Genomic DNA, 72089 nt, shown 5'->3' with positions numbered 1-72089 from the left:
ACTAATGAATTTATTGATGAAACAAAAAATATACAAATGATATTCTGAAATATCATTTTTATATTTGATATTTTAGAATAACGAAAATACAAATGCTTTTAATATGGATTTTCTATCTTTATTTTCTTTTCGGTTAGGTTGATTTTCATTGTTTTTGGGATTCTTGTTGTTTTGGTTTTGTTGATTTTTATATTGTGTGTTTGTTTAATTTTCTTTTTTTTGTTCTGGTAAGATAAATCTATTTTGTGGATAAAAAAAATCAAGTTGGCATTCCAGTACTGTGGACTGGAACCCTTATCAAATTTACATCCCATCCGTTTTTGTCATTGAATAAGAATGAATTGAAAATTGGCCTTTCGGCATTTTAAATCTTTACCAAGCTCAAGTTTAATTAACACAGTTTCAGGTATTGTCATTCGTCCAACTACTTGCAGTATAAAAATAGATAAATCCTGTTTTAATGCAACTTCCTGTTACTTCCTATTACTAAAGCAAATTATAAATTGGTAAACTCAGGGATCCAAATAATGCAGGGAAAACAGACACACATAACAAAGAACATAAGATAACCAAAATAATACATACAAAGTAACGAGAGTCAATTAACAACTCGGACTCCACTAAAATCAGGGAGCATGAACCAGGTGCGCTGTTAGGATTAGCGTCCTTTGCTGTCATACCCCGCCGAAATGTCACGTCAACGGTAGACGAAACAGGAAAGGAAAACTATTACACGTTGAATGAATCAGTTTCATGGTGCCGAGGAATATTCCGTAACGATCCACGAGTTCATGAAGACGACCATAAAACTTCTGAATTGAAATAGAAAACACATATTACAAGAGAAAACAGGTCACCTTTATAATAAACTGTCCTTGTTATTGGGTGTATAAAGTATCCTTTATCTCTAGTTCTTTGGGGTGGATGCGATGTATCAAAACCCCGAAACTAGGATTGTTTAACGATAATACGTCATCTATATAACGTAAACAGAGATTACATGATCTAGCTAAACGATGTTCCTTCTTTTCTCTCAGATTAGCTATAAAGTCAGAAGAGTGAAGGAATAGGTCAGCAAGCAGACGAGCATAATTTGTTCCCATTGGAATGCCGGATGTTTGTTGAAAAACGCGTCCACCACACTGGGCCACACTGGAAAAATATGTTGTCAATAAAAAATTCCAGTATTTTGAAAACATCTTCTTTGGTATACAAAGTTCAATTTAGAGTAATCAAGGGAACCAAGGTTATAGCGGTAATCAAAAGAATGTAATCCTGGGACTAAGACCAGACATGGGGAACAGACATACACAACAAAGAACATAAAGTAACTAAAATCATACATACAAAGTAACAAAAGTAAATGAGCAACTCGGACTCCACTAAAAACTGGGATCATGGACCAGGTGCACCGGTAGGGTAAGCGTCCTCTGCTTTTCTAGAAACACCCGCCGAGTTGCTCATAAAAAGTCAAGTCCGGGGTAGACAAACGAGGAAAGAAAAACTATGACCCGTTGAATAAATCAGTTTTCATGGTGCTGATGAACTTGCGTTTCTTGGCTGCAATTAAGTCTACTATTAAAGTTTTGGAATGTGTCACCAAATAAAGTGACAACAACTGTAGGAGGACATATAAAGCCAATACTTTGTATTGCATTTAACAAATAAATAGTTCTTTGATAAAGCTCCCTACCTTCCGAAGAGGTGATATGCACAGACTGCATAGTGATCTAAAGTTTTTTTTGGCACCATTTCCTCCGATTTAGTTTCTTTGTATTGTATCTAAGTGATTAATGATATTGATGATGTCTCTGGAGCGCAGTTAAGAGACAAAAGCATAGATAAACCTTACCATGTAGTAGACATAATTATACTCTTGATTTCAAGAGAATCACCAATAAGACATTTACGTAGGTGTAAGAATTCCTCATTTATAATGCTTTGTTTCACAGTATGGCCTACAAATTGTATTTTACCAGCCATTACAATTCTAGGGCGGTCACAATATTTATAAAAAAGTAAGTAAAATGTCAATAGTCTTTAGGTTTTGCCTCTTTCAAAGTAATTTTCTTAATATCCATGTATCTATAACTAATGTCAGGTGAAATAATACATAATTTAACCCAATTACAGTTTTGTAGCGTTTTAAGTGCGATCGTTTATTATGATTTTTTTAAAACTCATCTAGTTTGAAAGTACTACCATGGAAGTACAAGAAATATCCAATTTACCGAAAATAGAAATTTATTACCGAAGAATTTTTCACGTTCAATTAGATTAACGCACACGAACACCGCTAAAATAATGATTAGTTACTGATAAGTATTACAAAAACAAGAATTTAGATTGAAAGATTTATGAAAAAACCTCCCAATAGTAAATTTCAACAGTTGCTTTTGTGTTTTCCGCTAAGAGCCTTAAAGATCGCCATTTTCAACACCACAGTGGAGATGACCTAGTTATTATACGCCCGCAAAAAAAAGTGGAGGATGGTTTTCGTGATCAACTTTAGTTGTGGTTGACCAATAGAATTATAATTTGCACTGAAGAAAGTTTTCTGTTTATTAGGGAGTGTGTGGTCCCCACTGTTATAGAATAAGGAACAAAAAGGGTAAAAATAGATGTTAAATTAAAAACCCTTGTTGAATGCTTGTTTTCCTTCCGATTTTGATTTTTTTTATTGAGTACCTTATTTAATTATGTTTCCCAAATGTATCCAGCAGCTTTGATGTTTTTCTTTTTGTTTATTTATTTTATTATTATTATTATTATTATTATTATTATTATTATTTGCTCGTTTTCAATTTTTAAAGGGTGAAAGGGCCACATACCTCAAATTCTTCTTTTTTTATTTTTGGTTCGATTTCACATTTAAATTAAATTTTAATGAAAATTCATTCCTGTATTTTTCAATCAGATTTCAGATATTTCTTGTGGTTTCGAGTAATAGTGGATGAAAGAAACAACACCCGAAAAAAATCGACATTTTCATTTGAACTTCAAATTTTGTGGAATATAGTATCTAAACTAGTTGTTTTGTCCATAATGAAGAGTTATTCCATATGTTCCATTAAAGTGTGTCAAAAACTATTATTGTTTCAACACTTTCCCCAACTGTTTACGGTTCGACCACTGTGGTCGTATCATGCTGTGCTCTGCGAAGCTGTTTGTGTTTTTTGATAAAGGTGTAAATATCTTTCCTCTGATATACTTTTGGAAATTGTATTTTTATCAAAACATAACAAACAATAGAACTTCTTAATGTAATATACAGAAATGTTGTTTCGGCTAAGTAAACAATATTATAGAACTTACGGGCTAAGACAAGTCTTTGTTTATTTATAGCCTAAGATAATGTACAAGGACAGTATGATAGAAATATTCTCCATCAATTAACCTCTTAAACATACGTACTACAGACCAATTATTCCTTCCTAAACAGAAAATTGACTTTACAGACGAAAGTATCTGTATAAGAGACTAGGTCAAATCAATTCACTTCAGTTCTTGCTGAATTATTTACTACATTAAGGTTTGCATGTGATTTTTTACGTCAATTAAACTGATAAAAAAAATAACAACATCGTAGTCAAGTTATGAAGGAAACTAATTTTACTGTTTTTTAATAATTATATTATCAAATCGTTGTTACAATATTTTGGGTTTTAATAAGGATACAGTTTATCTTTTTTCCCAAGTCCTAGTATATAAAATGTGCAAGGGAAAATGAACACGACAATTGTACCATCATACAACCGTTATCCAAAATACTAAATACTTTCAGAGATCACCAAAAGGTCTTCAGTAAATATAAACACACCATTGAATGGACAGAAAATGTGTCGATTAGCCTACGTGCAGGAACTTATGATTGAAATGTTTTTTTGTGATTTATCAGCAGCTCTGAAACAGAATTTTTTTTTTTTTTTTTTTTTTTTTATGGTGAAAAAAAGATGTGAATGTAGCGTAAAGAATTTAAAAAAAAGTAATGTACCGGTCTTTTGAAATTATCAGTGATAGTGCACATACGTGTAACTAGAAACATGTATGAACGGGGCTACTCTCCTTAAGCATTTTATTAGAAATGTCAATTAAAGAATCTATTAGAAAGATTTCCGTGATTTGTCAAAACAAGTGACGCTGTTTGGGAATCTGTTGGGTTGGTCGCACCACAGATTTTACGGATGCACCATAGATTTTACCACGCATCACCTTGAGGTGTCTTTTGCTTCGTCTTCCTATAACATCGAAGTTCCTTCACTTCCCTGGGCACGCATCCCCGTGCGCCAGCTAACTCATTCCTTAACTGTACGGCGATGAGCCCCGACAACAGAAGTAATAAAAGAAACGGTAGAAGAATGATGACGTCACAATACAAATATTTGTTTTATAAATGATATCATATTTGTCCCATATGGTGGTCAATGAAATGTCAAATTCAAATAGCAGAACTTGTTTAAAAGCCAAATACGGCTTGGTGTTTTCATTGTAGTTTCCATTTTGACGATGATGTGTTACATCTAACATAACTAGGGACACAGTAGTCTGATAAGCTTGCCCAAATTTTTAACTTATTCTTAGGCATCGTCAAAAATATTATGAACAAACGCAATGAATATTCACTCCGTATACTCTTTTCATTTTCTTTGTGTCAATTATATTGTCGTCCGTATGGACGTTTTTATACTTTCACTTATACAATATCTAATATTTCCAAAGATATACAGATTTTTGTTCTGCGCTAAATTTACGTTTACCATTATGACCTTATCAATTAATATTGTCCAACATTACAAGAAAAACCGTGTTATCGAATTCATCACAGTATACTTTTCACACCTTTACTCAAAATGATTTGAGTAACTTGAACAACATATGCATTTACCGATGCAACTGGTCCTTGCACCAAAATTCTATGATATAGTCGAAATTGTTCAGTATCTTTTAGTTAGATGTATGTTTTGTCTTCCACTTTGTCTTTCATTTTCATTTTTGAATGCTGGTTTTAAGAATTTCAGCTGAATCAATATTGTTATATAAAACTGTCAGAATAAATAAAGCTTCTGAATGAATCAATATCGATTATTGAACGGTTTTCGACGTGATGTGAAATTGCAGGACAGTTGAATGAATATTTGCTTCATTTTGTAGCTGAAGAAAATAATAATTAGTATTGATAATAGATGTACGTAAGGCATGGGAATGAATCAATATTGGATACTGATGTTGCAGAGTGAATCAATATTGAATTATAAGATTGACGAACAAAAGAATATAAAGTTGTATATGTTGATTATCAATGTCGTCTTGTTCCATAAAATAAATCAATAATTTGGAAAATATTTTTTTTTATAATTTCATATTATTATTCATTATGATTTCATTATATTATATTACAAAGATGTAAGTTTATAGTTTTGAGTAATTAAATACTAAATTTGACAACAACATATTGAAACTGTCGTCAACATCGTGTTCAATATCTGAAATTCGCAAATTTCCAATTCTAGTTTTGTGTAATGGAATAATACATGCTGTATGCACTTATAGGAGTACTGTTTTGTTATTGTAAGTTTACAAAAGTAACGGTCATTAGTTTTTAGAAGACGATGTTACAAATAACAATGATCAATACGATAGGTTGTAGGAAATAGTAATTTCCATTGAATTTGTTGCAGAAAAAAAATTCCTCGAGCAATAATTGAATTTCTAGAAGTCGTCACAGATGATTAAGAGTAATCAAGGAAAGCAAAATTTTATCGGAAATCAAAAGAATGTAATCCAAGGACAAAGACAAGACATGAGAAACAGACAAACACATCAACGAACATAAAATAACCAAGATTATACATACAAAGTAGAAAAAGTAAATGAGCAACTCGGACTCCACTAAAAACTGGGAGCACCGAACAGGCACTGGTAGGGTAAGCGTCCTCTGCTTTTCTAGAAACACCCGCCGAGTTGCTCATAAAAAGTCAAGTCCGAGGTAGACGAAAGAGGACAGGAGAACTAAGACAAGTTGAATAAATCAGTTTCCATGGATCAGATGGATACACCGTATCCGTACACTACGAATTCATGATGACAACAATGAAACTTCAGTAGTAATGACTTCAATCTTGGTGCAACATAGCATGGATCCAGAAGCCTAATTGTAAGAAATCTAGCGCCGTACAAAAGGTCTGCGTAGTTACGACAAGCTCTGACATAACGTATGAGTTGTGATATGAAAACTCCATAAGCTGATGCTTTCTATTTTTTTTTCAACCTGAAATAACAAATACGTAGTTTTACAAACAAAAATAAACACAAATTAAAGTCAATGTAGCCAGTATTATTCATTTGAGTCTATAATTGGGATAGGTGCAATTGTTTCTTTGAAACTAAATTAACAATTTTAGCAGAGTCAGGTACATAGCATATATAGCATCTATCATCATTTTTCTAAACTCAGTTGCATCGGTGTTTTCTCATCATCTTCGAATGACCCAATCTATGGCATTATAGTCTCGATCATTCTTGTATAGCATCATACGAGTCAATTTAAGTATGTCAGTTGCGGAAAAATGATTTCATATAAATCCGTAATACCTGAGTTATGAAACTAGTCCTGTATCTATTTTCCTCATAGAACACTTTAAAATAGACAATAACTCACGAAGTGTCATCTATTATGTCATACAAGTCATATTATTGAGGTACTTCTGTTTTTATTTTGGTTTGGTGAGGAAGTTTCATACAAAGACTGTAACAGCTGTGAAAGTAATAAAATGCATGTCCAACACATCCCAAACTCAGTTCTTCCCAGGGCATTTATTGCAAGATATACATCTACCAAGAACTGCATATTTTTATCTAGGTGCACCGTCTTTTTTGGAGAACATCGATTATACTGTTTTTGGGTCGGGATTCTAAATGAAGATGGGAAGTAAAAGTATAATGAGTTGAAAAATCATAGGTTTTAATGCTATTGTATCCTGATTTTAATCTTGAATTGATGGTTCCAGATATTCTTTCTAATTTGTCAAGATCCACATTGAATTAATACCACTACGGGAGTAACAAATGTTCTGGTAGGATTAGAGACCCTCTTTGACAACTGTTAGTAAAGAAGTTCAAAGTTTTGAAAGAGGTTTGGTGCAACATTTTGCAGATCCAGCTATGTAGCGTTGTTTGTTTGGATTATTGTGGAGTTAAGGAATCCAGTAGATAGACGGTATATCACAATCAACGTGTTTGGTAGAGAGACCAAAAAGAGGATAGCACAGATTTATGGTTAGTGTAGTGGCAGTATAGATTTTATCATTGCTATTATTTTCTACGTCTACCTATGATAGTAAATATTGGATGTAATCCGTTTTGCAGAAAAAAAACACTGTTGTTTTAGGCTTTGCCTGCTGGTTTGTTAACATTTTCTACGTCTACCTCTGATAATAAATATTAGATGTAATACGTTTTGCAGAAAAAAACACTGTTGTTTTAGGCTTTGTTTGCTGGTATGTTAACATATTTGTGATGTATAGGTGACAATTTTTTAGCTACACCGGGGTCTTTGAAAACTGATTCGGCATTGACACTCATTGACCTACTTAAAACTTTCATACGTTTCAAAATTAAAGACCTCACAGCCTTTACCCACTCTGACTGAGAATCAATGTCTGCCTGTTCTCATTTTACCAATTTTCTTGCGTAGTCCTCCACAAGTAATGTTTAAGGAATAATCCGCGGGAGTTTAAAATTAATGAACCGATATCTTTTCACCGGTATACTTCTATTCCCCATACTCAGTTAAAATCCCGACTTAAAAACATTATACATCGTTATTTTTCCAAAGAAGATGGTACACCTAGATACAAATATATAGTTCTTGGTAGAGATTCCTCATACTTACTTTGTAAGAAATAATTCCAAATCATCTTCCAAATATACAGAGGAACATGTTTACAAAATGCTGGAATTTTTAATCGAACATATTTGTCCTGTGTGGTGGACGTGTTTTTCAACAAACGGTCGGCGTTCCAATGGGTACAAATTGTGCTCTTTTACTTGCTGACCTATTCCTTCACTCTTATGAGGCTGACTTTATAGCTGATCTGATCAGAAAGAAAGAATATCGTTTGGCTAGATCCTTCAATCTCAGTTTCCGCTATATAGATGACGTGTTATCTTTAAACATTCCTAATTTCGGGGATTTGATACATCGCATCTACCCAAAAGAACTTGAGATAAACGATACTACAGACACTGTGAAGTCAGCCTCATATCTTGATCTACACTTAGAAATCGATGGTAAAGGAAAACTATTGACCAAACTTTACGACAAACGTGATGACTTTTCATTCAGAATTGTCAACTTTCCTTTCAACTGTGGCAACATACCTTCGGCTCCTGCGTATGGAGTGTTCATATCACAACTCATACGTTATGTCAGAGCTTGCCGAATCTACGCAGACCTTTTGTTTCGCGCTAGAACTTTAACAAATAGGCTTCTGGAACAGAGTTATGTTGCTACAAGATTGAAGTCATGACTACAGAAGTTATATGGTCGTCATCATGAACTCGTGGATCGTTATGGTGTATCCATCAGCACCATGAGAACTGATTTATTCAACGGGTCATAGTTTTCCTTCCCTCGTTTGTCTACCCCGGACTTGATTTTTTATGAGCAACTCGGCGGGTGTTTCTAGAAAAGCAGAGGACGCTTACCCTACCGGTGCACCTGGTCCATGCTCCCAGTTTTTTGTGGAGTCCGAGTTGATCATTTACTTTTGTTACTTTGTATGCATGATTTTAGTTATTTTATGTTCTTTGTTGTGTATGTCGGTTTTCCATGTCTGGTCTTTGTCCCTGGATTACATTCTTTTGACTACCGCTATTACCTTGGTTCCCTTGATTACTCTTTCATGTATTTCATTCAGAAAGTGAAAAAAATAGTATTTCGAAAAAATTTAAAAAAAAAAAACAGTTGAACGTAATTGATATAGCTGGTAATAATTTATTAAAAAGCTAATTTTGTTTCATCAATTTTTGTTGTTGTTTTCATTATAATGATTCCTCTCAAATCTACTTCATACACGAGTTTTAGTTTGTGGATCAAATGTTATACTTATATCAACATATAAAATATCAAATTGTGCAAAATTATATAGGCTTTTACTGAATTCATTCAGGTTGCAACTGTGATTACGGTTTTTATGGTGTGTATACTCTTTTTGTTTTCGTCTTTATCGTTATGGATTTGGCATCCTACTTTGATAGTTTGGGATTTTGAGTATGCAATTAAATTGGGAATAATATCTACCTGGCCTGGTTTGATTCTAATGCTGCTGAAGAGAAGTTACATTTTGAAACACGTTTACAACATTTCGAAATTTGCAAAACATGTTTTAATATTGTTATAATTTGTACTTATCTTTGAGTAAATTATCGGAGTTTCGGTCTTCATGTAGCTATCACTTCAACTATTCAACTGAGCCATGTGGATTGAATAATAAGTATTTCTCCATTGACAATATAGAGAGGGGAATGTATGGCATGCAGTTCCAACATAAATTATTGCATGCCGTACCAGATGCTGCGCCCCAGCTGACTTTAAAGAATTTGGACTGATCTTTTTTTATTTTTCGCAGTTACCAGTATGATACAGAGTACCTATTTTGACAATTAGAAACATCTTATACAGAAATTATGAAACTTAAAAGTGTTCACATTCATACATTTTGTAAGAATATGACATTTTGTAAGAATTTTGACTGAAATATAAATGTATGCATATTTGTCGCAGTCACCCGCATGATGGTTATATTAAAAATATAGCATTTTAATCAATAATTTTAGACCCTCTTGGAAATTAAAAGGAGTGCACTCAAACATTTTGCAGCAATATGTTAGTTTTAAGAATTTTGACTCAAATTAATGTGTCGCAGCCACCCACAAAAAGAAATATTTAGCATTTTAGTTATTAATTTTAAACCTGCATGGACATTAAAAGTGCTCATATATTTAGAAGGCATGTGACATTTTGAAGGAATTTTTACGTGTGCGCATTCATACATTTTGCAGAAATATGACATATGCAAAGAATTTTGATTGAAATATCTGTGTCAAAGCTACCCACATAATAGTTATATGGAAAAATATTATCATTTAAGTAATTAATTTTAGACCCTTTTGGAATTTAAAAGTGCTCGCACTCATACATTTTGCAAAACTATGTCAACTTTAAGAATGTTGATTGAAATATATCTGTCGTAGTTACATGTAAGATACATTTATTGACAATTTTTACATTTTATACAGTAATTATAGACTGTTATGGAATTCAAAAGTGCTCGCACACATAAATTTGCAAGAATATGACATTGTTAAAGAATTTTGACTCAAATCTATATTTAGCAGTCACCCGCATGATAGTTATATGGAACTATTTAGCATTTTATTCATTAGTTTTAGACCATCATATAAATTAAAAGTGCTCGCGCTCATATATTTTGCAGAAGTTATAGAATTTTCACTTAAATACAGATGTCACAGTCACTAATATGATACTAATATTTACAATTTCAACATTTTAACATTGATTTTAAACCATGTAGGTAAATTGGAAGTGCTCACACTCCTATTCTTTGCTAAAATGGCATTTTGAATAATTTTGACCGAAATATATAGATATAAGTCACCCATTGTGATAATTACCAAACATCTGACAGTTATCGGTTACGTTTTTTACACTTTGAACAGAACAAAGACCTTAAATTTTATAATTAAATAATTTAATTTAATTACAGGTCTATGACAGAATGTAAAAGAAATATTCATGTAAATAATGATAATTTTTTAACAATGAGTGACTGGGCCGTGAGCGAAGAAAATTGAAAAATGAACCACGATCGAGTGATTGTGAAATGATGATCGGGACGAGCTGTATTAAATTGGATTTGCTTATTTACATTAATCCCCCACAGTTTCTATAACCTTGGTTTCCTTGATTACTCTTTCATTATTAATCGCGGACTCCATGTTCTAAATTACGGCACACAGAAAAGAAATATTTAGTGTCAGGAATTGTTCAGGGGTATGACAGTTTAGAACTTCTTTTCGTATTTCTTTGTCACGACCTAGGACAATTTCTGTCGGAATCTGTCAGGGAATAGGGCAAAATGTGTCCTGACCCAGCACAGTCTCTGTCAACCCTGTCAGGATATATTAGGATTTCTATTCTATCGACTGTCGTAGAACAGTTTTCCTGACAGATTCTGACAGAATTTAAGAGAGGTTAGAAGTGATCGCAACTGTATTTCGTTATGAAATGTTTTTGAATCAGGAAAATTATCAGTTTTACTAATTCTGAACAGTGATGATAACTTAAAATAGTAAATAAAAGCTGTCCAGTATTTTGTAAGCATAGTCATAGTCTTACTGCATTAAATACAAAAAGTGGAAATTTTTCTATTAATACTCAGTTGAAATAACATTGTATATTCCCCTTTTAATGTCTAGAAATCGTTCTCGGAGCAATAAATACAATTTTATTAGTATGAGCGCCAACATAACGGAAGAAAGGAAAGCATCGTTTTTGAATGAACTACCAGCGATGTACTTTTCAGGTAAAACGTCAAGCAACCAGTACAATGTATTTTTCTTGAGATATTTTTACTATAAACATATCAATAAAACTGACAGTTTGGGTTCAAAAATAGATTTTGATCCTTATAGTGAACATAAATCAAATTTATCTATAGTTTATAGACTACACCACCCCGGCATGATATTTGATGCTGACAGACTGTAATCAAGATAGTTTTGATTTCGCATATTATAGCAAGATTTTCGTGAAAGACTAATGGTTGGGTTTTGAAAACCATGGTTACCCATTTTACATTTCATCTTCTTAATTTTGATATTGGTGGCCATTAATGTGTCTTCTTGTCGTTATTTGACATTTTAGTTTATTTTGAATAAATGTCCCAGTTGTTATATTACATTCTGTTACCGTGGATAACTTTTGTTTTCGGGACCTTTCAGCTTACTTGAAGGTATGTTTTCACTCACCGAAGACTTTTTGGTGATCTCTGTAAGTATTTACTATTTTTTATAATTGTCATACGTCTAAAATATAAACGAAGGAACACTGACTATAAATCTAATGACAAAACAAAGTCAGGAAATCAAAAAGGTAGGAAAACTGCCTGAAAATATGTTCACAAAACAAATGCTGGGACATCAAAAGGGTAGGAATACTGAATGTAAGTCTGTTGCCGATATAAAGGTCAGGTCAGAGGCATACAAAACGCAGGGATTCTTACTGTTAATCTGCGGACAAAATAAAGCAAGGGACATCAAATAGGCAGGAATGCTGTCTGTAAATATGATGTAAAACGTCTTGGGCATCAAAGATGTAGGAATACTGGTTGTAAACTTGATGTCAATGTCAAAAAACCAAGCCAGAGACATCAAAAAGGTAAGAATACCGACTATAAATCTGATGTTAAAAACAAAGCCAGTGACAATAAAAAAAAGTGGGAATAATTACTATAAATCTGTTGATAAAACCAAAGTCTGGGACATCAAAAACTTAGGAATACTGACTATAAATCTGTTGATAAAACAAAGTCTGGGACATCAGAACGGTAACCATAGAGAATAGTCAAATATAGCGCTTATAACAAATAATTTCTTTCTTGGAAACGGGCTTGATTTCAACTGTTGAACCTGTTTCTTGCAAGATATCGAAAAAGTGGCAATTGAAGTTAAAGTCTAGGAAAGAGAAAGAAATGTTATAAAATGTGGAGTTGATTGTTATATTGGAAAGCATAGAAATTACTATGGAAGCAGTGACCATTTAAATTAAATCTGAGAATGAGAAGATACATTATGATGGATGGAAGAAAGGTCACATTGCCGATAAGAAGTCAGAATTAAAAAAAATAAAATGTTCAACAGATTTCATCGTCAGATTAAAGACATAAAATGGTTAGTTCGTCTTTACTAATAGTTAAATTTCCTATGACACGGACACTGAATGGAAACCACGTATATTTTGTATATTAATAAAGCAATTATTCGCAGGTTACAATGACTTTCCAAACAAGAATGTAATTTTGAAAAATATTATTTGTATAAGAATCTGTTGAATACATTTTTGAAGGAGATTCGATTCTACAAAGATAACTCTTCATATCCTTCCACTGAATCAAACTTGAAACATGACAATCATCTGCTCATTCTGTGATCGGTATTTAGATCTAGATTTTTATCAAAAATTTAACGATTCGTGACAGAATCAAATATGTCTTACATAACTTTTGTCTACTCTGATTGAAAATACTTGCATTTCTTTTTGATATGAATGCACTGATTTGTAATATAACTTTAGTTTTTAGTGTGTACGAGAAAACCAGGTAAAATAACATTACCTACCAAAGAAAATGAATATCTTCTTACAAAGTTTGATAAAATAATGAATATAACTCAACAAAGGAAATAAGTACAAACATAATTTGGAATAGGAATCATCTTAGATTAATGACCATTTAAAATTTTTCATTGTGTGTGTCTATCATATTTGTCTGGATAATGTTCGTTTTGGTTTTGATTCGAATCCCTTGATCTCCTTTTACATTATTCAACTTGACAACTTGGTTTTGTGCCAAAATTGCAAACATGTGAATTCAAAAAGAACTATATACTAAACTGATTGTTGATTTTCTCCTTTTCAAATAAGGAGACTCCAACAATGGAAAAATGCTTCTGATCCGTGAATCTTAAAAGAAAACAAGTCTAACTCTTTAAGTAAATCTGTAAGATCAAAGTTTCTTACAAAACCAAGTGAATGCCTTTTCATCATTTTTGTATTCAGTCATCACTTAAATAGTGAAACCAATCCCTGTCACTATTTCCTATGATTTGTTTATTCTATTCCTGCTTTTTGTTAAAAGCTTATGCGTTTGTCATTCAGATATTACTATAAAACAGAAATTGTCTTGGTGCATATCGCATCTAAGAAGATAATCATAACCATCATGAATGTGGCAATAAACATAGATCAATATGGATCAATTGAAGTTAAAAGTGTATAGTCGTATGCCGTATGTCTATAGCAATGCTTTAGTTTCTTAAATTTAAGTTAATATAACAGAACAACTACCTTCGATGTAATACCAAAGTTTCCAAAACATATGTTACCAAGTTGTAAGATTTCCTCACAGTTTTGCTTATCCATAAAAAATGTTCAGAAGAAATCCAATTACCTTATTGGAGAGTTTTTTTTCCCATAGATGTACTCGTTTATCAACGTAATTGAATCAAGCCGTGATAGAGCATGTGCTCCTTGTTTTAAATTTTTTTTTATCAAGTGAAAAACTGCTATGGGGCAGTTAAAATTTGCTTTAACTAACATTTAATCTAGAAGCAATGGTTTTTATTGTACTTAAAATACTCTAGTTACAAATGAGAATAATAGATAAGTGAGCAATTGCCACGTTCCTATTTGCCCTTTACAAACGTGGCTATTGTTCACTTATTCATTATTCTTATCTACGTTTAATTTGAGTCATTTCACAATATATATTATTTTACTTTACAAATGACCTTTAAAAATACAACCTGAATTATAAAAAAAAGAAAATAACTTATTCATTTGCCAAGATATTTGTAGATTAATTTTCCATAAAAGAAGTGCAACCACACATACTGGCTTTTGGTTTAAGCGGTGAAAATCGGAGGCATTACACATTACACATTTAGTTTTGTGTACGTGCGATTTGTTTACTTAGTTAGGTTTTAACTGACTTCAAAACCCAAGACTTCAGAACCACACGCCCTGTGGTTCCGGGTACATTAACTAATTTGTGTGCTTTTTCTGAACAGTTGTGTTTGAGTAAAAGTCCAGTGAAATGAAATTGTACTCATGGGAACCGAAATTCGAGCAAATGTTCAAACAAATATAATCCAGGAATATAAACCAGACAGAGAAAACAGGCGCACTGAACAAAAAACATAAATTAAACAACAAAACAACACGTTAAAAAACAAAAGCAAATAAGCAACCCGGACTCCACCAAACACTTGGAGCATGACCAGGCGCATCGACAAGTAAGCTTCTCTGCTAAGCTGAGAAGCCTAATTGCAGGAAGTAAAGCACGGTACAAATTGCTTGCGTAGTTACGACAAGCTTTATCATAGTGCATGTGTTGTGAAATGAAACTCCATACGCAGGTGTTGAAAGGTCGTTCCCACAGAAAGGGAAGTTAATAATACGGAATGACTAGCCATCGCATAAGTCCCATAGTTTTGTCATGAGTTTTCATTTGCCATCTATGTGTAGGTATAGATATCTGGCTTACTTCACTGTATCTTTAGTGCCCTTTATCTCAAGTTCTTTTGGAGTAGATGCGATGTTTAAAAAATGCGTCCATGACACTAGACAAATAAGTTGTCGATCCAGCATTTTGATAATATCTTCTTCCTTACGTTTTGAAAATGATTTGAAATCGTTGAAGTCGTTGATAAATTTTACCAGTATATTAACTGTACATACATTTATACTACATTTATGCCCTGCTGCTTAAAATAACCCTATGATATTTTATCTCATAAAAGATTTAATAAAATACTAGAACTCTTCTATTATTTTCTGAATATAATATTCTTGATGAGATTGCTGATAACGGAAATAGTTAAATGCATACTGTACCTCAGATAAACTGTTAAAATCTATGAAATATTAACATTAATATTTATATTTGTTACTGTACACTTATTTTTTGGTTCTTCGATTTCAAGTAAGAAAACAAACGCAGGAAGTATTGCAACAAACAACATAAATTTTTGAATATTTAGCGAGATAATTATTACCAGGCGAAACATCAAATGCTATTTTCTCATGTTGAGTTCAAGTAAACAATAAGTTGTGCTTAACAAAAAGGTCATTTTATGCAAGATCCAATTAATCAACGGAAAGGGAAGGTCATCCCAGGGGATTTCGTTTTGTTTGTTCTACTGCAACATTTATTTATTATTCACAGGAATAAGATCACAGAACAAAACTCATTAACTTCTTTCACCAGTAATGTTAAAAGGTGATTGTTATATAATTTTTAGCTCATTAAAGTAAATAGCCTACCACAATTTGCTTGACAAGGTCCATATACATTAATTATAACTCGCATTAAAACATTCAATTGTTCATATATGCATGTTCTCGTCTTTTTTAAACCTCGTCGTTAGTCGTGGTATAGTTTAGTTTTCAACTCTTTAAAGATCCTTCAAAACATAATTTGTTGCATGAATTCAGTAATACTTTAAGATACCTTGATCATATTTTGACCGTAAATAATTTTAACTTCGAAATTTATGTTCCAGATACCTTCACAAAAACCAAAAAATCTAAAGCTGACTTAGTCTAGCAATAATACTACTCGTACATCTTTTCTTGATTTAGAAATTACACTAGAACACGCAAACATTCGAACTAGAATTCATGACAAAAGTTTTACATTTCACAACTGGCCCGTTTTGCCCGTATTTGAAGTAATCTGTCAGATTCTAATGAGCGCAATAATGTTTTTGCAGGAAAGCTTTTCCGCCAGGCATATCGATATCATGAACTTTTAAAAAGTTTTTTAACTGTTTCAAAACTTTGATACAACATTATGAAAGCACTTGCAGATTCTTAATTGAAAATGGTATTGCCCATCTAGTTTTTTTACAGAAATATAATCAATAGATCACATTCTTTCCAACAAAATCCGATGGGTTTATCGGCTGCCTTTAAAGATGTATTGGTAAAGGATACGTTTTTTTGCAAATTATTTGATATTAATTAAATAATGTTTTCATTAATAGGGATTTTCGACCCCTAATTGCATTTCTACGTAAAAATTTAGTCATTCTTTTAGTATTACACTACATCGAATTTTGCCAATTTCGTACTTGATGTTACTAAGCAATTCCAGCCAAATGTAATTGTAGTGACTTGGGATTTCTAATGCTGGGAGCTTTTAAGGAATTGTCGTTTCTTTTATATGTTCTGAGCTACATTCCTGCAACTTCGAGCTTTCTTTAAGTGAATACTTCATTTATCTATATGGTTTCTGTTGAGGTATTCAATGGAGAGAATTTGATGTATTATTGAACGAATTTTATGGTTTGTTATTTCAGTTCATTTTTTAGATTACATTTAAAGGGGTGGTTAAGGCTTTATAAAACTAATTGACCCCAACGCAGATATCATGCGCCTGTCAACAGTCAGAAGATGTTTTTCATTAATGTGTCTTTATGTCGTTATATTACTTTTTATTTTGATCATCGTTCAAAAATGAAATACCTTGTCAAGCTTTTGGGCTTTATTGTAAAAGACCATTTATTCTCGTCGTTTGACAAGATCGGTTATTTCACTGATTTATTGATTTCTACAATTCTTTGCGAGAGTAAATTTCGTTTTTGAGTTTTATGTTTTGATCTGACCGATTTACAAAAGCACAATAATTAGTTTCTAGCCGATTTACGAAAACAAAATAATTAGCTTGTAGCAGAAATTGTTTACTCACCATTGAATATCATATTCTTAATCATAATATGTTTTTTGCAGTTTTAGATTTAGCCTGAATAAGGTGAAAAGCTAATAACAACTTTCTTTCTCTCAATCAACTATTTTATTTTAAAAAAAGTTAGGTGCACTCTTCTGTGTAGTGATCGCATGCAAAACAACATTCCATCACAACTCATTTCTTGAAAGCCGGTCGATCCTTTCTTTATAACGGAGTTTGATATAATTTGTTTGTTTAGCAAAAGTATATGAAAATATAGTTGTCGATTGACAATGCAAACAAAAAAATAATAAGACACAACCATGAATCTTATATTGTTTCAATTACAGTCAATGGTTTAATATACTCATACAGGTATTTCTCTTTAAAACGTTCGTTCCAATGAAATCACGGAATTAATATTAGGTGATGTTCCAACATTTAAACTTTAAACACTCACTCTATTATCTACAAGTAATTCAATTGAAATCATTTTTGTAATTTTTGTTTCGTACTACAATTAGTTAAAAACGATTGATCCAAAAAAAAAATACCTACCTCATTCATTTTTCAGCTTCTTTAGAACCTGCGTATAGAGTTTTCATATCACAACTCATACGTTATGCTAGAGCTTGTCGTAACAACAAAGACTTCTCGTATCGCGCTATACTTCTAAAAATTAGTCGTCTGGAACAGGGTTATGTTGCTGCAAGATTTAAATCATCATTACAGAAGTTTTATGGTCGTCATCATGAACTCATTAATCGTAATGGTGTATCTATCTGCACCATGAAAACTGATTTGCTCGTGTCATAGTGCCCCTTCTCTTTCTTCTACACTGGACTTGACTATGAGCAACTCGGCTGGTGTTTCTTGAAAAAAACAGAAGAAAGCTTACCCTACCGGTGCACATTGCCCATGTTCTCAGTTGTTTATGGAGTCCGGATTGCTAGTTTGCTTTTTTACAGTGTATATATTATTTTTGTTGTTTTATATTCCTTGTGTTTTCCACGTGTGATCTTTGTCCTTGGATTACATTCATTTGATTTCCGCAAGAATCTTGGTTCCCTTGATTACTCTCTAGTTATTAAGATGTATTTTAGACATTTTTTTAAGATTGTTTAGCACTTGAAATGCAACACTACTTTCACTTTTAAAAAATGAATAAGTAATAATGTTTTATCTAGGCAATACCAACATTGTAAACCTATTTTAATTGACTTAATAACAAGGCCACACTATTCCAGAACAAATCAATGCTACATTTCTATTGTTGTTTGTATTAATTATTGTATACATAATAAATGCATTTTCACTGATGACTTCCTGTGGTTAGTGTTTGCACAAACTGGTAAAGATGAAATGTAAACACAGCAGATTGTAAAGTATGGTTGGTAAATCATCTACTTCACTTATTGATACTGGAGTGGTAAAATATTAAATCATGGTCGATTTCATTTAATTTAATTGCTGTATGTGCCTAAAAATAGAGATCTCAGATTGTGGATTGTAAACAATTTTTTACGTCTGACTTCTTTATAGTGTCAATTCATTTCGATTTTAACTTACAAAATTGTATTTTAGTTTAGGAAATATACTTTTCTTGTATTAGTTTTAAAATAATCATTTCAGCCATTGTACAGATTTGATGTGTTTTATAGTCTATGTCTTTTAATAACATTTGTATAATATTGTAAACGACAATGTAGGACAACATATTTTACAATCCTAGTCAAAAGCTCTGTTTTGGTCAATAAATTACTGGAATTACATCATATCATCTGACAAGAAGAAATGCTTCCTAGGTTACTTGTTTATAATCTGAAATAACTAACCTATTGGGAGCCTATTTGAGTGTATTTGCTCCAATCAATTTAACACAAGTAAGAACTGTAACCACAAAAGAATGCTTTATTTCATTTAATTTTCTACACAAATTAAATACATATCATAGTCAGATAAATTCCATATTTGTGACCATTAAAGTAATACGTGTCTTATAGAAAAGCATAGAACGCTTTCCCTATCGGTGCACCTGTTCCGTGCTACCACTTTTTAATTGAATCTGAGTCGCTCATTTACTTTTGTTACTTTGTATGTTTTATTTTGGTTATTTTATGATATCGGTTTGTGTTTTTGTTTTCATTGTCTGGTCTTTGTCCCTGGATAACATTCTTTTGATTTCCACTAGAATCTTGGTTCCATTGATTGCTCTTTCAGGGACAGAATATGCCAGGTATAATCCTGCAATTTTATTTTTGATTTGTCAGCTTGACAGGGGATAAATCATAATGTTCGTGAAATTTCAGATGCTGATTTTGTCAAATCAATGAAAAAAAATAATTTAAGTTATCTTATCAAATTAAGGACGGTACAATTTGTTTTCTCAAATATAGGGTCAGTATTTAAGTGAAGATTATTCTGAGCTAGCTGTCTATTACCTTAATGTATAATCAAAAGTTGATACGAACATTTTTATGCACTCACGGAAAAGACATATTCTAAACAGTTGAGAGATGTCATAGATTTCAATCAATATACCGGTTTTAATTAAACTTAGTAGAACCACCAGGTTTAGCGCTATAAAACTTGGTTTAGGTAACAGACCACCAATTCAACCAATGAGCATTTGGAACGTACGCAAAAATAGTCCTACGCAGAAATTACCCCTGTTCCTCATAGTGCTGTGAAAAAAGTTCTCATCTTATTTAAAAAATTTAAACAGTTTCTGAAAGGAAAAACATTTCTGTACATTTTATAGGTGCATTTTGCTTCTTGTGATGTGAAGCCTAATCTCCATAATGATTTTTAAATATACCCCTATCTTGTGAAAACACTGGGATTTCCCATGCTATTTATAGACCCTTCACTTCCGGTGACCAGTACTGCACTGCAAGTCTGCTAACCCCACATGCCATTCTGAGGATTGTGAGCTGACATATGTAGAATCATGCTGATATATAGTCCTCTGCAGGTTAAAGTTAAGGTAAAGTCCAGAGAAGCCATTGAATATTGTGAAATTAGCATAGAAGCCTATGGAAAGTGGAATTAGTGGTTTTTAGCCTTTAAACCAACAATTCAACCGGAAATGCATGTACTAAATCAGAACCGTTGCGGCTGTGTGCAACTTTGCGTTTTTATTTTGACATTCTAGTGACAATTGTCTAGATCTATGAGTTGAGTAATATAATGATTACACTACATTGGTAATTTTCTTCTTTTACAAAATAATGAGGAGATAGAAAACGGCAATTATTACGTATAGATTCAGGAATAATATTTGATCATATATATCTTTGTGTTCTACAAATTTTATCCATTAAACTTTGATTGCAATTGAAAGTAAAGACATCATTTACACCATCCAATGTTTCTTGATTTTCTCAACAAGTTTGTAATAGGGAATTCATTTAAAGATTTTACGATAAAAGTAGAAGATATTGTAACTAAGGCTGACTAATGTCTCTGTTTAAGATAGCAGACCATTACATCTATTGGCTGGTATAAACGTCCAATTAACACCATGAACTTTTTCCCCTTTTCTTTTCCCGGGTCCTTATACACCACTCCTCACAGACCAATATTCTATAGGAAATATCTTTATTCCTTATTAAATCATCATCGCACATCGCAATTTTGTTTTATTATTGAAATAGTTTCTACTGAAATGTAGTTGCACGTTCCTAACGATTTCTGGTGTTTTATTCGATAGAATATCAATTTGAATAAAAAGACAATTTTTTGTCTACATTCTCATTCATCTATTTCGAAATCCCCAACCCTAATTCGAAAATTTGTTACACATTCTACATCAATTTCCCTTTACAAAACACATACCTCCCTTTATCTATATATTGTAGATTAAAATTCCTATTCATTGATGGTCTTGAACACTATCCTCTATTCCTTGTTTTTAAATTGATTCATATTTTTTTGGGGAATTGTTCTTTTTGATATTCGACATTTTTAAAAAGCATCTTATCAACAAGGTTTCTGATCAAACCATCTACATAAACTTCATTTATTTTAAACTCAGGGTTAATTCGACTAGAATTGAAATTTCTGAACCTCATCTACCTTTAGTTCCTTTATACAACATAGCGTAATTGCAGTACATTGTATGTACATTTTGTCTGCAACATAGATACAAATAATAAATACGCCTACATAAGTGACAATATATTATTCCATTGGATCAAAGGTGATATTTTGTAGACTACATGATTATTTTCACTACAAATACTACTTTAGACATGTGCACCAGAGACTGAAAAGTCATATAAATCTCATACAAACCTAACAGGAACATACAATTGCGAGAAATGGAGTTATTTGACATCAACTCGTTAGTTCTATATCCAAATAAATGGTTTGCTGATAAATGAAAACTGTTCATATCCAACCTATCTACTTTTTTTCTTGTGTTTATATATATAACAAGTATGAGTTTATTCGCTATTTAAAGATAGTATATGTACCGTCGTTTTTGTGTTAATATGACTAAATCATTCAGGAGGCATATACTTTAAAACATTCTTCTTTTTTTTTAGCTTGCTTTGTTCTGTCTTTTTTTTGGGGGGGCAGTTTTGTTTGTTTTCGTTTAAATTGTATTTATCTGTAGTGTGTGTGTGTGTGTGTGTGTGACAGAAAGAGAGAAATTATAAAAAGTAACATATTATTATTGATTATTAGAAACTAGAAACTCCATTTTATGTGCATCATATCTATATGTATGTCAAAATAGTTATTGGCTGATTTTTTTTTAAACGCAACGATTGCCTGCTTAAGAACATTACTCGTTAAATTAAAGATAAATCAAACGTTATAGTCAACTTTGTTATTTTACTAATACTATTCAAATGATTTTACACATTGTCAAACTGTTAGTACATGAACACTGTAGAGTGTAATTGGAATTGACAGAATAAAAGAGAACAAAGTAAAGCACTTTCTATATCTGATGCCAAGATAAAAGAATCAGATTGGTAGTGTTAATTTCTTCTCTTTTACATCTTTGTTTAATTTGGAAATAACTTGTCCCATGACACCCTAGTCTTTGATCATTTATTTTGTTGCTTTTCCTTGCCTTTGACGACTTCTAAAACTATTTTTGATGCAGTGGAGACTTTTGTCGATATTTAATACATGACCTAATTGTTTCATTGCATGTTTCAATGTGGTGCAGCTTTAAGTACTAGAACAACACGATTTAATTACCCTTTGAAGAAAAGAATATACCATTTCCACATAATTAACTGAAAAAGCAAAATCGTATTATAAAACTGAAAAACGAAGTCATTTGTCAAATTGTTGTTTCATTCAGATTGAATTGACATTTAAATATATGGTGTATTCATTTAGTCTTATTTATACACAATATGGCAATAGATCTGACCGTGTTGTCCATATTCTTTGAATTTCTTTTCGTATATGAAAATCGTTATAAATCCTACTTAATATCTAATTGTTTTCCTTTAATCATTCTTGTAGTCCTTTCCGCACGGACGATTTAGCGGGTGGTATTTAAACAAAATTGGTTCAATTTTTCGTCAATGCGACGTTCGTTACAACATTTCAAGTTGTTAGGTGTATACATATGCTATGTCTGATGCAGAAAATTCCCGACACCAAACTGACCAAGCAAGGAGACGCTCCATAAGTTCTCCTAGGGATTGTAGCAGCAGAGATTTCAACGCTGTAGACGCAGTTACTTTGGTCAACAAGATTGACTTTGCTCTGAAGACCCGAGAGTCGTAATCGTGATAGAACTGCAAAATAAGTTTAAAACTAGCTCGGACTTCAAAGGCGAAGATAATAAAATTCAATTCGCTTTTAATGAAGAGAGACTGCACTATTTATAAACCATTACAAACAAACTCAGTGTTGGTGATTTGCAAGACGTGCGATCCATCATTGATTCTGAAAAGAAATCCATCAAATTCAGAAATAAACTTTTGAAACTAGCCGATAAACATGGCTGGAATGCAGTTGAAGAATATACTGATTCTGACATTGCTGATAATGCCGAAGATGCAGCAAAAATCCGTGCAGCAGTTTCACGTGCAGCTGCCAAAAAGCGACCAACACAGAGCTATACTCCTTATCCTAATGTCGAACAGGCAGCTTTTTCTTGGCGCTCAATCAGGAGGCTTCTACCCTCGTCAACCAGCCGGTCCCGCCAAAGAACGATCTACAACAATGTTAACAGTTACAGGCCAGCCTTCGGTTCTACATTCAACAGATTGTGTCATTCGTGTGGATTCCCGGAATTCACTGAAAAGGCTATTTTTAGAACTATTAGAGAAAAACCTTGTTCATGAAACTTCACTTCCTCCTTATTGTGTTAACCCTTTATCTGTTTCTATGCCATACGGTAGAAAACCCAGATTAATCTTGGAATTGCGTCCATATTAACGCTTGTTTAGAAAAGAGAAAAGTACAATTTGAAGGTACAGTAGAAGGTTTATCATTTGCAAAGAAAGGCAATTACGTGATTAAATTCGATCTGACTGGTGGATATCACCATATAAATATACACCCAGAATTTTATACTTATTTGGGTTTCTCATGGAATTTTGGTTCAAAGGCCAGATATTTTGTCTTTAGCGTCCTACCTTTTGGCCTTTATAGTTCTGAGTTTGGTTTTACTAAGGTGTTAAATATTGGCGATCTAACGGGATAAAGGTTATTGTTCACCTTGACGATGGGTTGACTTGTGACAGTTTTGGTAACTGTCAAAAAATAGATAAGGCAATGCAAAAAATCTTTTTCAAGCAGGTTTTCTGGTTAATCAAGAGAAAGGTCATTGGGAGCCTTCCCAAATTATTGATTGGCTAGATTTTAGGTACTATAGATATTCCAAAACAAAAGTAAACTTGCGTGAAAAGGTTCTCTGCTTTCGTTCTAGGCAGGTAGTTACAGCTAGAGAGCTTGCATTCGTTGTAGGGTCTATTATTTCTTTACGATTCGCGTCCGGTCCCGTTTGTCAGTTCTTTACCAGACAAATGTCTATGTTAATTACTCAGAAACTTTTCTAGGATCAGCCGGTTTGCCTTAACGCTCAGAGTTAGAATTTTGGTTTCGTAGCGTGTTTTCCCTTCCACGCGTGTAATTTTGACCTTCGTGAACCGGAACGTATTATTTATACGGCGATCACGCTGGTGCAGGAGTGATGCTAGATTCTGTGAATCAGACTTTCCACTGTATGTCGAACGATTTTACAAAACTCCAGAGTCCTACTTATACAGATTAAAAGCTGTAGATTTAGTTTTGCTTACTTTCGGAGAACAGCTCCGTAATAAATTCGTAAAATTATATTCGGACAATCAGAACGTTGTCAGAATAAATAATATTGGTAGTATGGAACCCGATCTACAACATTTAGCTGTTTCTATTTATAAGACATGTTTGCTCTTTAATATAGACTTATCCTTAGCTTGGATACTACGTGAACTTAACGAAGCAGAGTTTTACAGTACACTGTTTGATTTTGATGACAGGGGTGTAAATTATTATATCTTCGCTTATTTCGCCAAAATTAGGGGTCCTTTTACTTGTAATGTTTTTGCAGACTGTTCAAACTTTAAAGTAAAAATAATTACTCAGCTGTTTGAATACCCGGAACATCAGGTGTAGATGCTTTCGTTTTTTACTGATTTATTTGCGGCTGTACCCCCAGTTCATCTGATCAACAGGACTGTCAGTCATTTTTTACAATGTAGAGCAAAAGGGACACTTGTAGTTCCAAAGTGGAAATCTGCAGTATTTTGGCCATCCTTGGTGGATTAAGAAGGAATATCTTTACCTTTTTTAAGAACTTAATTGAGTATGTGGCGGATAGCGTCTTTAATGTGCATTCATTTTTAATAAATAACTTCAACAGAGGTTTCCAAGATCATTATACCTTATATTTGAGTGATATTTGGGTTTAATTTGGTCTTTTGTCTCTTTTACTTCGCTAGGTCCATTATGGTGGTCCGCGAACTAATTGAGTTCCGAATGTAGATTTACTCTCGGGTTTTTAGTATTGGGTGCGTTCAAGATTAATGCATGAGTACTATTCTCATTTTAGGGTAGAGCAATTTTATTTGAATACTTTTCATAGATGTATTAAACAAGTTATTTGGAGATTCCTTTTATGGAAGTGAACTTTGTTTAACATTTTTTCCAGTAGTATATAAGCTCGTGAGATTCTCACTTTAGCGTTTTTTCCTCCCAAGAGCCAATAGTGTCTGTAGAAGACTAAGGTAGGTTCCTTTAGCAGGACGTTGTGCTACCTTGCAGTTGTAGCCAGTACCAATCATCGATTGTGTAATTTTGGCTCTTGTGTACCTTTTCAATATTTGGCATTTTTCTTCATTAGTAGAATCTTTCACGTCTGGACTTGTTTCGGTAGTTTGACTTAACTTTAATTAGGAATGTAGGTTTTTTTTAAATGTAGGTTTCATGAGCAGGGTTTTATTAGTGAGTTATTCGCATATGTTGATCCATTAAACTATGTTAAACTTTGTAACTTATTAAATAATTGTTACTTAATATATAACAAATACACTGTTGTTAATATATAGGCATTTTTACCTATTAAATATGTAAAACTTAGTTGCCTTTTACTTCGTAAAGCCAGGAAGAGACAGAAACTCGGATCCCTGTGTTCGAACCAGAATAAAAATGCTATTGGTTGAAAATAAGACTGAACAACTACAATATAACATCTAAAATTCACTAGTTCCTAAGAATTTTTCTCAGTTGGTTCGGATAAGAATAGCGTGTTTGCTTCATACACGTTTCAAAGTAATGTCTTAGTGTTGAATACTGATGCAAGTGCATAAAAAAGTAAATAAATAGATAAATAATGAAAATAACAACAAAAGAGGACTGTACTATGGATGTGCTACTTATAGATTGATGGATTTTATTAGGAGAACTGTACTCCTACAGAGGACTGCTCTCTAGTGATTTGAATGGCTTGTTCATACATATTAATTAAGGTTTGGGTTTGATTTTGTTTAATGTTGCGTTTGTTCTTTCTATTGAATGGTATCATTTATTATTCTGATATTTATTACAGGTACTACCATTCGGAGCCACTTGGGATGAGTTTCAAGCCTTTTGGAACCACAGAGAATATTCGGACATTGTGAAACGTTTGCAGATTCAACAAACAAAAAATATTACTTTTATTTTCCTAATTTAAACAATGGTGTATTGCTCATAGTTTTTCGTATTTACCAGCTTCGGTATCCGCTGTTGCTCTTTTCCTAGGCGGTCTTGTTCAGCAAAAAGTTTCTCGTCAGTTTTAGAGGCTTATAGTATAGGTTGGTACCACTCGTTCGCACAGGTTCACAACCCTTGTTTTAATGAATTTATTAATCTCATTCCTGAGGAAGGTAAACGTATTCTTTCAAAACCATTGAATAAAAAAGAACCCATCACTACCGAGATGTTGTCTAAATCGGTACAATTTTATCTTTGGATGAAAACAATCTTTTAAGATTACGTACTTGCGTTTTGTGTCTTTTAGGCTTCTCTGGTTTCTTAAGGTTCAGTGAATTGTCAGGTATCCGTTTGTCACATATTTCTTGGCATAGTTCACACATTCAAATCAAAATTCCCAATAGTAAGACTGATATCTATTGACGAAGCAATTCCGTTATCATAGCTAAAACTGGCAACGCTTTATGTCCTGTATACTGGTTGAGAAAATATATTTTACTTGCAAGAGTAGATCTCCATTCAGATAATTTTCTTTTTACTGCTGTAAATTTCTTTAAAAGTGAACAGAAATACTTAGCTAACAATAAAGATAAACCCCTTTCTAATACTAGAGCGAGAAAAGTTCTTTTGAATGCCCCTCAAGAAATAGGCTTAGATAATTCTAAGTATGCTTTACATAGTCTTAGAAGTGGGGGCGTATCTGCATCAGCCAATAACAAAGTTCCAGATAGACTATTAAAAGTTTACGGTAGATGGGCTTCCGATAAGACCAAAGACGGATATGTCAAAGACAGTCTTCAACAACAGATTTTAGTTTCCATGAACCTCGATGTTGTAACGAACGCATAACCCTATTTCGTCTTTGCCTTTTTACTTTCAAATTAGCAAAGAAAAAAATTATTTTTGGACGAGTGTAGCGAGGGAGAAAATAATTGAATTTCTTTTCGTATATGAAAATCGTTATAAATCCTACTTAATATGCTAATTGTTTTTCTTTAATCATTCTTGTAGTCCTTTCCGCACGGACGATTTAGCGGGCGGTATTTAAACAAAATTGGTTCAATTTTTCGTCAATGCGACGTTCGTTACAAGATATCAAGTTGTTAGGTGCATAACCCACCCTCCCCACCCTCGTTCCCTTATGTTGTTGTACACTCGATGGCGCAGTTAACTAGAGTTCAGCCCAGTCCGAACTACTTAGGCCCATTAATCGCAATGAACAATTGTTGTCTGGGCTATCCTGTGTGCAATAGTATAAGAATAGTTAGTATCACTATGTTTGTGTTGGTAGTTCTTGTATTCCAATTTTTACTAATGTACGAAATATATCAGTCTTTACTATACATGATTGTAAATCTTTGAATAAAAGGCGATCGATCTTGTAACGAACGCACAATCCTATTTCGTCTTTGTTTTTTACTTTCTTATTAGCAAGAAAATATTTATTTTCGGACGAGTGCAACGCAGGAGCAAATAAAGGTTAATAAACTGCATAGTTGTGCATAGGAACTTTAATTTAGATTAATCGTTTCCTTTTAAATAATTCTATGAGATTAGACTAAAATTGACACTAAATGAAATTATCTGTTTCATTTTTCAGGCAATATTTAATAAATACTAAAGTCTCATAACTTTATTCAATTAACAAAATTGAATTTTACGATATCATATAAGATGACAAGTTGTCAAAGTGTGATATCAAATATTGATAGAAAGAGTAATTCAAGACTGACGAAGATACCAACAACATAGAATACTGAAAATTCATTGTGTCCTTATCTTTACTCGCGGCACTCCAATTATTATATAACAAAACAATGTAAACTTTAGAAGTCTGAGAAGAGAAGATGACAATATGTCTTTGCTGAATACATCTGTTGAAAAAAAATATATTAAACTGTGGAAAAAAACGTCAAAAAAGATCCATCGAATTCTCCAAAATAATGGAAGTATAAATAAAACATGATTGTTGAAATCGGTATGTATAGGTTGTAATCGTTAGTAAGTGATATCTGTAAAGAAACATCAACTGTTAGTGATCTCTGTGTAAGTACTTACTGTTAGTTTTTGATCTCTGTCTGTATAGATGTTAGTAATCTCTGTCTGTATAGTTATATCAACTGTTAGTTAGTGATCAATATCTTAATAGTTACACCAACGTTAGTTAGTGATCTCTGTTTGTATAGGTACACCAACGGTTGTTAGTTATCTCTGTCTGTATAGTTATATCAACCGTTGGTTGGTTATCTCTGTCTGTATAGTTACATCAACCGTTAGTTAATTAGTTATCCCTGTCTGTATATATGGTAACCGTTAATAAGTCATCTCTGTCGGTATAGTTACATCAACCATTAATTGGTTATCTATGTCTGTATAATTACACCAACCGTTAGTTAGTGATCTCTCTCGTTATACACACAAGTTGGCCTTTATATTCGTACCTCGCTAATGCTCGGTCTAAAGAACGAAAAAAAATACCAAGCCTGTAAGAAAATTAGTACAGCAACATTGCCAACTTAAAAGAATTGGTCCTGCCAAAAAGCGTCGATTATAACAATGCATACTAGTTTCTTAATCTAAACTACTATTGCATTGAAAAGAACTCAACAGTTTTTAGTATCGTACAACACATTGGATATTGAATCCTCGAAAAGTTTAATTAAAGAAGTTTTTGTCCAAGGTAATATTGGTTTGGCACATATATATAACTGTGTTTTATTGAATTATCGAAATTCGAATTTTAGATATCTGCTGCACTTAAACAATTTACATTTGAAAATTACATTTAAAATGTTTAGGGTTATTAAAATTTATACGGTTTAATTCAATATTGGCAGGTTTCATAAGTCAATGTAACAAATTAATGTTTGAGTACTTTAATTGCAGTAGAAATATCTTTTTTCTGATTTATTTAAAAGTTGCAGTATATTTTGAGTTATAAATTTATTATAATTGAGGGTTTCTAATGAAATTAAAGTGAATCTATTTTATTGTTTCCTGCAACGTATGAAAAGGTTTGTGTATATAAATAAACATATATTACAATATTTTAAATTCCCTTTCATCGTGATTGCATTTTATGCATTGATGAATATGTTATTGAACATTACAGTTTATACATCGAAATACACATCTTCAACATGTACTACACATCATCATGTTTAAAGACCTTACTTGGATCAAAGCTATCTTCTATTAAGTAACTTGAAAACTGATTTATTCAACGGGTCATAGTTTTTCTTTCCTCGTTTGTCTACCCCGGACTTGACTTTTAATGAGCAACTCGGCGGGTGTTTCTAGAAAAGCAGAGGACGCTTACCCTACCGGTGCACCTGGTCAATGCTCCCAGTTTTTAGTGGAGTCCGAGTTGCCCATTTACTTTTGTTACTTTGTATGTATGATTTTAGTTACTTTATGTTCTTTGTTGTGTATGTCTGTTTTCCATGTTTGGTCTTTGTCCCTGGATTACATTCTTTTGATTACCGCTATAACCTTGGTTCCCTTAATTACTCTTTAATCAAATGCAAGAAAAATGACGCTCTGTTTGGACTTATAACGAATCATTCGTTGTTGTGGTTAACCGGTCAAATGTTAGAGTTGTACATTAATCTATACAACTGACTGTACATGTTCTACTTTAACGCCAGGGTGAAATACATTTGGAGGTAATTTTATTTTATAACAAATAAAACTACTAAATCTCCAAGTAAAACTAACAATCCATTGCCACATTTGTAATGTAGCAATAAATACTCAGAATTAATGATGATCATCGATTTAGTTTTATTTCCATTCTATGTATCAATAATATACAGACCAAGTTAACTATTCGATTTTCAATAAACAAAACACAAAAGCGTATACCGAAGATACATATTGCATAAAAGTTAAAAATCACACTTGTTTCTCATGACATAAAGATATTTTAATTTTTCGACAATGCAATATCTCTAACATGCTTCATTTGCTACATGAAAATCAAAATACATGCAGATTTGAAGAAAAAAACTTTGAAATCTACGTTCGTAGGTAAAATGTCCTTAAATTTTTTGTTGGAATATTGGACTTTCCTAATTTTAATTGCTTTATAAGCGAAACCCCTACGTCATTTACGGTCAGCGGTATACACCATAGGTTCATTACACTTAAAAATCATCATTTAGCTTAATACAAACTTAAAGTAATACGTTATCACCGGAAATATGGAGTCAATTTTTTTTTTATTATTATTATTACCGATGTTTTCCAGGTTCAGGTCAGGCTTTCTGTAATAGAGAATCTGTACTTCAAATGTTCATTTATGGTAATGATTCCCATGTCAGAAGAAGAATTAACTATGCAGTCTGAACTTGTCAATTAAATTAAGGCATTTTAACAAATTCAAATTAACTCGGATATTATTGCTTCGTTTCCTTTATGCGTCTCGTCTATCGACTTTTACAAATGTGATACATTGTTTAACTGTAATGATAGTATCCATTAAATGTAGCTTAGCATGCATATAAAGAGTTATTCTGCTTTTAAAGAAGATAGCTGTAAATAGTAAGATGAACGTTCATGTTTCTTTGCAATTGGGAATAAGGTTAAAAAAACACTTGTCTACGCTCAGCTAACGAATCAAAATTACATTTTCAGGTTAAACAAGCATTCTGAGAACATTGCAAGACAATACAAAGTCCCCTACCGAAAAAATATTTCTGTTGAAGAGAACAGAATTCGAATTTCATGCAAACTTTATAAGCTAAAATGTGTGGAGTACTTCAAGTCTGCATTATTTTTCTAAGTCCAACGGCCATATATCCATCTAAAATTCTATGGACCAGAACAGAATTCGAACTTGATCTGTAACCATGTATAAGTGATGTACCATATATCAAATGAATATTTACAAGCATGACGGCTTCTCTGTAAAATGCGAATTGTTCAAATCCGATGAGATTTTAAATCCAGATCACAATGTTTTCATTGTCAAATGGGCTATGATTTTGTTACCAAAACGATTTTCAGTTGTTGTTAGTTTGACGGAAGATTTTCCGCCTTATTGTGGGTAAAAAATTCTTCTGAAGCTTATACTTCCTACTAAATAATTGTTAATTGTAAAATTCATGAGACGTTACATCTTTGTCTCGTAAGGAATTGTACATGTAATATTCTTATTGATTGTACATATCAATCGTAAAAACTGATGTTTGGTTTTTATAAACTGAGAAACGCATAACAAGCCAAAAGAAAGACAACTCTGCCTCGATAAAAGAACGACTGAGGCAAATTATGATTAAATCGAAAATTGGCTTGAGCTGACGTAAAGTATAGACAAGTAAAGAAATGGAAACGAATTGTTTTTATCTTATAGATAACACACTTTTTCGAATTATCAACATGATAGTAATAATGACTGATTGTAAAACCTTAAAGGTACAGTCAGTTGTTTGTGTACAAGCCTCGTGGTGTTTTTTGAATGTCACTTCGACCGAGAATCTTTACGCCAGCAGCAGAAATTGAAATACAAAGCAATGATTTTATTAAAAGATTTATTGACGGAAGCACAAATTATATCTAATTCAGATCTTTTAAATAATCAGTAAAAGTCATGCAAAGCTCAGCGAATATATACATATGTAGTTAATGCTACATATTATAATGTTATGACAAGTATTATACAGAAGATACATAATCTAGGAACACGTATATGTACATCGAAATAACAGTTAATACAGTGATAAAATAAATATACTTAAATTGTATTGATTGAATACATCTTATTTTTTTTCTTCTCAGAGGCCTACCAAAATAAACCGTCTTTTAAAACGACATTGTCTTTTTTATCATGGACATTTTTAAAATGTTCACTGAGCAGTCAAGAGTTAACTATCATGTAACAAAATGCAGGAATAGTTCGTAAATAAAAAAAATAAGAGAACTCTGTTATATATTTCAACGATGACAATGTATATTCAATAATATTTAAAATTGCACAATTAGTTTTGCAACAAAATTGAAGACATTGTACAAGTATAAAATAAAGATACAATGCAATTAATTAATAAATTTCCCAATAATTAATACTTAATTACAGAATGTTTTGCATAACGAAAGAAAACACCGTTAAGAGTGATTGATTAATGCAAATAGACAAACTACAGACTTACATAAAAACAAAAGTATCACGTATAATTTCAATATCATTTGTTCTCATGTTTGTTACAGCTGTTGCTCAGTATTTAAAAATTTTCAAAATGGTGCGAGTAGGTAGGGAAACCCTCAAGTTTGTTGACATCTGTTTTCGCTTTCTCGACTTGTAATGTCATAGGAGGAGGTCCACAACTGAAAACACCTATCTGTTTTACCTGTTTTACAAACAAAATGTAAAGTTCATATAATTGACGACAAATATATGTTTTGTAGTTTCTGCAGCTTATATCAAATTAAAAGATTACGAAGTTTATAGTTTCACTACTATTATATTATTACTCCAGTACTTTTATTTATTGCTTTAAATTTGACAAAAGCATTTCGATAAAGGTTATTATTAAAACCAATTTCATTTTTTGTCTGGTTTAGACGTTGATATGTGTTACTGGTTGCTCTGTTGCTTGAAGGAAAACATGTTCAGTAATTCAAATACAAATTCAACCATCAAAGTATCAAGAATAATAACAAGTATTTATTTGCAACATTCAACCTTTCTAGTAACGAAGAAATGTTACTTACACTGGGATGCTCATATTTAAGAGACTTTAAGAAATCTAAGAAATTTGGACGCCCAAAATGTGTTTTAGCTTCCAGACCGGTGAACAAACTTTTACCAGCTATCTTTTGGAAATGTCTTTCACAAATGTACTATAATAAAGGAAACAAAATTAAGTAAGTTTGTAAGTATTTACTGTGTTACATTAAAATATCATTTTCGTCTAAAAATCGATAAGACATAAAAATAATTTTCTATAATTATTCTGATATTCGAATAACCAGTTTTATCTAAGTAAAATATTCCACACAATAAAAATCCTGTCATCAATTATATAAGACAGATTTTTTACAACCTTCAAGTTATCTTTAACAAATGTCTAGCAATCTTTTAACGCATATTTTTCGGAGCCCATAATACGCTCCGTGTTTTTTTCACTCAATATTGCAATATAACGAGAATAGGTACGGTGAATATGTCAAAGAGACAACACCACCAGAATGAAAATATCAGCCGAAGGCCATCCATTGGTCTTCAATGAACGACGATGAAATCATCATACCACGGAGCAGGCTGCAGCGGACCCAAAACATTATTATACACAGGTACAGCAAAAGAGTTGACCTTATATATTCCAGTAACATAAAAATAAACTAAAGGTGAAAACGAAATAAGACATATAGAGGCCAGACATTCCTAACTAGAGACAGGCTAAAACAATGCGGCGGGATTAAAGTACTTTGGCCTGATCACAAGCCTCCCCCTTTAAAATCTGGTCACTGTGGAAAATATTACACACTTAAACATGTTAAACACGCATAAAAATAAACCAGTTCAAAAAGTTCTTAGTCCATTTGAGAGTGCTGTGTTTTTTGTTGTTTTTATGTTGTTTTTTTTTGGGGGGTTTTTTTGGGGTTTTTTTTTTCATCTGTTCAGTTTTATATATGTAAACAAGCTACATAGTATTTGTTGATCGATACCCGTTTTCACGGTTTGGCGAGGTATTTGGATTTTGATATTGCTGAATTATACTTCTACTTTGATGCTTCGGTATTTTTTTGCCGATATACAATATGGTTTTTTTTGTTTTTGTTTTTGTTTTTTGTTTTTTGTTTTTGTTTTTTGTTTTTTGTTTTTTTTGTTTTTGTTTTTTTTATCAAAATGAACCTCTACTTACATTCTTACAGGACTTGTTTCAAACTTTATTAAACACACCACGATAACTTTGTAAAACTGAGCATGCTTGGGGGAGTACTTTGGTAATAAATGATAAATTGAGAATCACTTACCAGCATAGTAGTTCGCAAGTCAAATTTCTGCTGGAATTGTGTAATGAATATATGAACTGTAACTAAATTAGTTTGGTCATTGTTTTCAACCTCTCGGATTATGTCTGTTAGCCACTCAAACTGTTTCTGTGTTCGAGTCACCCAAAGAAAATATACCTACAGACAAAGGATAAATTAAATAACATTGTACATATTGTGACTAGATTTCATCAAAAATATTTGTGTAGTCTGTGCACATGTGATGAAAGCATTCTTTCATACTATAACCGAATACCAAAACAGGATGATTAAGTCCATTGAGAAATCGAAAGTTCATTTACATAGGAATAGTATTGCTTGAGTTCTCGTAATACAGAAAAAAGTGTTATTTATTGGCTAATGTATCTCAAATTGTCTTCATTTCGTATACTTCATAAACATAACATTTCATGTCTTCTTATATTGTATTACAAAAACAAAGTGAGTACGAGACTACATATTCATAAAAAATATGTTAAAACATTCTGGCCGTTTAGGTATTTACCTTTTGACATGGAAACTTGACAGGTGATCTAGATTTATACACAATATCTTTTAGAATGGACGCGAATGGTGTTACACCTATACCACCGCCGACAAGGACAGCAACAGGATATTTATACCAGTCTTGGTGTCCTTCACCAAATGGACCGTCTACATATAACTGAAGCATAACAAAATATAACTTTTTTCTGCAATCTTAATACCGTATTTTGATGACATAAAAATAGTCAGAATCATATATTACGAGCCACAGTAATTAAGAATAAGTTCTTACAGAGAGTACAACACTTAATGAGTTCGTTACTAATGGCCATAGGTATTTGGCTATTTAATGTTATCGGTTCTGCACCCTGTGCTGTATATATTTCAGTAAAAGATAGATAACTATAATTCAGATTTATTATTTAAAGTTCAGTGTTATTATTTTCAATGTTGTCTATGGCGATACAGTGTGACCGTTTCTGATAACCAACACATACACCAAGAGGTCAAAGACATGCCACATAAAACAAATGCTGAAAACTGCTTGAAAATGATAATAATGAACTCACAGGTGGGTACTTTTCACCCTCGGGTATATTATTAGCATCATAGACACGTCTTAAATTAGTAGTCCAAGGCCCAACAGCTCTGATATGGAGACTAAGAAAGTCCTCATGTGGTGCAGATGTAAGAGTAAACGGGTGATATTCGGAGTCCCCAAGTGCAAGAGACGCTATTCTGACCCATTGTCCTGATTTATATTCAAAACTCAATGGCCTTCTAAATTTCAATGCTGTCACATCTAAAACAATTGTGTTTGGTCATGTTGAATATCCAATATTCTATATTAGTATCACCATTCATCATTTCATCATTTATCATTTTCATGTCTGATATAGATATTATTTCAACATCTATGGGTTTTTTTTTCATTTGCTTTTCATTTTTTTCATTACATGTATTTAAAAATATCTTTCTTTTTTGACTGATAATTAAATAATAATTAAAATAATACGACATACTGAGTGCAAACGTGTTATGCAGCAAATTCAGATATCATTAAGGACGAAAAAACTTACCTGAAGGCAAAAGTTCAGCTTGTTTGACTTCGATCAAAATCTGATTACGACTTAAACTTATAAACTTGTCTAAGACATACAGTACTAGGGGTCCTAACAAATAATAGTGTGTCAGTGGATTCTGTACTAGTCGTCCAAGTCCATGCATAATTAGGAAGATGTAGAGAAGAATGTAGAAGCTGTGGGTGATCCAGAAGGCTCTGAATAGGTTACGTCTAGCAAACGGAATGGCAAATACATACATGATGATAACAATGATAGTCAAAATAATACCAGTCAGCCCTGAAAAACAATGATAGTCGAATTGATACAAATACTGTGAATGAGCTTCCTAAGTTTGTTCTTGATGTTGGACGTGCAAATTATTCATCATCTAATTCAATCTGTATATATATATTTGAACAGTAAGAAAACAAATTGATTATACATATGCAGTTGAATCTTTTTGTTAATTCTTTAAGTTGTGTTGAGTTTTCATACACTAATTTCACAGCATATAACAGTGGGAAATTAGAGCCCTCTTAAAAATTTTTTAAAAGACAACTATTCGTGTCGATGTAAGGTTTATTCAAAGTCACTGAATAACTATTAATTATTTTAATCAATGACTTACTAGTTGATGCCCGGGGCGGAAACTCTGATAATTGAAATATTGTTTATAACTAAGATTTGTATTATAAGATATATATTCAACTTTGAAGATCTAAAATGAAAAAAAGGGTTTGTAGTATTATACAATGTCGTTGAGTTTTTTTTTTTGTTTTGTTTTTTTTTTTTTTTTTGTTTTTTGTTTTTTTGTTTTTTTGGTTTTTTTTTGTATTTTTTTTTGTCATAAATGAAAATAAATCGCGTCTGTTTCATTTTTCTCACCTGTAATTGTATCAAAGGCCCAGTAGTGGAATGTGGCTAATACATCCGTCCTGAAAATCAAAAGTTTATAAGTTTTATCACTTTCAATATTCCAGATCAGTTTTTAACTTCTTCCAAAAGAACAATAACTGCCACATCATATACAATTTCATCTTGTGACTAATCATAAAAACTCCTCTCTGGGAAATTATACGTTTCCATATCATCGCGGGTCATAAGTGCAATTAAACATGGTTAATCCTTCATTTAACGATGCCGTTTTTAACCTTAATTTTGTAAAACAACTATCGAATATCATATCCCTGTTTATCGTAGAGTTAATCTTTCAGTTAAATAGGGGATTTGGTCGATTTCTCGGGGTATTTTTAGAAATTTAAATTGCCAAAAATGAACATCTTTAACAGCACTGACCTTTTAATACTGTAATATGCACTTACGCTCTGAAATACTCTCTGAAGTAACAATTAGCATCAGAAGACGGTTGAGTACTAATGTGATACAAATTAATGCCATGACCTACACAATGAACAACTGAAAAGGAAGTTATATTAGATAAGAATTAAGTCAAATGCTACATTTAACATTGGATAAGCTAGAAAATATTATTTTTGCAACAACAAATTCAAAATCAAAACAGAAATTCTTACTGAAACAGTTTGCTAATAACTGCTGAACAAGAGAGTATAAGATAAGTTTTTATAATAATAAACGATGGCGAATTCTGTTGACAATAGTACACCAATAAACGAAGATTAATTTTGTTGACAGTAGTACATCAATTTCTTATAATAATAAACAATGGTGAATCCTGTTGACAGTAGTACATCAATGTCTTATAATAATAAACAATGGTGAATCCTGTTGACAGTAGGACACCAATTTGTATGAAGAAAACATATATTTTACCTGTAAAAACCAAAGCAATAACGGCAATAAACTTATGAAGAGCATGCGTTGAATCGAATGGAATGAAACGATGGAGGAATGTCTCTCTCAAAAATGTGATTGTATTTCTACTCATTGTCACGAGTAAGCACGAGTAGGCCCACATCATTACGCTGGCAGCGCCTCGGGTAATAGTGACACCATAACCTGCAATTCTTCTTAAACCACCATGTTCTCTTTCCACAGAGTAATCTAGAATTATATATAATCGGCTGATATTAAAAAAAAACAATAATATTTACTGATCGATTGTAGATCGCAAAAAGTAAACAGCTATTTTACATTAAGGCCTTGGTTATTTTATTTGTAGTTTTACGAGTCCACTGACCGTAACTTTTGCCAAACTGGAAAAGAAATAAAATTGGAAATAAACCACTTTTTGCGCCCGCCGCGTTGCTTGTTGATAAAAAAAATTGGTTTCTTGTTGTATTTTTCTATCCAACTCTGCACAGCGCTTGGAAGAATACAAATTTACGCTTTGCGATTGACGTTAAAAATGACTTAAATTTTGTTTTTGCCGCCATGGCGCGGTGGTTTGTATCGTTGTGTTTGACGATTATGATGAAAGTTGTAGTGGACACAACTGACAGGTTCAATATGGGCCAGTGGTGTATTTTTTCTTGATAATTACAAGTGTCCGTAAAACAAAATTAAAAAAAAACGAAAATCTTGATTTTTTTCCCGTCGTCTTTTCCATTGGTCTTGAAAGTAAATTTTGTAAAACAAAACAAAATATAATTGGCCTTAGAATAGTTTAAATCTTTTTAGGGAAACTTAAACCTGTGCAACTACAGATGTTTGATTGTCATGCAGATTTACCCTATTTGATATTCTTTATACTTACAGTAAGCTCTCTCGACAAAGATTCCCACAGTTACTAGGACATACAAAGTCATCCAGAATATCTGTAGTCGGTAATTCTCCATATAACTGAGAAACTCATACCATTTCTGTTTAAGTTTGGTTTGTGGATATTCCTTCTGCTTTGTTGTGACCTTTACCCTTGTCTTTCTATTGTCTCCGTGTCGCTGTACTGTTCTATAACAAAGAAAATCCGAAAAGTGTTAAATGAATTATTCCATCTTTTATAAAGAGGGGTATATTTACATTTCATAACTTACACGGTTTAATTATGCTTTAATTCGTTTTCACAAGTAAATGCACAGTAGTTTTAGCTGATATATTTTAAGTACAAAAATGACAAAAAATGATCATTCGAATTAAATGACAGGCGAAACAATTAAAATTATGTGGCTGATGACAGTGTTACTCATTTGTGAGTTAATCCACATTATATTTTTTATTTTATATTGAACAAAAAAATCACATTTATAACATTAACATTACAAACAATCGAGATACTATCAATGAAATAGATCAATGCAGAAACGGTTTAGCAGTCCGAAAAGATGCATGCAACGAAGAGGCTGAGGTAACTGAGAATAACCTAAAGATTCTGCCATCCTTACCAAAAATATGGCTCTCTAACATATATTTGTTGCAAACATACGGCAACTTTATCGCAAACTTGTTGCAAATAGTCGCCGTAAATTTGCAGCAAACAATTTACCATGCAATATAAACATAAAAAGCTGCAATGTATCGGAGATCATCACTACAAAATGTATTGTTATACAAATGACGTATGCGACACGATAAACACAAATAGCCTTTTATGGGTCGCTGCGATGTTAAGGCAAACATAACTATGCTATAAAGGTATAAGTATGTACATGTACTAGCTAGAGTTCCAATCAATACCCAATACAATTTTAAATGTCATTGCATTTGTGCCAAATTTTGGTTTGCATTGATCTAAGAATTATTTACCCAAATATCAAGACACATAGTCATGTATATATAACTCTAGACAATACTCAGTTCCTTTATGAATCTAGCCTTAATATATTTTTGTACGAATATTTTGCTGAAACATTTTTCAAATTTGAAAATTTCATGCTAACAACAAATAAAAATAGTAACTTCTGGCAATAACAAATTTAAATTTTATCACTGCTTCTTCTATAGCAATGTAACAGCTGTTTGATTGCATATTGCATTCAAATTAAGGAAATACACCGAATGATATAAACTGTAATGCTTACTCCCTCCATCATTCCAATTTATAATAGCACTGAGCATATTCAAAAGAATTTGACAATTCTGGCGATCTTTAAACTTATTATCACCAAGAAGTTTAAACAGTTTGGCTTAGAGAACATCAACAAAGTTTCCGGCGAAGGTACGGCAAACATGAATAATGAATATGAGTTATGGTGAACGCAAACCGCGAAAGCTGTGATGTATACAGAATATTTGAAGTAAACTGCAAACAAACAGCAAACATTACGGCAAACAAAATTATATGCCGAATATTTGCGACGTATTTACCGCGAACTTACAGCGAACATTTCAATGGAGATTAACCTCTTCAAATGGAATAATGTTTAACCTAATGCAATTCTTCTTTGTCTATTGGAATCAGAAGACACTTATTATGCCCAAGTCAAACATGTAAATGTAAATAATACATGTAATTGAATCATGATACTTCTTCATCGTTCAAACTATTGTTTAATGAAATTTAAAAACATTATCAGTGTATTTCTTTGATACTACAGAGGCTTTTAATATAGTTACAGTACAAATACAACATCTATACCCCACAATTCTTTAACTTTCAGATGCGTAATGTTATCATTAAATGAATGAAGATTTAACCTCAAATATAACAAATTATTTTAAAGAAAACAAGATAAGATTTCAACGTGACGATTGCTGTATCATGCAAATGTCAGTAAATCACCGTTAGATGTAGCCTTTTTACAAGCGCAAGGAAAATGGAAAGGAAGTTTTTTTCCTGATGAAGTCCTATAAGAATCATGCAAAAAACTCAAAAACAAAACTCATTCATGTCTTAAAAGTTTCAGATCAATCTTGAATATCGCAAATTATCCTGAATAAACATTTCATTTAAAAACGAGAAAATATATTTATGTTTTACCAACTTCACATCAATATTACGTAGAAAGCTACTAACAATTTTCATTGCAAAAATTCAAAAATTGAAATATTAGAGAAGATAAACAAATTCAATTATAGTTAGATTTTTTTATAATAACAAATCGCAATTAGTGTTTAAAGAAACAATGTCTTGAGCCCCAACCAACAATGATTTCATATACCTTCCTGTCGATGGCGTATTCCTAATATAAAAATGATACATAAAAAAAGTTTAACATTTGGGATCTTTTTATGTGTTTTGTGCACATAGGAACTTCTTGCAATAACAAATTTAAATTTTACCACAACTTCTTCTATAGCAATGTAACAGCTGTTTGATTGCATATTGCATTCAAATTAAGGAAATACACCGAATGATATAAACTGTAATGCTTACTTCCCTCCATCATTCCAATTTATAATAGCACTGAGCATATTCAAAAGAATTTGACAATTCTGGCGATCTTCATTGTTTAATGAAATTTAAAAACATTATCAGTGTATTTCTTTGATACTACAGAGGCTTTTAATATAGTTACAATTTTCATTGCAAAAATTCAAAAATTGAAATATTGGAGAAGATAAACAAATTCAATTATAGTTAGATTTTTTTATAATAACAAATCGCAATTAGTGTTTAAAGAAACAATGTCTTGAGCCTCACCTATTCCTAATATAAAAATGATACATAAAACAAGTTTAACATTTGAAATCTTTTTGTGTTTTGTGCACAAATACATTATTTTACCGATATATAACATTGATGGGAAGACATTGTAAAGGTTGTGGGTGAAAAGGTGTGTTTTAAAATGTATATGATATACTTACTCACTAAATCCATTTGTTTAAATGAAATTAAATTTATATATTAGAGATATCCTGTAAGTATTACTGTGTACCTGTATAATTCCATATTTCATATTATCTGCCTTGCTATATTTTGACCCCTGTCAAAAAGGTATAACCTACTGTAATACCACCAATGACCACTAGTAAGACACAATATATTCAGATAAAATAATGTTTGTAGTATATTTTTTTAACCTTTCAATTTGGTCAATTTTCTGTTACCATTATATGCGTTAAATTCATTATTTAAAACATAACATACTTGTAACTTTTTATGAAAGTCTTTCTCCTCTGGTCAAATCCGGCAGATCTTGACTTCATGGGCCCTACAGCTTCAGCTGTTATTTAGAAAAAAAAAGAATGTAAAAGAGATTAATAAACTAATAGATACTACAGGAGAAGAGTTGAAATGACAAAGATGATTTGATGCCAATAAAAGACAGTTTCAAGCGGTCCTACTACAATGTAACTGATATGTTCTACTTCTAGATGCGAATAATTAAGATATTCTATGCATAATTACATGTTATATTAAGTGTTGCATTCTGTAGTGTGCTTTCATATTCTTCAGAGGCAAATATTTTCTTGAAGCTTTCAAAACCAACTTTCTCTGCCGGGGTGAGACCAGCTGATTCATACATCGTATCAATTAGTTTATCTAAGTCTTTCTGTTCAATGGAGGTATCAGATAAATCGAGCAAAGATCTGGAAAAAAGTCATATGACTTATACTTCTACAATGAGTATTCAAGCCGCGATAACTCTTATTAAAATAATTCCTGATCAATAGTCATTAGACTAAAATAATAATAGTATAAATTCCGGTTTTCTTTCGGGTACCGGAAATTTATTCACTCCAGACATTATATTATGTTAAAAAAATTTGACTTTTCTCAAGTTGTTAAAATACAAATGGTAAAAGTAAAAAAATACACCCCAAAATGAAGTACGTATACAACTAAAAAAAGCATAAGACAACTAAACTCACTTCAACATCTTAGAAAAGTCAGCCCGAGTAAGATAACCCTGTTTCTTAACATCGTACATATTAAATATCATCTGAGCCTTTTCTTCAGCATCTCCTACAATAGGTAATTGAATATGGTTATAAAAGTAATTATAAATTTTGATAAATTATGGTTTTCAAATGAATGTAGAATAATGGCAACTAACAAGCTCAATGTGTATTTATCTGATTGAAATAAATATGATTTTTTTTAAAGTGAGCAATGTAGAAATATGTTTTGAAAATCTGCGAAACAATAACAAAATAAAAGAAACAGAATAATATAGTGATGTTGGTTTTCAGCATAAAATACATCAATTCATTTCTTGTAATGACTACAATGCATTTTTATGATTGAAGAAGGGATAAACAAACATAAAAAAAAGTAATTGTATGATCAATGTTTTGAATTTTTTAATTGGCGGTATTTCCATTTGATTTGGTTATACACAATGATAACCAGGTTTTTGATATTACAATAGGTACTCATCGTGCTCCTCGCAAGGCAGATTTGTTGTTTCCCTATTGTAATGAATCGCAGACTCTTTAAAGATCCTTTACAACATGATCAGTTCCATTAAATTGAAAATACTTTCAGATGTCTTGATGAATATTTTTTTTGTTTTGTTTTGTTTTCATAATTTTTTTTGTTTCTTTTTGTTTTGTTTTTGTTTTGTTTGTTTTTTTGCTTTTGTTTTTGTTTTTGTTTTATTTGTTTTTGCGTGTTTTGTTTTGTTTTTTTGTTTTTTTTGTTTTTTGTTTTTTTGTTTGTTTGGTTTTTTTTTTTTTATTAAATTGTGGCCGTAAATAATCCTTCGAAATCTATGTTCAGATATCTACCCAAAAGAACTTAAGTTGACTAAATTTGTCTCATTGAAGACCTTGTGTTGACCAATAGTAGTTAGTTTAATTATTCGTTGCTTGGCATTTGGCGGATGTTAAACATCATCTCATTGGCAATCATATTTTCTATTTTTATAAGTCTATCAATAATAGTACTAATACACCTCTTCTTGACTAAGATATTTTTAATTATTAAGATAATTTCCAATTCCAATGGTGATATTCGTATTTAAGTTTATCGTATTTACATTTCACAACTTGTCAATATTTCTCGTATTTGTCATAAGGTGTCTGATTTCAATGAACGCAATTAATTCCTCACAGTAAAGTTTTTGCATCAAGAGTAACGATATGACTTACTTCTAAAAACATTTTCTATGTTTTTTCACCGCTGCAAAACTTTGATAAATATATATATAATAGTACTTGTAGGTTCCTCATCAAAAATGGTGTTGCTCATACAGTTTTTGCACGGAAATATAATCTATAAATAACATACTTTCAAACAAAATCCGATGAGTTTGTCGACTGCCCTTAATAGATATATTGGTAAAAAATATGATTTCAAGTTATTGTCCATTCTTTGAACAATGTTTTCACAAAAAGAGATATCCAATCCCTCACTGCATTCCTACGTAAAAACTTTTTTTTAGTATTGCTTTACATCAAATCTTATCTATTAAGTACTTGACGTTACTACTCCAAATGCAGTCCACTGAAATTATAGTAGTGACCGATTATTTCTGTTGGTAATAGTTTTAAAGGTATTGCCATTCTTTAATATACTCTGAGCTAGCTTTCAGTAACTGCGAGCCTTCTTTAAGTGGATATCTCATGTTATCTACATGGTGTATGTTGAAGTATTCCAAGTAAAGAATTGGATGTATTATTGAGTGAATTTTATGGTGTGTTAGTTGTTTCAGTTCAGTTTTGGCCTTACATTTAAAGGGGGTGGTTTAGGCCTTTTTAAACTTGTTTAAAACACTTAGGTTATATGCTGGTACATTATATTTATGCTTTTTGCATCTTATTCAAACTATGCTATCTTAACTCGGGTTAAGCGAAAAAATAGTATTAGTATGTACAACAATATTTAAGATACGGAATGATATATGTATATTAAATACCTGCTGCCAATATTTGGAACAAATCAAGAAATTCTTCAAAACCAACGAATCCATTTTTATCTTTATCCACCATTAAGAACATGTTTCTAACAAAAACTGAGGTTGGTTTCAGCCCTAAAGCTTCGGAAAACTCTGTTCTTGTGAGTTGTATTTTTCTAATCTTATTTAACTCGTCTAGTTGCAGTTCATGGTCCATATTTACTTTCATTTTTGAGTCTTTGAATGCCTGCCATAAAACAGCAAACAAAACTAAGATAACCGGTTAATCGTAGATTTTGTCATTGCTAACGAGGTTTCAGAATGTCTTCATTAAATAACGAGGTAAGGTAATACAGATGGGTAAATACAAAAAATACAAAAAAAGATTTCCACATAATTAGCCGCATTATTACATCTTCTAAGATGTGATGGTACAATTAAAACACTTTTATAAGCTTTACTGCCAAGCGATGAAAGAACTAAAGGACCAAATACACTGCAAGGAACACTATATGGAAATCGTCGACCTTACTTAAGCATTCAAATTAGAAGGCAGATTCTACGGCAGAGGTTTTGATCATGCGCATAGTCAACATAATAAATTATTGACAGAAATACCTGCAGACAAACAACACGGAAAAAAGAATCAAGCAGCACTTGTCGCTTTTCTTTTGTGTTAGCATCATCCATTATTACTTTTACAGTAAATTGTGTGTGTTTCTCTCTATTAATGGCAAGATCTCGAAGAAAACCTTCCAGTGCCATAATAAAGCCGTTTCTTTCTTCGGTATCGATGAATTTCAGCACCTACATGTTAAATATTTAAATATTTCTACAGTTTACAGTTACAGTTAATATATTTAAAAAAAAATACACGTCGGTTGGTAAATGAAAACCTGATATGATCAATAAATGAAGTATTTTTTATAATACAAAAAATATGATTTACCATTTGGGTATGGTTTGAGCAAAGTTAATTGGTTATATTTTAATCCGAAAATTACTAGTTCTTACTACAAAATTACTGTTTCTAAATCATTGTGTGTCACAGTAACACAATATGAACGTGTGACCTGTCTTTAAATATATTTTAGTTATAGTTACCAAATCAATTTCCCCGGTAAGTCTAATAGACACTATATTTTCCCCGCCGTCGCAGGCTAAACGAAAATGCACTTTATAAGAAGTGCCTTCAATTCTGCGCAGGTCAAGTAACCTTAGTGGCTTTCGTCGTAAATCGGTCACGTGGATCTTTTTCCTCTCTTTGTCAAATTTGATCTTGACTGTCCTTTCTCCAAGTTTCGGACCAACCCATTCAACGGCTAGAAAGAATGTAATATTGTCAAATCCTCAACGTCCAATTTTTACATATTTTTCTTTCAGTTCAATCAAATGTAGTATCATATCTAGTACTCGGAAGTAATTTTAATTTGGATTCAGATATTGTAGTGACTATTAAGTTTTTTTCTACATTTGTTGGGTAAAGCTTTCAATTTATTTGTTAAAAACTGAACAAGTTGCCATTCTTTGGTATTTTTGTGATTTAAACCAGTATGAAGATATTTATTTAAAATTTATAGAAAACCTAAAATATTTATGTGCGTAAGGACTAAATACTTTTAACTTTTTACCGTTGAAGGTGTTAGGGTCAGCAGTCTTTACACGTTTTGGTGACAACCGCTTCTTTGCCTCCTGCATCTCTTTCTGTTTTCTTTTATTTAGTAAAAGCATAACACCAATTGTTGCTAGATAGAATAAAGATTATTTTGTTGAAGGTTTGCCCATGATCTAGTAAATGATTCAATTAAAGTCTCTAAATACTTCATTAAAAAATCAGAGGACCCATTAATTTGGTAACAACATATAAAGGTATAACTCTAAGATTATGTTAGATGATGTTTATCCCACAAAAATACTTCACTCCCTTATCAAATAAAGACAGCATAATAAAGAAACGACTATTTTTTTCCAAAATAGAAAATATTCTCAAATTGTCCTACCTGGTACACAAAGTCCTAAACAAACAAATGTCAAAGGAAAGGAAATTTCACTACCAGAAAAGTAGTCATAGTGCTCCAATTTCGTACAATTTTCAAGCATTGGAATATTCTGCTTGTCACATGAAGCGCATGCTTTGTTTGAATCCGCTACCAACTGTTCCGGTTGAAGACATCGAGTATCTGCAGAAAATTCAGCCTTGTTAAAAATAAACTTTAAGATTAAATGAATCAGTATTATTAGTTTTTTTTTATTATTTATTTTTATTATTTTTTGGTTTTTTTTGTTTTTTTTTGGTTTTTTGGGGTTTTTTTGTTGTTTTTTTTTTTGTTGTTTTGTTTTGTTTTCCTTATACGTAAAGTCGAAGCCCATATAAAAATAGTACTTCCTTCACTTGGTTTATGGTATACAATAAATGAACTTCACTTGCCTTTATCAACAATGAACACGTCGACTTGGATTTCGTCTTCTGTTACATCAGTAACTTTCAGGATAATGTCGTTTAGTGTTATGTTCTTTACTTCATTTATCATCTGTTCACGTTCTATTTCGTTCATTTCATTAAATAATCCTTGTCTGTAATAATAATAATAATAATAATAATAATAATAGAAGATGATTATGATTATAATAATAAATAATAATAAATATTTAACCTATTCGATATTTAATTTCTTTGAAAATGTATAAAATGAATACATTTACAAGTAAAATTGTTTGTGACAAACAAAAACAAAAAATATAAGGAATGAATTGCATGGTATCAAATAAGAAGAGACTGTATTTCTGAACCCGACTGCTTGAATTGGCAGGTAAAACAAAGTGTTAAAAGTGTTTAATTTGCAATTTAATTAATTATCTGTTTGATCTCCATCTGTAAAGTATATTATTCTTACTGTTGTGTCTCAGAATGTTAATCTTAATGAATTGATTTGGACAGTTAAGTTTATGTATTACCGCTCTTGTTTTCATAATCTCCTGGCTCTAGACAAGTACCGACATTAAATGTCTTTGTTTGTTGTTATAATGTTAGAGTGAAATTGAGATGTATGGGAATGCACTGGCCAGTGTGTGATATTGAGATGTATGGGAATGTGCTGGCCAGTGTGTGATATTGAGATGTATGGGAATGTACTGGCCAGTGTGTGATATTGAGATGTATGGGAATATGCTGGCAAGTGTGTGATATTGAGATGTATGGGAATATGCTGGCAAGTGTGTGATATTGAGATGTATGGGAATGTGCTGGCCAGTGTTTGAAAGTATTAGTTCATGAAAGTTAGTTAGGAATGAGTTGTTACAGTGAATGGATGTACATTATGTAACAACTTTATTTTTGCAGTTTTAGTGTACAATTTTCAGTAATCATTGTATATATATAACGATCTGTATATAATAGATATAATGAATATGACTTGACTTAAAACCAGTGCCTAGAAACAACTCGGTCACAAAAATCATCACAAATAAATTTGACAAATGGGATTTAAATATGTATATAAAATTGTACAATCACAGTGGACATCACATCAAACATTTTCTTACATTGAAACAAAAACCTAGAATACTACCTGTCGACAAATTTGTTACAAGGTCTATAACGATTCCTCAGGAATCTTGTCTGAACGTTTTATAATAACTCAAGGGGAGAGCGATTTGTTACAATAAGAAAACAATTATACACATAACTCGAAACCATTTCCACCGCTCGACACTTTCCGAATTTCACAATTTTTTGTCGTTAATAATATAAATTTTGTTAGCTTTAATTAGAGTTTTCACTTTCTTCACTATTCTTTGCTACTTTTGAATATTGTAGCCACAAGTTTACCTGATAAAATTTAACCCGCAAAACACCTCTAATACTTTGTTATTGGGTGTTAAAATACAAAATATAATGTACATTGTCATTGAATAAATCGATACCTACAAAGATTTGTTTCTTTTGTTGGTATTGTGTGTGTTTATTTGTTGTTGCTGTTATTTTTCTTATGTGATTTGATATGCCGTATGATGCAAGGAATTTATAAGGACTGTGTGTCACAATATTGGATCAGATATTCAAAATTACAAAAAAAAAAATATATAAAAAAACATTTTAAATTTTAAAAACGTGAAAACAATTTGGGGAAGTGCTTGTATCATGTATTTATTGCATACATAGTTTCTATATACATGTACATAAAATTTTAAAAAACCGAAATCTAAAATGTTTATTTCCTTACCCTTCCTCTTTATTCTCATACCAGAAACGATCAGAATGGCGGATGCGGAGAAATTGATCAAGTAGAATTCTCTGAAACAGAGGACCTGGTCCGTCGAATGTGGTTTCTAACATACCTCCTGTGAACAGGTCAAGATCATCTGGATGTGTCGTATTTCCAAACAAGGCTTTGACTCTATGAATGGCCTGAAAATATCATAATAACCTTAAAATAGACCCAAAGTTAAGTTTAACGAAAATAGACCCAAAGTTAAGTTTAACGAAAATCCTTCATTTAACGTCCATCAGGTAAATAGACAAATGCACATAGGGGTTCAAATATATACACATATATATGTTTTGACAATACTTCATGCTCATGCATGTGCTCAAAACTAATCCAATTGTCATTTACAATGACACTAAATAATGGTCAAAAGAAATACCGTGCTTACTTATAGGCAATGCCTACAACATATTAGATACACAATCACACACCACCAATCGCACTGTCGCATCGTCCGTGCTGTGATATCGTAAATATCTAACCGTCCAAGAAAACGATAAAACGACCAAGTCATTGAGAAATTCATGAAATAAATGCCCATACAAAAAGTAGGTACAGTTTCGAAGCTAGGCAGTGCAGCAGTATGTAGCCGTTTCCACTAAAATACAGCTCAATACTCGCACACTTGGAAAAGGGGAGGGTATTTGGGGTTTCATCCCCCCTTGTTGAAATATTTGTTGATTTTGCGCGCAATTAGGGTCAAAATAAGCAGCATAATATTGTCGTAACCCCTTTTTACGCCCGCTTTAAAAACAAGTTTGTGAATTGCCCCAGAAAAAAATATCAACTGGGTTGATATTCGTCGTGTTTATTCCATTAAGGTTAGGTGTATATGCACTTAGTTTTTCAAACATTGATAATTATTCCGTGCCAATCAGGTCATATCGAAGACGGTTAATGTTTGTGCTACACAATGCCTAATATTGATTTATGCACATTGATAGCGGCAAATAATGATTACTTACTGACGAGTGAATTCGCGATTTTTATTCATGACCAAATTCAGTGACTTGCTTCTGACTTCAAGCGTCCTATGAAATCAATCTAAACAAATTAACCCCAGCCTTCGTTTGGGAGTATAACATTTCGTGTTGCATTTTCGTAGCTTCTAAGAAATCCATTCAGTTTTACTCAATTCGATAGAACTGACAACTAAGTAATTCGCCATTTTGACAAGGTATGGATTTTTGCTATATCGGTAAGAATTTGGATAATTTTGATGTAAAAAACGATTTATTTTCCCCAAAATAAAAGTTTCTTACAGTACAAATGATAAAATCGAAACAATCGATTGTCTCTTGTTTGGTTGTTGTTGTTGTTGTTGTTTTGTTTTGTTTGTTTTGTTTTGCTTTGTTTTGTTGTTTTTGTTTTGTTTTGTTTTGTTTTGTTTGTTTTGTTTTGTTTTGTTTGTTATATTTTATTTATTTTTTTTTATGTTTTGGTTTATTTTTAGTATAATTACAGCGATATATTGAGTAAAGAGAAAAAAACATCGATTCAGAATGACCTACATCCTGTAATGAGCTTTTGGTCTTTTCAGTGTTGTTGTTTATTTCATCCCAATTGACACGTTGTAATCCATACGCCTGCCTGATGTCATTGTACCCTGCAAGACCGTGATCTCTTCCCCTCTGAATATTAAGAGCAGCAAGGTCACGACGGGAAAAATCTAATGTCCCAAACACGTGATCTGTTTAAAACAAAAACAGTGTGCATTTGAATGATGATTTAATACGAGTCGGGTGCCAAGTCGAAGAGCAAGTAACAACAAAACCAGGCTCGAGCTAGCGAACACTATGCATAGTCAAGCTAGCCAACACTATGTATGGTCAAGTTAGCCAACACAATGCATGGTCAAGCTAGCCAACAATAGCACAGCGAGCAATAAGAAAACACGGGAAAACTCCTAAACCTTAAATACCGTAAATTTTAAACTTAAGTAGTTCTTCCTCACAACGGACGCACTAAAAACCATCGCTGCAATACTGTCAGTTAAGTTCAACAAACAAGAGCCATCAATTACAAAAAAGCGGTACTCGTCCATACAGTTTTCCAACTAAATTGCAGCTCATATAAATGCTTCGAGATTTCATAAAAAAAACTTCCGGTTTCATAGTAATCTTAGATAATTATTATTATCGTGGCCATTACAGTTTAAAATGTGCATGTTGTATACAAATACAGCACAGCTATATTCGCCACCTTGAATTTCTACGTTCAGGCGATGAGGTCTATTCGTTCTAAATATGAGTAAAGCCACGGTCTTTATTGGAAACGAGAAACACCTTGAGAATGTCAATGATAAAAAATTAATAAATTAAATATCAAAACCGTTGAATCAATGTGTTAAATATTCCGTATATCATTATGTTATTTAGTGGCATTTTATAAACTGTCTGATACATGAAATGCTTTTTTAAATAATGCTAGTAACATATCTATACACATGCATCGACATGTATATACAATAATAGTAGTTTAATTTACCTCTAAGATCAGGAACTAAAATATGATCCTCTTGCTCTGCCAAGGTGGATGCCATACCACGTAGTATACTTCCAAGGTCATTATCGATAGTTTCCTATTTAACGTATATAAAAAGTGAATATTGTCTTTCACATGATTAGTTTACAAGAAAAGATATGAATAGAAACAATATTCGAGTTAATTTGTTAACACACATGTAAACAATGGTCCCATTTGCAAAGATGAAATGGATAAGATATTAACTAGAGCTAAATGTGTAAGCCAAACAGGGCAGTAGCGGATCCAGAAAGAAAATTGGGGTGGTTCCAAGTAAAGTTTAACATTAACGTCAATTTGCCTGATTTGTTTCACCACCGATTCCATACAAAATCGAGTTCCAACTAACGATGTGTTTAGTGTCAACATCCTCAATTAGAGTTATCGAGCTCTATGACCATCTACTGGTGCACGTTTTAAATACTAAACTTCCCATTTAACAAATGAAGACATGATTTAAGGAGGTTAATATTTCAGTCAAGCATCTCTTTCTCACCAATTGCAAGAACACTGAGATGTTGTCTTGGGCCCATACCTAGGAACATCAAAATATTTTTTTATGGGACGGATCAATGAAATTATTTATTAGAGTGATGCCTGAACAGAAGAGCATTTCGGTTGTCACGAACTTCTACTAAGTTCGAAAATTTTGACATTTTATTGTGACAATTATTACAATAAAAGATTAATTTTGTTTGTTAAATCGTTCATTGAGAACGGTCAGCTTTGAATAATTTTAATAAAATAAATTAGGTTCGGTGAGAGGGAGGTCCGGTGCACCGTTGGACAACACCCTGGATCCGCCACTGAAGATCACACTTTGGAATTATCTTCTCTGTTCATGTAAGGTAAGCATAATGTTTTGACTGGATGTACGTACCGTCGAATTCCTCGACTGGGAGTCAGTGAAGTAATAATCACAATACCGGGCTAGGCAAATACATGGTGTATGTAAATACCGTATTGAAAGATTTCTAAAAACAATAAGATTTCGAATGCAAATCAGGAATCTTTAGTTCTACGCTGGCATATTTCTGTGTTATAATGAATGATTGTTACATGTAACGTGTATTTAATTTACCTGTCCGAGCCAATATGCATTACATAATCTGATTGCATGAACCTCTCCTTTCGTAGGAGCTATAGTCATGCGTGTCTTGTACGGACAGTGTGTGCCGGATCCTCTTAAATGATACAGAAATAAACAATTTTTGAGAATATTTCATTTTAATGGAATAACAGTACAGTTATTCAAAATATTTACTTTCCAATACGTAATAGAGATACAATGAAATGCCTTTGATTCGTAAAAACGAAACTACTAGCCCAAAGGGCGAATGATTTCTTTTTACGAATCAACAGCATTTCATTGTTTCTGTTACTTAAACTATTATTTTGACGTCTCCGAATTAATCTATTTTGACTTCGAATTAGGTCTTTTGTGTAACTCAAGTGAGCAAAATTCGCTTTGGGTATATATTCGCCTCATGTATATATATTGAATATTTTCAACATTACTGCATTCATTCATTTAAAGACTTTTCGAGTGGAACCATGACCTGCAGCAGCTTTGATCCATAGCAAGAGGTCGATATGTGAACAGTTGGTGGTATCTAGTTCATATGACATGGCCTGAACCAAAAGCCAGATCGTCAATTCGACTTTTTTACGAGTTTCCGATCGGCATTTTTATCATATTTTTTTTCCAATGAAAAGGCTCAAAAATTTTTCTCCATTTCTTTCTTATTTTGGAAAAAAATTCATTTATACATATGTGATCCTTAAAAATAGCTATCAAATTATACAAAATTAAGTGCAAGTACTCTTGTGCATGAAATTGCAAGTCATCACTACGAAGCAAGCGAAGTGTACAGTTAAACGCAAGGTGGTGATAAACAAACTGGCGAAAGGACTAGCGGAAACCCAACTTAGATTCTCGAATATACATTCAGAAGTCAACGGTAATAAAATGACTGAACTTTTTCGTTAGTTCTTTTTTGACAAATGGCAATTAGTGGCGTACTGATAAATCGAGCAACGAATGATTCGAAAAAGAAAAGAGTCCACTGTTAAAACAATAGGTTGACGTCGCAACAATAGTTTAAATAAAAACTGACACTTTACCCATTAAAATAGTTGACATGCCATATTGTCAAGTACCGTGTTTACTTCCTTGTTTAATACACCCCCTTCACATACACGAATCTTTCTAAGACTTACGAATCATTGCGGATTTTCAAAATTTACAAGGTTCGGAAAAACCAACACGAGTCCTTGCAAATGAAGCTACTTTTACGAGTGATTTGCGAGTGCTTTGCAATTGGTAACAAGTATTAACGATCACTTTACTAAGAATCATTGTGATGCATTTAAGATAACAGTTCACGTTTCATTTCCATTAAATACGATTAATTGACGTAAGCATAAGTTAAGATTGATTTTGAGTGCAACGCGAATTCTTACGATTACGGTTAATTAAGTTGCGGTTTAGTTACGACTGTTTTACAAGCGGTAATGATTTTTCAATGGGATTGCATTATAATGTCATATAAATTCAAGCCACACAGCCTCATGCATTCTTTTACTGAACATATGACATGTTTTACAAGAGAAATAAGTCAATATTAAACAAACAATACTTCCGACTTCTCTGCCCACTCGCATGACAAGCTAATCCTTTTTTGTCCTGGGCAATTCAGTCGTATACGTCATAAGTGTTTGCTTGAATTCTTGTTTATCCGTAAACCCGTCGAAAAACTATCGTATACTACATGTAATCGCAATAACTCGTAAATGTAAAATAATCGTATTTAATAGCAATGCAAGCAGTTCTTGCGAATGCTTAACGAGTTCTTACGATCGGTTGACGATGCCTTAAGAATGGTGAAGAGAAGTTTGTGAGCTCTGTACGAAAACAATTTTCAAAGAAATCCATGGACATTCGAGTAAAAAATTCTGACATACCAAAAACATGTCCTCTTCTTTAACGAATCGATACTAATGCCTGCGAATGCCGACGAATTAAATACGATTGCTTGCGTATGCCTAAGAATTGGTGATTCATAAGAAAGATTTGTGTATGTAAAGGGAGTACACACACTGAAATATCATACCATTAGATTATTTACATGATTTCAATAGTTAACAGACTAAGTTAACGCATTGTATGCGTATTTTATGTACCTATGCCAAATGCCAGGTGTTACGACGGTATGACCCCATCTCATGGCAGCGGTCTGGAATTCCTGTGTAATACCAGGATGGATATCTGAGCTGTATCCGTTATAGCAAGTAACAGTATTGCACGCTGAAAGAAAAAATAAGTTGAGTATTTAATTTATATACTGTACATGTGTACATGTTTTGAATTCTTGTGTCGTTTTTGAGGCGCCATCCACGGATTATTTTATACTTATAGCTCAGTTAGTGATAATTTTAAAATGTCGTTACAATTTCTAGTTTTTAAAGATTTACTTATATACGGAGAAAAAAATGTCAGAAAATATCAGATTACAGGGCATTCAATTGACACCAATACATGAAGATTTCATCATCAGGTTCCGTAACCGATGACCAACGTGTCCAAGTTGGTCCTTTGGTAAATGCGTCAAATATTAACCAAGAGTCCATATTCCAATAGGGCTTTAATGACCTAATTTTTGTCTCCTCCATCACAACAAAAATGAAATATTTCAGAAATAGTCTATATACGTTAGGGAGGAGACATTGAAGTGATCTCCCTTCTAAACAGGTTGCTTTTTGTTCAATCCACTCAAAAAAATGCAAATAAATGCAAGAACATTTTGACATTTTATGACTACGATATGTACATGACGACTTGTAATATTCATTTGATAATGTTACTGGTTAGTTATAACATGCAAAAGGACATTTCAACTTTACCTCTGTTTCCTTATCAAATCTTACTTGGTGATGAATCGTTCCTGTAATACGGTGGTACGTCGAAAGTGCTCGAATCACTACCTATTTTCAACCATTTTGGTAGCCAATCTTCCATTACAATTTTCTATAGGAAAAGAAAAGTGATATATGAACATCTTTTTTTTAAATGCGCAATGCCAATATCATTCAAGCAGCTTAGATAAATTTATATTGATGGCAATTCTTTTCTGTCCGACGCTAAAATGTGCTTGGTTGACAGTATGTTTTTATTACACCACTTAATATTGCGGGAGGTGGTATTGTACGTGCTTGAAAAATGCTTACAATGTAAAATTAAAAAAAAAATAGCAAAACTGGAAGTAAGGCTTACAAGATGATACGCCCCGTTCTCCTGCCAGAAATCATATTGAAAACATAAATAAAGTCAAAAAGGAACTTTGATGTTACTCAAGTCTAAATCAAATCTCACGGTATGATGTGCTTATATAAACTAAGTTTCTAGTCAGTCAGATTGTAAAACAAACAAGAAGAGCACAGCTGTATAATGTGATACGGAATTTGTGAATAGAAATCGGTTACGCGATGTCAGCGGAGTTGCGGATGAAAAGGTGACCCCACTTCCTTTTTTGTCGACGAATGTCAGAGTTATTTTTGCATCATGAAACCCAAATGTCATTCAGATTGAAAAACAAAATGGGCGATGAAAAATGGCGCCATGTGCTAAAAAGGTATGAAAATTTCATCCAATTCAATTCAGAGATTTCATACGAGCTGTAAATAGATTGTGGACCATATGAGCGGGCATCTGTACACATTCCCTTTACCAAAGCTTTAGTATAATAAACATATTGAATTCTGGTACATTGTATACATTGAATTATATAATAGATAGTACATGGATACAACGTACTTAGTTCGGGTTATCGTACTAATAGATTTGGCTTGGTAAGTAAACTCCAATACTGATTTATTTAGGAATTATTTCAATGTGCGATTTCTTCCACAATTTGGATTGCCCGTGTACTTAAATCACTGGAAATGTCTAAAGTTTGTGATGTGTATTTTACCTGGTAGTGGGCGATCACTCTTCTTCTAGCCTCGTTGAAAATTTCTTCGTCAGTCAACATTATGTTTTTCTTTCTGTACATCTTGTCTATGTCTTCAGCGACGTAGTTGTGCCAACGAAAGAAAAGCACCCCAAATGCGAGTAAAAATGGGTTCTCAAAGCCTCTGGGATTTCCTATTCCTAAGTATGGTATGAATTAATACGATGTGACTAGGAATATATATATTGTAATTGACAATTTTGTAAACATTTATTTGTCAAAAAATTATATCTTTATGGTTATTTTGACAGCAAGTAATTTGTTTTAGTTATTCCGGTTCAGCATAGTAGAATTTCAGCATTTATAGTCAATGAGAGTCATGTTTAACATAATATTCAGATACATGGTACATTTGTAAGACATAAAAAAAGTATTGCTACTGAAAGTCGTTCTATTACTAACAACCCTAGTTCGTCAACATAAGAACTAAGTCTTTTTATGGTCATTAGTATATATTGGGATGATCTAAAACCGGTAATAGAGGGTAACCAAGGGTAACAAGGCCCTGTCGATATTATTGAATATTTACCGATGTTTGTTTGTTGGGGTTTAACATCCGAGCAGCAATATTTCAGCTATATTCAGACAATGAACATGAAATGGATGATAAAATGAACATGAAATGAAAAAAAAGAAAGGATGGGTCACAAGGATAATGGGGTCGACAAATTTTGAAAAAGGGGGATGGGTAAGGTCGGGCAATTTAGCCTCCTGTGGCGGAGCGCAAAGGTTCCTACTCCTATCGAATACCACAGCAGGGTTCTTTAACGTGCGAGGAACGTGGCATCTTTCCCAACACGGTGCACCACTATGGTTTGCGGTCAGGTTTTACGTATTATAGCCTGACAACCTCAGCATGTAACACGCCAGGGGTACCCCATTCCACCACCTGGGGCACACATCCCAGTTGCTCTGTGGGCAGAGCGCCTAGCCCCCGGCTAGGTTTCTGAGCACTATTTAGGCGCCTTTTAAGACAAGCTTAGCGCTGCTGCAGGCCTATTCTTTTAACACCCGGACCTGCACGGGGCGAATACTTACCGAAGAAGATCTGAGATTTCATAGTGTTGCATTTTATGCCAGTGTCTGATTCCAGATTTTAAAATTGATTTTGTGATAAGTTGTCCAATTCTTAAAAATTATTTAACTAGACATCATAAAACTTTATATTTTGATAAACGTTGCATGTTGTATAATGATATCCATTGTGGATAAAATATCTCCAGAATGAAAATTTGAACGTTTGTATGTTATATGGTGTTGTTACAGCGTTTTGAACGTTTGTATGTTACATGGTGTTGTTACAGCGTTTTGAACGTTTGTATGTTATATGGTGTTGTTACAGCGTTTTGAACGTTTGTATGTTACATGGTGTTGTTACAGCGTTTTGAACGTTTGTATGTTATATGGTGTTATTTAATTGTATAAGGAAACATGCAAATAATACTAGTACTAGATAAATATTTTTTTAAACATTTATGTTTCCTTAAAAAAATTCTACAATTGATATAAAGTTGGGTAAAGCTTACTCCAAAAGCGTTTTACTGGTCTGAGGAAGTGGTCTCTTGGTGCAGGGGGATTCGCAAATGGAAGACGGATATCGTTGTCTACGGGAAAACTGTCTTTTATCGCCTTATTTGGATCTTTAGCTTTTAGTTTTCCACCTTCAAAAGACCTGATTGCATCAGTCCAGGCTTTACCGGGACCGTATATCAAAGTTCCATCCAGATATGGGGTTATCTCGTTCAACTAAACCATAAATCAAATGCGTGCATAAAATCTTGGTTAATACAATAATATAGTGAATGATGAGTTGTTTTATTATATCATTTGTCAGTTTTACGAATTCCATATTAATTCGGCATGTGACCAGAATAAGGATGCCAACGAAGTTAAGTTTTCTCGAAGCTGTTAACTTTACATATGACGAATTGTGAAGACCTTAAACAATTTAAACCATCGAAAACTTCTACTACTAAGTTTAAGATTGTACGGTTGTGTTGTATCAATGTTAATGTGTCCTTTCTAAATTACAAATTGTTTTCCTAGGGACAAAGTAAATAGTCTTTTAAGTAACTTGAACAGATTTTAATATATTATATTACTTGTTGTCTGGGATTGTTTGGTGTATACCCCGTCCTTGAGTCATATCTGGTTCTTTGGAACGGCATTTCTAGATCTTCTTTACCTTCGCTAAATTGATGGTCTTTTGGAACTGGAATATTGAAGTATTCGATTGGACAACCTGGTCTCTGAGCATCAAGAATCTCCTCTACTATTTGTTGACCTACAAACATACATGAATGAAATGTATAATTGCTTGTGCAATTTCTTCTTACATCATTATTCCATTGCATTATTGACTAAATAAAACAATATCTAGGTCTGATTTAAATAGATTTTTCTACGACGTATTATTTGAGATTTTCCTCAAATTTCGATCAGCTTCCTTGAAATTTTCAATTTGAGAAATATCTCAAGGATTTTAGGACATTTCAATTTGAGAATATTTTTTATGAAACTTGGCCTGTAACCATCTAATAGTTTTATTTGGGGGGTCATTGTTGTTTGTTTGATCTTTTTAAACACATGCTTAAAACAAACTTACTTCACTTTATCTGTTTCTGATTTAGTCAAATAATGATAAAAAATATTCCAAGAAAAACTGTTTAATACAGTCTAGAGTAAATTAATAGCATGTGATTATATGCCTACCGAAGAATACCATCATTGCTGTTCTATTCCTCATGGATCCGAGTCCCGGATCGCCGTGATGAGCCGCTTTGCTTATATCAAATGGGTTTGGTCTGTTTTTGCCTGATGGGTGGTATACTCCATCAGCATACTTGGGAACAGATTTCCGAATAAGTTGACCATCTAAATTGGAAAACAAAGTGTATAAAACAAGATAGAAACATTTAAGGATTTTATTTTGATTTTAAAGCTACTTTATTTGATTGCTTTGTCATGATTGTTTGTAATTTTATCACGTAGAAAATGGATCTAACTCCTTTCCATACATGTTAATTAAAAACAAAAATTCTGACAAGTTACATGTATTTCAATGGAATATTTTGTCTATTCTCCTGTACCAATATTGATCTGGATTTGCACAGAAAATTGTGGTATTTTCTTCGATGCATTCATAAGTAACTTCTACAAAAAATTCATGGAGTTGAATGTTAAGGTGTTGTACTGAGTAATCGGGTCAAGTGTCACTTCAACACAGTGTTGGTGCCATGGTTATTACCTTTGAAATAACGTTTGGACTAAGACACAAGAGTTATGACAACCCATGAGGAAGAATGTATTTATCTTTTTATATATCTAATAATGAAATTCATAATCTCATAGATCCTTTTAAAAAAATTCCCGAGTAGATAATTTTCCTTACAGCACTTTTATTAACGTGCTTCGAAAACCTAAAGAGAGATTGTGATTCAGCAGTAGTTCAGTAAAAAAAGATTTGGTGCACTTTATATATGTATATTTGTATTTAGTATAGAAAACGTATTGTTCATTTGGTTTATTCCATTCTAAAAGTATAATAACTTCTTTGTTCAGCAATTCAATATGAATATTAGATGGTTTATTTTGATTTAAAACACTTACACACAGAATGTACGTGAGTTGCATTTGTCGTGATTAATAAGTTAGACAAAAAGTGGTTTTGCTATTAATTTTATATTATAATTAGAACAAGTGAGTGGCCAATGTGTATTCATTTTCTATGGATCTGGTCTTAATTGGTAATAAAATGAAAAACACGATTAAAACAGATTAAAGATATATTTAAAAATCTAGTCAAAAGGAGAACAACAGTAAAAATTTAAAACTCATTTTACGACCTACCAAAAAAGTGAATGGACACTCCGGACTTAATAAGAGTCAATTTGATTGTGTGACCCAGATACATGTACAACTTACTGTCGCGCCCCTTGTCTATTCGGTCTACAGGAGCATGTGTTAATTTGTGAATAATAGAGCTTTTATGGGGTGTCAAATGCGTTGACCGAAAACGATAGTCGTGAACATTAAATCGGATGACAGAAGAATAAAAGTTACAGATAATATTGGAACTTAAATTTACATACAAAGACGAATATCACTATACAAACCCCTTGAAAAGGGAAGTTTTAGTTATTTTAGTCCTTTCTACTATTTTTGAGACATCCGCCATTATAGTAGTGAAAGGTTGGTAATCTGATAAGAAAATGTTGATTTCTGTCATTCCCTGCAACTTTACAGTATCAAATATTTTTTGATGCAGTCGGTATAATTTTGCTTTTTACCCTTTGACATTAGACGCGTTCGATAAAACTGTATCGATAATAGAAATTGCGTGCCATGAGTTATTTCCTTAAATGAAATGTAGAAAATTTTAAATAAAACTAAACCATTGTTGTGACGTCAACCTATTGTTTTAACAGTTGATTCTTTTTTTTCCGAAATCAACATTGGACAAACAACTCAGTGAGTAGTTTTTAGAAAGTGTAAGCCGTTGCTCGATTTATCAGTACGCTATTAATTATCATTTGTCCACAAAAGAACTAAAGAAAAGGTCCAGTCATATTATTGACGTTGACTTCTGAGTGTATATCCGCGAATCTAAGTTGGGTTTCGCTAGTCCTTTCGCCAGTTTGTTTATCACCACCTAGCGTTTAACTGTACACTTCGCTTGCTTCGTAGTGACGACTTGCAATTTCATGCATAAGAGTACATGCACTTAATTTTGTATAATATGATAGCTACTTTTAAGGACCACATATGTATAAATATTTTTTTTTCAAAATAAGAGAGAAATGGAGACAAACCTTTGAGCTTTTTCATTGGAAAACAATATTATGATAAATATGCCTATCGGAAACTCGAAAAAAAAGTCGAATTGACGATCTGGCTCATGGGTCAGGCCATATCATCAATTGTTCACATATCGACCTCTTGCTATGGATCAAATTAAACTGCTGTAGGTCATGGTTCACTCGAAACATCTTTAAACGAAGAAGTACAATAATGTTTAAAATATCCAATATATACCCAATATATACCCAAATATATACCCAATATATACCCAATATATACCCAAAGCCAATTTAACTCACTTCAGTTCCACAAAAGACCTAATTAGAAGTCAAAACAGATTAATTCGGAGACGTCAAAACAATTTTTTAAGTAACAGAAAAAATAAAATGTTGTGATTCGTAAAAAGAAATCACTCGCCCTTCGGGCTCGTGGTTTCTTTTGTACGATCAACGTCATTTCATTGTATCTCTATTACTGAACAAAAGTTTACTGCGTCGGCTATCATTCTTTTTAAAGGTAGTACTTGTTTTTCATTTTATACACTTCTCGCTTTTTTGGGTGAATTTAGTTACATTCCTGGATATTAATGTACCCGTGTATTTCCAGAAGGGGCTCGCTTATATTCTTATCTTGTTTACTTGTAAACAACCCTTAGTATATATTTACGGGTAGTGAAGGTAATTTATCTCTTAAGAATTCGTACACAATGTATACAAGAGTATTTTAAAATTACACCATAAGTTTTCTAAACAAATAGTGTTGAAGTTTTGTTGAATTTTGGGGGGTTTTATGTCTACCAAGTTAAATGTGTTTTACCTATGAGCTTTAAAGTTTACAATATATTTTCTAAAGCATGAAAGCGCTTGATAAGATAGACAAACAAGGAAGTTTGACTGAAATAGAAACACGAAACATGCAGGTACTATATATTATTTGTGTAAACAATATAAACATGTTTTAATGTACTTCACTGGGACTTCAACTGCACAATCTGTTTGCAAAGATTTGACTTTAAGTCAATCGGAAAGAAAGTCCAGAGCTTTTCATCATTAAGTGCATTTTCTCATGAAAAGGGTCAGCAATCCTTTCTGTAGTAAATTAAAAATTAATGGAGACATTGTCAATTTGTTCATGTTATATCTATGAAAGAATAATATTATTTATTGATCATATCTGAAATTTTTCACTTTTTTAGGGAAATTTCGTATAATTTTTATACAATTTGTGCCGATTTGTTTTTTAAACCCTGCTCCATGTATATATATATACAGAGGATTATGTCATGATTACATTACAAGTTTATGATAAAAGGTGGATATCTTATTATCCTTATTTTCTAGCATGGTATACACTCATTTACAGCGAAATAAGATTGGCTGGTTCATTACCAAACATGACCATCTACCAAATTGGATTTTGTATAAAGCACAAATCATTTGATTGTCTAAGTGTGGGAGTGTATTGCTTAAAAATTCCCGACGCTGAGTTTTGTAAAAATAGATTTTTTTGCCAGCATCTCCAGTATAAAAAATTCGAATCCACAATTTACCCATGAGAGACATCTAATTTTCAAAAGAAGTCCTCTCTTATTCATAAGAGGAAAAATCAGGTCTGCAGAGCTAGAAAAAAATGTGACCCAGTTTCCCCACCCAAATAAAAAAAATACCTATGGCACCCCAATCAGGGTGAACAAGGTTGTTGTACCATCCATCATACGGTGGTAATTCATGGTAAGGCACATGGGTCTCTTGTCCATCTGAAATTAAGGATAATAAAATTAACAAAGTGACAAAATCAAGACTGTTGTCAAAAGGAAAATACATTGATAGTCAGTCACACGTGCAAAAGTCAGGTGTTATGAGTATGTTATAGTTTGAAGAGAAGGACATCGACTTTCCTGTGCAAAGTATCAAGTCTATATACCTACCTAAGGTGTATAAATCATTATTTCAGTTCGCAGAAATAATGCTTGGATTCACACTGCTTCGTTTAATTTACCTTCAACTATGACTCTACATTCTGAATGTTCCCCTCAGTCTTGAACAGGAAGTTTCGATTTGAAATAGGGACTTAGATACATTTAAGCACAATTCACTTTAGGAATCAGGCCAGTGGTGATAACTACAATAAAAGAAATTGTTCTATTGTTGAAATGCGAGTATATATCATTTCAGTAGTATATTGTCACCATAGGATCCTTCTATTTCTTTTACAGATCAGTATCTGAATAATCTTTGATGTTATTTAATGTATGTCAATAACAATTATATTTTTCAGTTATAAATCTAGAAAAAGTTGATCGCCTTAAAATTTTCCATATCTTTAGTTTTCTTTTTTATTTTCACTTTTAACGGATGGAATTCAGGAGAAGGTGTCATGACAGAAAATTCCAATTCAGAGAGACAATATCATTGAACATTATCTTCATTACAAGCATTTAAGATCAAAGTTAAGGAATCTGAAGTGTAGTTCGTACGAAAAAAATAATGAATGACCGATATTTATTTGCCGTGATAAAACCAGATTTATAAACATCCCTAACGTAGAAAACAAACTTGCTTCCGTATGACTGTCATATAAACGAAGACTTAGTAGCAACATCCTCTTTAATCACATTGACCCGTGCAGGTTCGGGTGTCAAAAGAATAGGTCTGCAGCGGCACTAAGCTTGTCGTAAAAGGCGACTAAATAGTGCTCAGAACACTAGCCGGGGGCTAGGCGCTCTGCCAACAGAGCAACTGGGTTGTGTCCCCCGTGTGGTGGAATGAGGTACCCCTGGCGTGTTACATGCTGGGGTTGTCAGGCTATAATACGGAAAACCTGATCGCAAACCATAGTAGTGCACCGTGTTGGGAAAGATGCCACGTTCCTTGCACGTTAAAGAACCCTACTGTGGTATTTTCCCGGAGTAGGAACCATAGGGCTCCGCCACAGGAGGCTAAATTGCCCGACCCTACCCATCTCCCTATTTCCAGTGGCAATCAAAATTTGTCGACCCCATTATCCTTGTGTCCCATCCCTTTTTCATTTCATCATCATTTCATGTTCATTTTATCATCCACTTCATGTTCATCGTCTGAATATAGCTGAAATATTGCTGCTTGGACGTTAAACCCCAACAATCAATCAATCAATCAATCAATCACATTATATATAAGGTACGCATAATATAAATACTTGTGCCATTTTTCGTATTCGGCATCAAATATCAAATGTTATTCTGTTTGACTGGTATAATACAGCATCAAAATAAATACCATATAATAACTTCCGTCCATGAAAGCTTTTCTTCATTTGTAATCACGTAAAATCATTTACAGATTATATGTCAATTGCTTGAAGATACATACACTCCTTGACACGTTTAGGTTTCCCGCACGCACGATACCCAAACGCACGCTAAACGCTCACCAAACGCACGATAGATGAACGCTCCCCAACATATCTTTTTCGAAACAGCAAAAGATTTATATGTACGAATAAGTCCTTTAAACGAAATTTCAATTTATCATGTGGTAATGTAGTGTTAAGAGTTGAAAAGTCAATAGTTTGGAGAGAAATAGTTTTCGAAAAGCTGCGGATTTTAGATTTTGAAGTAAAGTAGTGAAGGTTAAGAATCCTCGTTTATATTTTGTTTAGCCTTGATACAGTAGAGCATATAAACGAGAGCTCATCAAAAGTTATTTAAATCATCAATTCATCCCTGAAAAAGACAAACCTCTAAATCAAATTCAAAGTAATTTTGGAACATTTGAAATAAAATACGTGGGTAAAGGAAGGATGACATTCCAATGGATTTAAATTCACTTTACGAACATTTTAAAGAACTGAATTAAATCGATGACATAGATAACTTTAAAATGCCAGTTTTAAAAGAAATCGAATTTTTAACTATTTTAAACATAGATGGTTGTAATATAAGAGCTTTGAAGAATAATAAAGCTGCATGTTGTGATAAAATGAGAGCATGTATGTTAAACTGTATATTTAAGTAGCACTCCAGCTAAGAATCGTGAAAAATGTGATTCATGGTTGGAAAGCCTACATATTTTTTTTATTTTTGATATTTTGTTTAAATTGACATTGTAAACAGAAATTAACATTTGGTTTTTCATATAACCTATGCTCTTAGAAGATAGAAATTAAATAGAATGCACTGTAGATTTCAAAATTAAGGGGATAACTCTGTAAATAACACTTAAATACAATAAAATCTATTGAATTTTCAATGTTGGTTATCTCCTAAGAGCAGACAAATTGGAATGAATAATTACATATTTCATAATATAGATCCATAAAATAACTTAATATCAATAATAAAAATATGTAGCCTTTTTTGGGGTGTATCATTTTTCAGATTTTGCATTATTCTTACAAAGACACTTCTTAAAGCTGTTTATTTTTATCTTAGACAAGGGAGTAATCCCAGATAATTGGTGTTAGAGAACAGTTCACCAAATATATAAGAATAAAGGTGACCCAAAAGATCCAGATTCGTACAGAAGAATTACATTAATATCATGTCTGAATAAAGCCTGCAATACTAAATAGCAGACTCACACTTTTCGCAGATTCACTAGAACGTACAACGAGATCTGGGTTCTATAAAAATGCTTTTCCACATTAGATAATATTTTTTTCTCTCTATTGGTTGATTCAAATTTATATTTCTTCCGAAAAAAAACTTTATTGTGCATTAGATACCATTTGGAGAATACTTATTGCAAAAACTGATTAATGTAATTTTACTAGGATTTTTTTTCGTCAATTTATAACATGTATTCAAAAGCTTAATTAATTGTTAACAAAAGTAAATGCACAATGCTCAGAATTATCTAATTTTAAAATGGGTGTAATCTTATTTGCTGTTTTTATAAATGATTCGGAAGAATTTTTCTTACAACATGATATTTAAGGCCTAGAGAGGCTTAAAGGGTATTTCCTTGAAATATTGGACTATACTTTTACTATTGTATGCGGATGATACTAGTATGCTTATAACAGAAAATGCAGTAGAAATGCAGAAAGTGTTTTGTGTCACAAAAATCAGTTTTGTGAGACAAAATTCAATTTTGTGAGACAATTATCAATTTTGTGTCACAAAAGTCAATTTTGTATGAAAATTAGTTTACAGAATCCTTTGGATATGCAAGTGAATTCTCTCATCACGCTTTTGTAAGAAGATTTCTCGTTGGATAAAGTAACCGCGGGTCTCGCAGACGCAGGTTTCCGATTACTTCGAAAAACGCAGGACTATTAAGGCCATTTTAAGTGAAATTAAAAAAAGTCTTTTAAGTTGCTTTCTACAGTAAAACTGTTTTGAAATGACTAAAATTGCTATTATACGTTTTCTATGAGGTTTGCTTGTTAAAACAGGTTTTGAAATACGCGATTTTTCTACTCTCGATTTATTAGGATTTTCCCTGGTGAATCACGTGATCATTTTCTGACATCTTTCAACTCAACTATAAAATGCCTTTGCCCGACCTATATTAATCGCAACCAAATTTGTTAAAATTTGACAAGATAATTTGTATTAATGTATTTGTCCCAAATTTTGTTGGCTAAAAGAATCGTCAGATTAGCCAAGAAATATGTTGTGCCGTGAAATTTGTTAATCTGTCAAAAGTCGGCGAATGATTATTCTGTTCCACTATCCCTCACGATTTTTTGCCAGATACAGATAGATTCCTTTTTTCATTCCGATTCTATTGATGCATGACACAAGAAATTCGGTTGAGTGGGACAGGTCGGGCGAGATGAAAAACTGACATAGTATGTGTCTAATTTTCGTTTCCCGTTTGTGTACATACGCTCAAATGATCAATCTTTAGATTCAAGATTAAGTGACACTGTGGGTTATACGATTACGATATCCGATATTTCTTCCACTTATGTGCTTTATCATAACTGGGCAAATTCTTACCTTGTCCTCTGTATTGCAGTGAATGCTTTAAGTTTGTAATAGACGTGCACATGATGCTGCACATTTTGAATTCATTTGCGTATTCAAAGGATTCTATAAACTTAATTTGCATACAAAATTGACTTTTGTGACACAAGATTGAATATAATCTCACAGAATTGACTATAATCTCACAGAATTGACTATAATCTCACAGAATTGAATTTTGTGACACAGAATTGAATTTAATCTCACAGAATTGAATTTTGTGAAACAGAATTGAATTTTGTCTCAAAAAAATGAATTGAATTTCGTCTTTAAAAAATGAACTGATCATAAAACAAGTTTGTGTAACATTGTTTTGTACGACAAAAATGATTTTGTTGTGACGGAATTTAATTTTGTGTACACAAAATTGATTTTGATTACAAAAAGATCAAGTCCCATTCGGCACCCCATAATACGAAGTTTACAAACTATTTCAAAGGATATTTTGAAACTACAAAAAAAGATTTCTTTTAAGACAAGGGTTAAAAATTAAACTGAACTATTCGCATTTCTAGTGTAATGCATCATACAAAAATTAGATAAGACTATGTAATTTGACAACCTTTTAGAGGGTTCCTAAAAGGAAACATGTTTGACTTTAAGATACTGTATGTGACAATGAGTCCCCGAATAGTTGTTTACATGTATATATTACAGATAATGTTTCCTATTATGCAACAAAGTAACAGCGTCGGTCATTTCTGGCCTTCCATACATGGACAAACTCAATAAACATATGGTACTTTAAAAAAAATAAATTTTGTATTCTCTGTATATTAACTCAGATATTGCTGACAGCAGCATGGAACCGTAGACAAAATTAGCTCATTGTATCAACACTATTCTTTCTATTTGAATTTTACCTCTGCCACTGTAAAGTTTTGTCCTCATTGTGTTACAGAGGCATTTAGTATTCGTTCATTTCATTCATGTACCTATAATTTTTTTTATATTATTATTTCCTATTTGTGAGTAGAGAAATGTAACTGTTTGTATTTTAAGCGTCAATTAGTGTTGTACCTTCTTTTTCTATGTCATTAAAGAAAGGCATGCACGGACTAAAATGTGATTTATTTCACAATGTTTATTGATAATAATTATCCATTTTTTTTGTCGAAGTACTTTTTTGTATATATAGTTTCTGTTTAAGATTGTTTTCAGGTGCATGTTTCACATTCGATTAAGACAGTGTTAACGCTTTCCATATTAAAACAGTAGAGACTTAATGTACATACATTGGCTTAACACGGCAACAAAATTTGTATCATTGCTTCAACGTTTAACTATTCCTCAATTACCACCATGCTCGGTGAACTGTCCTTAACTTAGATATTTAAGTCATCTACGCAGGGGTGTAAATTTCATGAAGGCAGAATGTCTATAATGTCTTACATCAGAAGCTTCTTCTAAGTGGAGTTGTACAATTGTAATTACAATTTTCTATGGTTCACGGAGGAAAAAGTACATGTATATAAGAATTGATTCAACTTCTAGTCTGCATGCTTCTTACGTGGAATTATAGTTAATGTTTTCCACCGTACGTCCATATCACTTACTGATCAGGTGTAAACCATTGTATGAATTAGTTAAGTAATATTTAAATTCTACCTGCACTATAGACCTACTATAGTCTAAGCAACTAACAAAGAGTCCATTAAACTATCGCACTGGACCGATTTTAGATTTACTATAAAGTTATCTAGCGTGACGTTTTTTTTTCTTCGCTTTACTTCCTTTTCAGGGATACGAATTTGATAAAATTCCGATCTGATTTTCATCTCGATTCGAAATCAACGATATTAGGAACTTTGATTGCGTATATATATTTTATTTATTTTTGGGGATTTACGTCATTTTCAACACTTTCAGAAAATCTAGTATACTACTACCGTGCTTGTATTTCAGGTGTATTGTTTCATCGTTTTCCATACTATGTCCCTAACAAATTGTCAGCAAAGTAGTTACAACACATGTTAAACTATATTATACTATAATACCTAACTTATTATAAGATTATGGGTGGAGTAACTCATTAGTTCACTGTAAAGGCACTTTATTTACTAATGTATGATTATTTTATAAGATCATGAAATGATTTCTTCATAAAATAAACCATCACAGGAACTATATAAATAAATGTGATAATCCTGGATAGTAACCTATCGATTATCATAGAGGTATGATAATTTTATCTCTTTTGTGTGTTGTGTATATATGTGTTATATCTGTAATGCATTTTTATTATTTCTTTAAGTCTTTCGAAAATAGGATCAATGTATCGTATTTATGTCTTGCCTTTTCATTTCTAATTTGTACTTGACTCCCGTCCAAGTATCCAATTACTCCCTTTACAGTCTGTTAGAATTTTTTTTCTTCAATATATGAATCATGTATTGAAGAAAAAATTTCCCACAGACTTTAAAGGGAGTAATTGGATAATTTTTTGCGTTGCTTTGGTGTCCATCATTTTTAAGTAACTATATGTTATGTTTGTTAATGAAACAACTGCAACGTTTAATACTTTGGACGCTTACCCTACCGGTGCACCTGGTCCATGCTCCCAGTTTTTAGTGGAGTCCGAGTTGCTCATTTGCTTTTGTTACTTTGTATGTATGATTTTAGTTACTTTGTGTTCTTTGTTATGTGTGTCTGTTTTCCATGTCTGGTCTTTGTCCCTGGATTACATTCTTTTGATTACCGCTATAACCTTGGTTCCCTTGATTACTCTTGCACATCACATCCTAAGTCTCCCAACCAGATTACTGGCCTTCGTTTTAAGTGGAGTTGGAATACCACAGTATCAGATAAAAGACATTCACAAATTTACACTGATTAAGTATCAATTAATATAAACACTAAATACACATATATTATGCATGGTTGGAAAGATTAATTGGACGATCAACGTTCTCCAATTGTACTGAAAATATATTAATCATTAAATACTTATAAATGAATGCCTACCTAAGTATGAATTGAATGCCATAGAATTTTTATCTTTAAAATTCTCAATTGAAAGATATAAACGTTTAGAGCATTTCTTTTACAGTGTATAAAATCAAATGCTTATTAGTGAAAAGATAAGTGATCACAGTTTAGAGCCTTTTAAATTTGACAACTGAAGGTTCATTTTTTTAAACAAAATATAAGTGATCTCTCTTCTTTAAAAAAAGAACAACTCCTCATTGTAACAAAAATATTACTTTCAACCAATTAAAATGCTATCTTACTGAAAATTAGAAATTCGTATTCAATTCGTAAAAGTCTTTTCGAGTTACAACAAACAAAAGGTGTCTTACCGCTCACAGAGGCGATGAACAAAACACAAAATAATCCAATGTCGTACATAAATGAATGATTTTTTCCGGAGATTATCCTGATGCAAGAAGAGCTTACATTTATCATTCAGGAAGTATTTTTCAGGGTCACGTGACTATGAAGATGGGCCTTAAAATAACGGTAGAAAGATATTGCATTAGGTACATTTCAACAGTGGTGCTACATTAATAATTACACTTTCATCACTGGTATATCGGGTACACAAAGCAATGAGTGTGAAACCAGGTACTTATAACCGTTACTGTCATATCAGGTAGACGTCACGATTAGTGATACATCATGAAAATCTTACCATTGATTATAGATACACAATGTGCACGGCATCATTTGTGTTATTTAATGTTATTTAATGTTTAATTTGTGTTAATTGCATATTATCATTAGTGTTACATCAGGTACACATCACGATTGGTATGATAATAATAATAGCCTACTAGAATAAACACATATTAGTACATTATAGTAGTTAACATAGTGGTCCTGTATTATAATACATATATACATCATACAAATACAATACATTCAATGATATCATAAAAACTGTCATCAATAACTTTATGTAGAAAAATACACTTTTGAAAGACGGTAACAAATTACAATTTCTGACATTTTCAGATAAACTGTTCCATAAACTAGTACCAGACACTATTTGCGAACGTTTATAATATTCTGTACGAGATCTTGGGGTAAATAACAAACTGAACATCAGGTACACATCACTTTAAGTGATATTTCAAATTAACATTCACTTTAGTGATACATAAGATATGAAACCAGAAGATACACATCACAATCAGTGATACATGAGGTACACATCACACTCAGTGGTACATTATACGTGTATACACATAACCATTAGTGATTCATGTAATACTTATTGTACATCAAGTTCACATCGCCACCAGTTATAAAGTACACATCACCATATGTAATACATTAGGTACACAAGACCATTGTGTTGTATTAGATACACATGACCGTGACTGGTACATGTTTATCAGGTACATATCACCATAAGTGGTACATAAGGTACACATCAAAATTTTTGATATATATACAACAGGTCTTCATCTACTCCACAATATAAGAGGTTATGAATTCCGTTCCTCCATACCCCAACCTCTTACTTCCGAGCGCCATATTGCATACCGCTCGTTCCGACGTTCTTTGAAATCGGCAGAATTATTGTAAAATATTGACCATTTAAAACATTTTATACAGTTTCTTTACCATAACAAGGGAGAAGGTGAATAAACTGAAGAAAAAAAAAAACAA

At 32.4% G+C, this 72089-nt stretch overlaps 1 protein-coding gene across 3 annotated transcripts; it reads right to left on the bottom strand.

Moving 5' to 3' along the window:
- Window positions 1–30500: 30500 nt before the first annotated feature.
- Window positions 30501–70938, bottom strand: LOC148622513 (dual oxidase 2-like). 3 transcript variants are annotated; one of them, XM_088572537.1, is made up of 32 exons: window positions 70775–70938; window positions 63189–63278; window positions 59435–59596; window positions 58825–59006; window positions 58249–58468; window positions 56684–56862; window positions 55641–55740; window positions 54897–55020; window positions 52795–52897; window positions 51678–51771; window positions 50702–50880; window positions 49146–49330; window positions 47351–47496; window positions 46923–47102; window positions 46554–46667; window positions 46027–46244; window positions 45541–45729; window positions 44944–45169; window positions 42956–43049; window positions 42492–42673; window positions 42231–42306; window positions 41302–41322; window positions 38961–39154; window positions 38078–38308; window positions 37609–37702; window positions 37172–37221; window positions 36302–36583; window positions 35792–36024; window positions 35242–35400; window positions 34719–34874; window positions 33453–33581; window positions 30501–33088 (listed from the first exon to the last, which is right to left on the bottom strand). In XM_088572537.1, exons 1-32 carry the CDS (start codon window positions 70878–70880, stop codon window positions 32963–32965), a joined length of 4824 nt encoding a protein of 1607 aa, XP_088428663.1. In that variant the 5' UTR covers window positions 70881–70938; the 3' UTR covers window positions 30501–32962. The 3 variants fall into 3 exon arrangements, with proteins under 3 accessions (XP_088428663.1, XP_088428665.1, XP_088428664.1); XM_088572539.1 differs by lacking the exon at window positions 70775–70938 and adding an exon at window positions 70440–70476; XM_088572538.1 differs by lacking the exon at window positions 41302–41322 and having other exon boundaries at window positions 70775–70937.
- Window positions 70939–72089: the final 1151 nt, after the last annotated feature.

Source organism: Perna viridis, chromosome 3, assembly GCF_037379345.1.
Source record: "Perna viridis isolate PV_CMFRI_1.1 ecotype Kerala chromosome 3, ASM3737934v1, whole genome shotgun sequence".
Lineage (NCBI taxonomy): Eukaryota > Metazoa > Mollusca > Bivalvia > Mytilida > Mytilidae > Perna > Perna viridis.
The sequence above is the reverse complement of the archived record's forward strand: the minus strand, read 5'-3'. Positions and strand labels throughout refer to the sequence as shown.

Excerpts from the sequence above, each read along its gene's own strand:
- LOC148622513 (XM_088572537.1), bottom strand. The coding sequence starts at position 70,880 with ATGATAAATGTAAGCTCTTCTTGCATCAGGATAATCTCCGGAAAAAAT. Across the intron at positions 47,103-47,350 it reads CGTGTTCATTGTTGATAAAG|ATACTCGATGTCTTCAACCG; the intron begins GCAAGTGAAGTT and ends AATTTTCTGCAG. Across the intron at positions 34,875-35,241 it reads TCAAGTTTCCATGTCAAAAG|GTATATTTTCTTTGGGTGAC; the intron begins GTAAATACCTAA and ends CTTTGTCTGTAG.